This window comes from Monodon monoceros, unplaced genomic scaffold (genome assembly GCF_005190385.1).
Source record: "Monodon monoceros isolate NGI ecotype Baffin Bay Population unplaced genomic scaffold, NGI_Narwhal_1 Super_Scaffold_18, whole genome shotgun sequence".
In the NCBI taxonomy this organism is placed as follows: Eukaryota; Metazoa; Chordata; class Mammalia; order Artiodactyla; family Monodontidae; genus Monodon; species Monodon monoceros.
In genome coordinates this window covers 85121233-85192357 of record NW_021703774.1, presented here as the reverse complement: position 1 = coordinate 85192357, position 71125 = coordinate 85121233, and the positions used below count along the sequence as shown (strand labels likewise).

At 44.6% G+C, this 71125-nt stretch overlaps 3 protein-coding genes across 3 annotated transcripts in view; 1 reads left to right on the top strand and 2 right to left on the bottom strand.

Moving 5' to 3' along the window:
* Positions 1-27160: 27160 nt before the first annotated feature.
* On the top strand, positions 27161-43734 carry LOC114897790 (glutathione S-transferase Mu 1-like). The gene is given in 7 exon segments (XM_029226852.1): positions 27161-27532; positions 27964-28028; positions 28329-28410; positions 28509-28609; positions 29328-29423; positions 29512-29622; positions 42641-43734. Coding segments are annotated over 7 exon segments (903 nt in total). The 5' UTR covers positions 27161-27201; the 3' UTR covers positions 42758-43734.
* Positions 43735-58789: 15055 nt separating this feature from the next.
* On the bottom strand, positions 58790-61641 carry LOC114898878 (glutathione S-transferase Mu 3). Its single transcript, XM_029229019.1, has 8 exons — positions 61569-61641; positions 61115-61190; positions 60710-60774; positions 59874-59955; positions 59696-59796; positions 59477-59572; positions 59277-59387; positions 58790-58976 (listed from the first exon to the last, which is right to left on the bottom strand). Exons 1-8 carry the CDS (start codon positions 61614-61616, stop codon positions 58878-58880), a joined length of 678 nt encoding a protein of 225 aa, XP_029084852.1. The 5' UTR covers positions 61617-61641; the 3' UTR covers positions 58790-58877.
* A 2535-nt stretch (positions 61642-64176) lies between these two features.
* Positions 64177-71125, bottom strand: part of EPS8L3 (EPS8 like 3) — a 10215-nt gene continuing 3266 nt past the window's right edge. The window contains exons 7-18 of the mRNA XM_029230268.1: positions 70941-71056; positions 70559-70679; positions 70412-70473; positions 70110-70184; positions 69641-69789; positions 66574-66655; positions 66295-66329; positions 65611-65794; positions 65297-65425; positions 64919-64992; positions 64499-64626; positions 64177-64247 (exon numbers count right to left, since the gene is read on the bottom strand). Of these exons, the coding sequence (XP_029086101.1) occupies positions 64177-64247; positions 64499-64626; positions 64919-64992; positions 65297-65425; positions 65611-65794; positions 66295-66329; positions 66574-66655; positions 69641-69789; positions 70110-70184; positions 70412-70473; positions 70559-70679; positions 70941-71056 (1226 nt within the window). The remainder of the gene's footprint in view (positions 64248-64498; positions 64627-64918; positions 64993-65296; positions 65426-65610; positions 65795-66294; positions 66330-66573; positions 66656-69640; positions 69790-70109; positions 70185-70411; positions 70474-70558; positions 70680-70940; positions 71057-71125) is intronic.

The following is a 71125-nucleotide window of genomic DNA, read 5'->3' as shown; positions in this document are numbered from 1 at the left end:
GATCTGATCATGATGCAATTGACAAAGAAATTTGGTTATTTCTGTGACATACAACATTTCAAGATAATAACTAGAATTGTGACTGATAGCATTATACCAGGGCATATGCAAATTTAGTATAATTTCTAGAGCATTTATATTAATAACACTTGTCCATACAATATAACCTAAGAGGGTTTATTATCACTGATTTGACAATGCTTATCACGTAATTTAATACACCAAATAAGCCTAATTAGTTTAATATCTTTCTTTGAAATTTTCAGAGCCCCTCTGAAATGTTCCAAAGTTAGCTAGGAGTCAAAAGGACTTCATTTAGAATTTGATTTTGGAAAGTTTGTCAAAGATATCAAAAGATTTTAAAACACTTGGCCAAATAGAGTCATAGGTCACTGGGAAACAATGCTTATTCACTTAACCAAAGTGACAATAAAGATTTCAAAGGCAAATACACAAAGTTTCAACAGATTACTTAAAAGGTAAAGAAACTTTACAATCTGTTATCAAAAGCAGATTGATATTCCAAGAAAACTTTGTCCTCTTAATAGAAAACCAATTTCTAGTTTTGTACCATCTTACTTTTAATATTAAAATTCATTCATTCAATTAAATTCATTCTAAACTTAGCCAGTTCTGACCATGCACAAAACTCTTTTCTCAGGGTTTCCTCCACAAACCCTTTACAACCTTCTTTGTTATCTTCAGATTTTGTTCTGTTTTCCCTTTCTCTCTCTTTCTCTTTTTAACCTTTCTTTAGGACAAAATTACTTTTTTCCCCTTAACAAAATGCATTTCCATTCCTTATACCTTTGTTTCCTTACATACCAAGATGTTTTTCCTTATTAATTTTAGTAGTTTTAATCACACATATTAATTAGAATTCTTAACCTTTAAAAAACTTAATTTCTAGTGAAAACTAAGAAGCAATTATAAACTGTCTTTCACATTAGCAGTCTGTAGATTGGCAAACTTATGAACACATTCCACAGCCTCTAGAAACACACATTTCCTCACAGCATAATTTATTTCCTCAATGTGGCACAAGATGTGTGTCCGATAAACTCAAACATCTTTCGTTTTTTCTTTTTTTTCTCTAGTAAGAATACAAAAGTAGGTAAATTTAGACTTGCTTAGCAATTAATGCATAAGTATTTTATCTTATTTTGGAAATAATCTGGAGATTCAATGAATTCCCATAATTTAATGTAGGAAAACTCTAAAGTTTCAAGTTACTAAAAAGATCTGGAGAAACTGCTTTTAAGTAGACATACCATAAACATAATTATTCTTAAAAGTTTGCCTAAAAGCTCTAATCTCATTTACATTTAATTTACTTATGAAAAAATTCTCATACCAACTTAGTTTTCTTGCTGACAAATTTTGTTAAAGAGATAACATGAACATTTCATTTTTGGTAAACCTAGGTAGAATAAAAGTTTTACATTTAATGTTGATAACTCGACAGATAGGCCTATTTAATTAAACCAACCAACAAACTTGTTTTTATTTACTAAGGATTAATCCTAGGTCACGTGATCTTAAAAGAATTTGGGTTAGTTTCTATTACATTTAGAAATATTTAATTCTGACTTCCCTGGTAATCCAGTGGTTAAGACTCCACACTTCCACGGCAGGGGACATGGGTTTGATCCTTGGTCAGGGAAGTTCCACGAGCCACACGGTGTGGCCAAAAAAAAAAAAAAAAAAATTAATTCATAAGCATTTACTTTTAAGCCAGTTAAATAGAGCTGCTTTACAAATTAATTTTGGCAATACTCTCCGGAGTTAGAAACATATCATATCTATAGTATATACGCAGACATAATAGATAGACACAGAGATGGCATAGCTCTCATTTTAAGGTTTTAGTTATGAAACAGGTATAATACAAAACTCACTAGTTTATAAATAACAGTTGGAATAAATTAAGCCTACTTGTCTGAGTTTTAAAAGGCCTATTTTCCCTTTTTTTCCCTCTCAGTCTCAGGAATTGGAGATGGTCTAGATAAGAGTGTCCTGAGAAAACCTGGAGAAACATTCACATCTCAAAGGCACAGGGAGATAAATGTAATTTCCCCCCAGAAGGACTTTTGCTCCCTTAGGGTCAGAACTTTGAAAAGATGTTTTTTTCAAGATGGCTTTCTCTAGCTGCATACACACACAAACAATTTGGAGCCCCATCTTGACAATTTCAGGGCGAGATCTCCTTTAGTTCTCATTTAAGTAAGTACTTCTAAGTATTATAAGCTCTGTACATACACAAACCCGGCTGGGGTGTTAGTCGGGGTTTGACAATCTGGCGCCCCTTTTTCTTTTTAGTTGAAGCCTTTGTTTCCCATTTCAGTGTTGGTTTGTCAGGATAAAATTACTATTGAAAATTGTGTGGCAGGCTGGTGTGCTGTTTGTGAGCTGAACTCCTCTAGGTGTCACCCGAGAGTCGTTTCAGCTCTTTTATGTGTCTGGCTTCTCACTGCAGCAGTCTAAAACCACTGTGGCTCTCAGAGCACTGGATGGTCAATCCTTATGTGTGTGTCTCTCAGACAAGCAGTTTTTATTTTATTTATTTATTTATTTTTCAACATCTTTATTGGAGTATAATTGCTTTACAATGGTGTGTTAGTTTCTGCTTTATAACAAAGTGAATCAGTTATACGTATACATATGTTCCCATATCTCTTCCCTCTTGCGTCTCCCTCCCTCCCACCCTCCCTATCCCACCCCTCTAGGTGGTCACCAAGCACCGAGCTGATCTCCCTGTGCTATGCGACTGCTTCCCACTAGCTATCTATTTTACGTTTGGCAGTGTATATGTGTCCATGCCACTCTCTCACTTTAGACAAGCAGTTTTTAAATCACTGAGTGGTTTTCTCTATGGGACCACTGCACGTTTGTGGACTCACCTCCACCACTCCTGTAAATTTCTCAGTTGTCTTAGAAGGCTGTACCCGGCCAGTAGGAGCTCTGTCCCTTATCTTTGGAGCCGAAAGCTCTTATATGATATCTTCACTTTTATTCCAACAAACTCTGTTAAAGTAGCTAATTAAAGAAAAACACCAGGCCAGCCCCCTACCTAGTCACCCAGTCCAAACCCTCTCAGTGTCTTTCAACTGAGCAACTTTCTCACTGTCTTTCAACTGAGAATCCAGGTACCTCTTCCTGCACTGCCTTAAGTTCAGAGAAACCTTCTCCTCATAGCAAGGAGCTTACCAGCCATCAAATAAAACTCAGGATCATCAACCAAGATGTGAGATCTGAAGCCAGGAGAGACTTACCCAGTTGACTGGACTTGCTGATGGGCACAAGGAGACTTTGCTGGTACCAAGACTCTGGATCCTTGTAGAGTTCAGGTGAAGGAGAGAAGTTTGCTCTGGGTCCCTTTGTGGTCACCAAAACTGTTAACCAAAAGAAAGATGCACAATGTAAGAGCTGTGAGTTTAAGTTTTATTCAGCATCTTGCTGAGGACTGTAGCCCAGAAGACAGTCGCTCAGTAGCTTGGAGTAAACTAATCCAAAGAGGTAGAGGGAGAAGCCAGTTTATATGTGATTGTTAGCTAGGGAATATGTACAGTCAAGCATACATCTTGGCAAAAGATCACTGCTAGTCACAAAGAACAGATACCTCAAGTTAATGCTTTAAGTGTTTTCCTGTGTATGGGAAGGTGCAAGAATATGAGGTCATTAAAATTCTTCTTGAGGTATACATCTAAGAGGTCTGCAAGTCCAAAGCACAGGGCATCCTGTTATTATAGTCATTTCCTCTGTCTGGAGCACAGAGTGTGCTGTCAGTCCGCAACTGCAGTGGGTCAATCCTTGTAGAACTGGGTGATGAGCAATGCTCTCTATTCTTCTTTGTTTACACCTCCCTCCATATGGTCCCAGCCTTTCTCTGGCACTTTCTTTGTACTTAGAAGTTTACTTCACTAATCTTATCATGATGTGCAAAAGCCCAAAGGTTTGATACAACGGGTCTTCTGCAGCCCAGTGAGGTTTTTGCGCCCCAATCCACTGCTTTGAATCTTTCCAGCACATTCTTTCTGGCTTATGGTCTCTCTCGGGTGTATCAGTTAACTTGGTGACACCACTTCAAGTGTTTATAAGATCTACTTACACTGAAATATTCTGGCCTTGTGAAGTTGCATTTCTTGCCGATAAGGGATACAAGGGACACAAAGCGTTCTAAGAAATATCCACTGTGCTTTGTGTGTGAGGGTCCTTTGCTTACTGCCAAGTTTGTCTAGTATCAGCTCCCACAGTGTTTGGAAACAGTCTTGGATTGTTGTCGTATCTTCTGGTCCTGTGGTTTCACTCTGCAGGCTTTTCAGGCAGTGTGGTGTCCTGGGTAGCACTGGGCCTTGGGGTTGGCTGGACTTAATCAAAAACATTTCAGTGACTTACTAGCTGTGTGTCCTTGGGCAAGTTACTTAATTTCTCTGAGCCTTAGTTTCCTCATCCATAAAAATGGGGGGAGAAATATGTAATTTTTGAGAATTCATTGAGAGATGTTTTGAGAATTCATTGAGAGAGTATATGTAGTAGATGTGATTGGCACTCAGAAATATTGGCTGGGATTATTAGTCAATGCAAACAGACCCCTCCTTTACAGAGGAAGACAGCTTTTTTCCAAACATCTTTGGCTGCCAAGAAGTTATTGTTCCCCAAGACATCCAGGAGCAGAGGTCAGGGAGAGGGGTATTTCAGGGTGCAGGGGAGAGGCGTTGCCACATGGTGCTAGGGACCTGCACCCTCAGACAAAAGTAGGAGAAAGGCCATTGCCAACTTCTGCTGGTTTGAGGAGCTGGGCCCTCCATCTGGGCTGGGTGAGGCAGAGGCAGCGTTGTTCTGAGGAATTAGGTAAAAGGCCCACAGCCAAATGTGGGATCAAACCTCAGAGAATAACAGAGCTTTGAGGGGCCTTAGATGAGCACTCAGGCCCCAGTCTTAGGAGAGTGGCTGCAGACCCCACAGGCAGCGAGCCAGGCCCGGCCTGAGGATGACACACACTCACGGAACGTTCGCCACGTGCAAGGCACTGATCAAAGTGCTTTTCACATGTTAGGAGATTCAGTTTCCCAAGCCACCCCCCATTAATGGCTTTTGTGAAATCCGAACTTTGTCTATTTTGTTCACTGTTGAATTTCACAAGAGCTCCTGCCACATAGTTGATACCTGGTACAAATTCGGTGAATGAACAAACCCTGTGAGGTTTGCCAGAGGAAATTCAAGTATGCAGAGAGATTAAGTAATTGCCCAAGATTCCCCAGCTGGTAAAGGGCCAAGTCAGGACTGGAACCCAGGCCACAGTGAGAAGCTGTCTGCAAGCCTCTGGATTCCCAGTCTCCCCACTGCCTGTTTTCACAGAACGTCTGACCAGTTTCTTTCCCTTCTTGTGACCTGCTTACTTGGAGCTTTTCTTACCTTGGCTATCTGTAGATATTTGTAACCTCAGGAGAGTTACGTTTGGGGCACTTAGCTTCACCTACCCTTGATTTCCCATTTTCACAGAATACAATTTTCCTATATTTCAATAAAAGGTCTGGTTTACAAGTTTGCAGACTCTAGTTTTTCCTGACAAGGGTGTTGCAGGGAATTAGATCTCCAGGGTTGAAGGCTGGTGGATTTGCAACCAATTGGAAATCCTTCTGGGCTGTCCAAGCGTGTTCTGCACGTTCAGTGAGGATGTGAGAAATGGGTGTGATGGTGTCTGAACCTGCCCTTCCTTCTGGGCAGCCTGTGAGGGTGTTATTGAGTCCAAGCTTGTACTGCTCACCACACGACAGGCCAATGAATCGAGAGACGAGCTGTTGGGCAAGGAATAGCGACTTTATTCGGAAAGCTGGAAGACCTAGAAGATGGTCTGGAAGAACCATCTTGCCTGAGTTAGAATTCAGCCTTCTTTTATACTAAAAGGTTGGGGAGTAAAGTCCTGGTTCTGGTCAGCTGGAGGGCATGTGTTAGTTTCTTCCTCCCTGCAGTCATTCACAGGTGGGCCTGGTCAGGGTGTTTCCTGCGAGCTAAACAAAGGTATTTTAGTTTAATGCTCATTACTTGGGAGGCAGGGCTCCCAGAGATGGGCCATTATGTATAATTTAAGCTTACAGGTGACTTGTAATCACTAATCCCTTTAGTGATTAACTTGTAATAGCAAAGTTTCTTCCCTATTACAAGGGGTCATCTGTTAGAGAAGAAACTAACTTGGAAAGAAATCAAGGATAAGCTAGAAAGAGTAGCCACCGGTGTGGCTGGGTCTCCACTTCACTTTGGGGGCTCTTCTGCTCCCCACCTCCCTGCGCCATCCCTCCTCTCCCTCTACCCACTTCTCACCATTTCCCCTCCCGCCTCAGCCCTGGAACCGCTCATTCTCTGGTTCTGGAGCCTGGAGGGCTTTGAGCATTGCCCTGCCCAGCCTGGGGATGTTCTCTCCAGTCTGGGCCTCTCAACCCTCGCTGCCCATCAGCAGCATTTGTGCGTCTGGAATAAATATGCAAGTGCCTTGTACCACCACCCTCTCCAGATTCGAATTCAGCAGGTCTGGGGGAGAGTTGAGGGAAGTGCATTCACAGACTCTGTCCACCGGTGATTCTGATGCGGGCCTTGATTGACAAACTGCTCGTCTATCTTGCCAGGTTTCCTTAACTTGGGATTATATGACAAAGACATGAAAGGATGCATTTAGAGTTACTGTGCTGATTCTGTGAAAAGAACTAATGTGCTCAGGAGGCTTACTTGGGATTTTCTTCCCCAGCTTTATGGAAGTAGATATAATTGACACATACCATTGCATAAGTTTAAGGCATACAGTGTGATGATTTGATGTATGTATATGTTGTGAAATAAGTACCAAAGCAAGGTTAGTTAACAAATCCAGCCCCTCACATAGTTACCATTTCCGCACAGTGTGTGGTGAGAACATCTAAGATCTACTCACTTTGAGTAGACTTTTGAGCAACTTGTGAGTGCACGATGCAATATTGTTTACTATGGTCCCCGTGCTGTACGTTAGGTCCCAGGAATTTGTTCCTCGCACAGCTATAAGTTTGTACCCTTCAACTAACACCTCCTCACTTCCTCCACCTCCAAGTTCCTGGCAACCACCAATCTATTCTGCTTCTCTGAGTTTGGTGTTTTTAGATTCCACATATAAGTGAGATCATACAGTATTTGTCTTTCTTTGTCTGACTTATTTCAATTAGCATAATGGTCAAGGTCCGTCCATGTTGTCACAAATGGTAGGATTTCCTTTTCCTTATTTTTTTCAAGGCTGAATATTATTCCCGTGTGTGTGTGTATATATATATATATATATATATATATATATATATATACACACACCATATTTTCTTTATCTATTCATCTGTCGACACTTAGGTTGTTTCCACGTCTTGATTGTTGTGAATAATGCTGCAATCAACACGGGAGCACAGGTATCTCTGTTTTTTTTCTTTTTGCGGTACGCGGGCCTCTCACTGCCGTGGCCTCTCCCGTTGCGGAGCACAGGCTCCGGACGCGCAGGCTCAGCGGCCATGGCTCACGGGCCCAGCCGCTCCACGGCATGTGGGATCCTCCTGGACACGGGCACGAACCCGTGTCCCCTGCATCGGCAGACTCTCAACCACTGCGCCACCAGGGAAGCCCCACAGGTATCTCTTTGAGGTAGTGATCTCATTTCCTTCAGATAAATACCCAGAAGTGGGATTGATGGATCATATGCTAGTTCTATTTTTAACTTTTTGAGGAGCCTCCATATTGTTTTCCATAGAAGCTATACCAATTTACATTCCCACCAATAGTGCACAAGGGTTCCGTTTTCTCTATATCCTCACCAGCATTTGGTATATCTTATCTTTCTGATAGCCATTTTAACAGGTGTGAGGTGATATTTCATTGTGGTGTTAATTTGCATTTCCCTGATAATTAGTGATGTTGAGCACCTTCTCATGCACCTGTTAGTCATTTGTATATCATCTTTGGAAAAAATGTCTATTTGGGTCCTTTACCCATTTTTTAATCAGGTTTTTGGGGGTTTTGCTATTGGGTTGTATAAGTTCCCTATCTTGGATGTTACCCTCTTATCAGATATATGGCTTAGAAATGTTTTCTCCCATTCTGTGGGTTGCATTTTCATTTTATTGATTGTTTCCTTTGCTGTGCAGAACTACTTGGGATATTGTAACCTGTATGTTCCCAATCTACGTTGAGATAACGTTTCATTTTTACACCGATTTGTGAATGGCAGGAGCCTCTTTGACCCACGTGCCAGCTCATATATACTCTCTTTCTGCCAGTTGCCCAGAGTACTGCTCTATGTGTGTCTCCTGTTCCCCTGCTCTGACTCCAGGGTGATGGCCTCGAGCCGGGCACAGCAGTCTCCTGTGGTGACATCCTTCATACCCCAGTGTTCCCACTTCAGAGCCTTGAACTGAAAGCAGGTGGAAAGCAGTTAACAAGACCTTCCTCCAAGTGTGAGAATAATGGAAGGAATTACCATCATTGCTATCATCATTATCTTCACAGCTAACACTGTGTGCCAGGCAGCTCCAACTGCTTCATTTCATCCTCACAGCGACCCAATGAGGTAGGTACTGTTAGTATCCCCATTGAACAGATGAGGAAACTAATCTCTCAACCTCAGGCAGCTAAGCCAAAGAAGCTAGTGTGTCTCTAGGAGGGTTTACGGGTAGCAGCCACAGGCACAAACCTTACTGAGAGTCCCATGTAACTCTCAGAAGACTTTAAACAGGAGATGCAAATTCAGCCTCTATCAGCATGGCTCCCCACACCTGGGATTCCAGGTCAAATTGCCTCACTCCCCACTCCATCCCTCCCCCATCCTTCTCTTCCAGTCCTCTGACCATTAGTGGAGCCAATGGGGAACAAATATCCCCTTCGGGTAAATCCTCTCCCTTCCCCACTTCAAGGTGTGGTCTGACTCCAAAAACTCATGTTTGACAGGTGTCACCGTTCACCATTACTTTTCTCAAGGTTTGAGTTGGGGCTTAAGTAAGCACTAAAGAGGGACATCCCAGCCCAGCTCTGAGGCTCTCACCTTGTCTGGGACACAAAAAGTAGCCATAAGATTAAAGCATAAGCACCTACTAACCCTCAAATTATGAAGGAGGGCATGCATCCCACGTTAAACAAAGTGATCTCTTTAGACAAATAGGACAAACAATTTCTTATGGCAGTTCTTTTGTTTTTGGTCTTCAAAATCTCTTTAAAATGCTTAACCAAAAGCTGAAGTTCGTGCAATGGAGTGATTTTCCAATTTTGGTTTACATTTTGATGTTAAACCATCAACAAAAAAGTGGGAAGGGAATTAGAATAACATCACGAGCTAATTCTGATTAATGTCTAAAGGAGATGATCAGGGAGACAGTTTCTCACGTTCTGTAATTGCGCTAGCTAAAGAATATTTCAGGGAGGAAATTTTTGAGTCTGAATTACTTTTAGAAGCTAGCTTCCTAACACTAATTAAAGAAAGCTCACTTGTGGACAGTTGGGGATTTTGTTTGTTTTATTTTATCTATTTTTTTTTAATTAATTAATTTTTGGCTGTGTTGGGTCTTTGTTTCTGTGTGAGGGCTTTCTGTAGTTGCAGCAAGTGGGGGCCCCTCTTCATTGCAGTGCGCGGGCCTCTCACTATCGCAGCCTCTCTTGTTGCGGAGCACAGGCTCCAGATGGGCAGGCTCAGTAGTTGTGGCTGACGGTCCTAGTTGCTCCGCGGCATGTGGGATCTTCCCAGACCAGGGCTCAAACCTGTGTCCCCTGCATTGGCAGATTCTCAACCACTGCGCCACCAGGGAAGTCCTGTTTGTTTTATTTTAAGGTGCCTCTCAAATGAACAATTTGTCCATCGTAAAGTTCCCCAAAAGTGGCCAGTGGAATTTCAAATTGTCTGGTGAAACTGTGCCAGTTAGAAAGATACACAGGAATGAGCATTATAGTGGGAAAGGATGAATGGGGCTGCTGTTTGGCTTGGAGGGGGGCACAGTTTCAGATGGAAAAGCCAACATGAGAACTATAGTGTGACCATCCATAAAAACATTCAGTGTGACCTGCACCTCTGGGACTTGGTCAAAGACCAAGCATCACCCAGCTGGAGTCGGACAAGAGCTCCTGCATCCAGGCAGACAGAACTAAGGTGGTTTCTAAGAGGAGGGGAAAGATACAAAAACACGGGTTACTAAACATAATTTTAATTTGTCCTTATTTCTTAAAATGCCAGTAAAGTAACAGAATATGGATGCTAATGCATGTATATTTGTTTTGGCCACCTCAAAATGTTTACATGCTGTGAAATAAATGCTCATAAAAAAAAGCTGGATGAAGGGCTTCCCTCGTGGTGCAGTGGTTGAGAGTCCACCTGCCGATGCAGGGGACGCGGGTTCGTGCCCCGGTCCGGGAAGATCCCACATGCCACGGAGCGGCTGGGCCCGTGAGCCATGGCCGCTGGGCCTGCGCGTCCAGAGCCTGTGCTCCGCAACGGGAGAGGCCACAACAGTGAGAGGCCCTCGTACCGCAAAAAAAAAAACAAACAAAAACAAACAAACAGCTGGATGGCTTCTAAACTTTCTTTCCTCTGAGTTTCTCTTGTGTCTAAAAACAAGAAAAAATATTTGTTACTCTAATTAAAGATAATAATTAGTGTAGTTAGTTAATTGTCCTAGATATAGTAATTGCAGAGAGATATAGGTATATATACAGAATAAGAGGTGATTTTCTGTTTATTTAGAAAAATTATTACAATTTATTCAAATGATAAATTTAATATGACACATATTGTTTTAGTTAATATACAGAGAAGTTAATTATATTTTAAAGCTATATTTAAAAGCTTTAAATTATCTATTTTATATTTATATATCTACATATGCCTAAATACATACAAATAAAGGAATATTAATAGATCCTTTACTACAATCTGTTACAAAAATAATGTACCAAAGGAGTAAAATTAGAATTTGATCTTTCATGTAAAATGACTAAATTATTTTATGCCCAGATTAGCAGAGGTTCCTTTTATTTTTTTAACCAAATGATTCTCATAACTTTCAGTGCTTTTCTCATACTCTTAAATCATTTTGTTGGAAATTCTCTTGGTTAGCCCTTACCTAATTTTGTTTGTATTTTAAAATGCTATCACAGATCTAAATTCACCCTTAAAATATAGACCAGTCCAGAAATTAAATCAGCTCCAAAGGCTAAAATACTTGCCCTCAGCTTGGCCTGCCAGCTGGTTAAAAAGTAAAAGAACAAGCATGTATACTAATGGTAGGTGTGCTTTTGGGGTAGTCTGCAAATTTGGAATTCTTTAGACGTGAAGAGTTTTCTAATTTTGACAAAACATATAAAAATTGGACAAGTTATGAAAAACCTTTTAGCTGATTTGCTGTTACCTAAAGAAATAGCTATAATAAAAGTAGAACTTCATTCAAAGCACCAAGACCCACCACCTCCTGGTAATGCTTTTAGCTGACCATTCTGCTACATAAGCAGTGGTAACCAAGACAATTGCTCCTGTAATTGTAAAGAAAAGAGAGGCCTTGGAGAAATTCAAAGAGGCTATTCTTAACTGTCAGAGACAAATCCCTAATTTGGAAAAATGGAAACTGGAAAAATTCAGAAGTGGGGAAAGTTGCATAAGGATAACTTTTGGTGCTCTCAGAATGGCTGACTCATAACATCAAATAATTTAAATTGGAGCTTAGCAAAAATGCTTCATGATATTACTTATAGGAGCAGATACACTGACAATACTAAACAAACAGTGGTGGGGTAACTTTAAAGATATTGACAAAGATGTTTTTAAAACACATCCTACTGCCAACGATGTGTTCCTGGTAAATTGTAAAAGTAGGATACGGACAAGGACCAAATTCCAATCCTCCAAATGGACTTTATACAAATGTGTCTTGCAATGGATTATAAATACTATGTTCTGGTTATTTTCTGGTTTCTTCTCAGAGTAGGTTAAAGCTTTCCCTTGCCAGAGAGCTTTGGCTCTAATTGTAAAAAAAAAAAAAAAAAAAAAAATCTTTTTTTGCTTGATTTTGTTTTCTGGCCTGGGGAATTTCCACTTATCTCTCTAATAATGACAGACACTCATTTTACTGGTACCATTATTAAGGAAATCTATAATGTTTGCCTTTTAACTCCAAATCTTACTGTTTTTATCATCCACAGTCCTTAAGAAAAATAGAACTAAAGGAATTCTAAATACTGAAATTAATAAGTTCCCTTAAACTTCCATGGCCTAAAATATTGCCATTGGCTTTAAGGTGTATAAGATCAACCCCCTCTGGGACTCACAGTTTGATCAACCCCCTCTGGGACTCACAGTTTATCCCTTATGAATTAATACATTTCTGGTCCATGCCTTTAAAAGTTTCACCCTCAATCTAAATTCTATCCTACTGCAATGAAATATGATCAAGCACTACAAGGAACAGATACAGTACCTCCAGCTTTATCATCAATGGTTACAAGCTACATTTCCAAACCACTCACTTACCATTTGCAACAGGAGATTAAGTGTTCTGGAAAAGATACCCGAGATAAACTGCCCTTGAACTTAGATAAAAATGACCTATTAAGGTACAGTTAAAAACAGACCAACAAAACTCCAAAGTATTGATCCTTAGGTTAATATTTCCCACCTCAAAAGATAAACACTTCCTTCTGACTACTGGATGTCCATTCCACTGGAAATCTTTTTTTTTTTCTTGCGGTACGCGGGCCTCTCACTGTTGTGGCCTCTCCTGTTGCGGAGCACAGGCTCCGGACGCGCGCAGGCTCCGGATGCGCAGGGTCAGCGGCCATGGCTCACGGGCCCAGCCGCTCCGCGGCACGTGGGATCTTCCCGGACCGGGGCACGAACCCGTGTCCCCTGCATCGGCAGGCGGACTCTCAACCACTGCGCCACCAGGGAAGCCCTCCACTGGAAATCTTAAACTGAGATTCTTAGGAATCTTCCAGAAGTTGCTGACTTCAGAAGTGGACAGCTTCTGCTCAAGACTTCAGGTCAAGATTAATACTCTGATATTGGGACTTCCCTGGTGGTCCAGTGGTTAAGACCGCACGCTTCTACTGCAGGGGGTGTGGGCTTGATACCTGGTCAGGGAACTAAGATCCTGCATGCCGCCCAGCCAAAAAAAAAAAAAAAGATTAACATTGTGATATCAATTTATCAACTTATGTCAATTAAACAACTAATAGCATCGATTCTATTTAAGAAGATAATTTAATTACTTTGTTTTCCTGAAAAGGAAAGTAGTACTTTACCTTTTGGTTTGGAGATGTATTACAAGGATTGAAAGTCATTTTGTTTCTGATAATTGCCTATTTGACAGTTGGCTAATGTATCATGTCCTGAGTCTTTTTTAAAAAGATTTAGATGTATTATTTATTTATTTTATTAATTATTAATTATATTTATTTTTGGCTGCGTCGGGTCTTAGTTGAGGCCCACAGGCTCTTCGCTGTGGCATGCGGGCTTCTCTCTAGTTGTGGCGTGTGGGTTCCAGAGCGCGTAGGCTCTGTAGTTTGCGGCACACAGGCTCTAGTTGAGGCATGCAAGCTCAGTAGTTGTGGCACACGGACTTAGTTGCCCCGCAGCATGTGGGATCTTAGTTCCCTGACCAGGGATCGAAACTGTGTCCTCTGCATTGCCAGGCAGATTCCTTACCGCTGTACCCCTAGGGAAGTCCCCATGTCCTGAGTCTTAAATATGACTGTACCGCCATTGTCACATCAGATAGTTCAACCATTCATCCTGCAACAGAAGGAGAGGAAAAGATTAACTTCAGTTTAACTGCAGACTACACTCAATGCACAGTCTTCTGCTCTTAGCAAAATCTCTGGAGGAAATCTGGATTTCCTGAATTAACGTCCTGTGGTCTGACTTTGTCTGTCCTTGGCCCAAAGACTGGGGCTGGGTGTGGCGCTGAGAAAGAAAGAAAGCAGTCCCTGGCGTCCGGAACTGATCTGACATTCAGAGCAAGACCTCAAAGTTATTGCAAGCTGCTCTGATGCTGACAGCAGGACCCTGTTCTCTTCTTTGACCAATAATCCCACAGAGTAAAAACCTCACAGTTACTCTGAGATCATGATAAAATGAAACAAAACAAGATCACTCCATCATTTTACCTAATCACAGACAAAAACAAGGTCACTGTGTTACCCACAAAATACCAAATCACAGAATCGCCGCCCCCATTCCCCATCCCCTGCAAATTTCTGACAGCATTAAATCTAGATGTAGGCCCTGCTTCCTTGGACTTCTCCCAGATTAGCCAACCAGAACCCAAATGCCCTGATAGAGTCTTTCTAACACTCTTCCTGAGACACTCTGTGGGTCCCTGAGTGTTCTCCCTGGCTGCAAAGATCAATAAACCCGCCTGGCCACTGCATCTGTGTTCCTGGTGGCCTCTGGCTGGAGGGCAGCGACAGTGCCCACCATTTAAAATTCTTGGCCCATATAGCAAAACAGTTCTGTGTCTGGCGATGTATGTTGTTCAGTGTTGCTTTCTTTTATAACAGTTGTACTTCTCAGGTGCCCATGTCTCTCCCTTGCCCACTCTGGTCTCTCCCTTTTTGCAAGAGGCATTTCAAGAGACATAAAAAGACATACAAAGTTTTAAAAAGCAAGGTAATTGGGAAAAAAGTACCATAAAAGGAAGAGAAATAGTGCTGAGTCAGAGGCCAGATTAACACAGAATGAACATTGTGAGACCTTGAGTTCTTTCCAAATGACAAAATTTGGGGGTAAATTTCCTAGAAGTAAAGGCAAGGAGTGAAGTACAATTTGTTATGCAATTCTGTGCCTATACAATTTTGAAAATGAACAAGTGGCTTTGGGAAATTGCCCCTGTTCTGGTAATGATCCCTTAGAGGAATGTTTCCTGCAGGACCCTGTTATAGTGAATACTATCCACATTATTCACAAGGGAAAATTCAATGACAGGTTTCAGGAGGCTATTTCTTGCAACATCCTTCTAAAGAACTGGTTTAGGATCCACTGAGCTGAGGACTGTCTTCCCCTCCTGGCCAGGCTGTACATGGCCTCTTGCGATCACACCGTGTAGGGCATCACGGGGCTCCCTGCCACAAGGGGCAGTGTCACAGTAACCCATAGCTGCAGGTCACAGCAGGAGCACCTGTTTCATGGTGATGTCAGAGGGTCTCCGGTCCCATAAAGGGGACTTTCCCCAGGCTCTCGCATAACAGCAGGCAGAAGTCAAAATGCCAAAGCTCTGTTCTGTTAAAGACGTTTTATGAGTGGCCCCTGAAGTGTGGTCAAGGTTAAGGTGGTGAATTTTATGTTATGTGTATTTTACCTCAATTAAAAAAAAAAAGGTGGTCTGAAGACTCACTTTCTGAAAGTCTGTCTTAATCCAGTGTTACAACCTAAAGTATCTAAAGGAATGAATGAACTGCAGAAATAATATAAAGAATATTATTTCTTGCGGCAGAGCATTTGATAATTACCAAGTGGCAGAGTTCAGACTGAGGTCTTCTGACCAAATCCTGGAGTGTGGATATTCCGTGTTTCTGATAAGAAGACAGCATATTCTGTGAAGCAACTATTCAACCCTGGTCCACGAGAGAATCCCCCAGGGAGCTTTTAAAACCACAGATGCTACCACATTCGGGGATTCGTACTTCATTGCTCTGTGATGGGGCCCAGTACTGTTTTAAAAGTTCTTCAGGTGATTCTTGTGCAGACAAGGTTGAGAATTATTGCTTTGAAGTCAGCAGAGCTTGAGGAAAGGCTGATTTTTATTTTTTGTTTTAATAAAAGTTAAGCAACACAACCAGGGCACGTGCCTGGATTAGAGGACAAGGGATTGCCTGTGTCTCTCTGATATAATTTCCATCTTCTCGTTCTTAGTTGAATCCTCTTAAATGACAACTTTCTTTGCTTACATTGGGTATAACACTTTAGAGTTTGCAGATCACTGTCACTTGATTTGCATAGCCACCTTATGAGATAGGATGGGTATAATAATCCTTATTTTCTAGGTGAAGAAAATCTCCTTCATTCAGCCTGAAGGCACCAATTAACCAACTAGCCACCCAGTGCGGGCGAGGAACGAGATAGAGATGCCTCACTGATGGCCCATATCCTAAAATCCTGTGACACAGCCCACTGTCACTAGCTTGGGTGGGTGTTCCCCACATCACAGTGGCCCTTGGCCATTTGGTCCACTAAAGGAACCAGTGTCGTTCCATGGATGCGCTGGAGTATTCTTTTAGGCCCTGCACACACTTGCATAACAAAATATTAATGGTATATACAAGTCTGCTCTGAGAAACGGACTGTAACCCAAAAAATGTCAGAGTGGAGGAAAAAAGCATACAGACTCTATTTCATCAATTGTGAGGTGCATTTTTATTTTATGGACAAATAAGAAGTTTTAGAAACCCTACAATGTAAACAACAAAGCGCTTTTGACTGTAAGGCATCCTGATTTTATCTTCTTTTTTTTTTTTTTTTTTTGCGGTACGCGGACCTCTCACTGCTGTGGCCTCTCCCAATGTGGAGCACAGTCTCCGGACGTGAAGGCTCAGCTGCCATGGCTCACGGGCGCAGCCACTCCGCGGCATGTGGGATCTTCCCGGACCAGGGATCGAACCCTTTTTCCCCTGCATCGGCAGGCAGACTCTCAACCACTGTGCCACCAGGGAAGCCCCTATCTTCTTATTTTTTTAAACTTTTTATTTTATACTGGAGTATAGCCAATTAACAATGTGATAGTTTCAGGTGCACAGCAAAGTGGCTCAGACATCCATATACATGTATCCGTTCTCTCCCAGACTCCCCTCCCATCCAGGCTGCCACATAACATTGAGCAGATTTCCCTATGCTATACAGTAGGTCCTTGTTGGTTATCCTTTTTAAATATAGCAGTGTGTACAAGGACATCCTGATTTTAGAGATGTTAGAATGTGGAAAAAATAAGGGCATCTTAGAATCAATAAAATGGGTACTTCTCCCCATCTCCTCTTTTTATGCTCCATAAAGAATGTGATCCATATTTTCCTAGGACCCAATAGTCCAGAATTAAAATGGGGTTGCTGCGACTCCAAGTACCTGCATTTTAGGAGGCCTGCTCCCTCCCCATCTCCGTCATTTCTGGGAGTCTCCACAACACCTCGGCCTTCCCACTTGGCTTTGTTTCAGCCTCTCCTGTGAGGCTGCTGCGGTTCTGAGGGATGCCCTCCCCAGGCAGCCTCCGAGAGCGCTTTAGCTCAGCTTGCCGGCAGTTCCTCGAAGGCTCACACCAGAGGACTTTTCAGTGCTCATTTCAAACGCCACATCTGAGAAGTCGAATTCACCATGACTCCCTGCCGCCCCCCGCCCCCGTCATCAACAGTAAGAAAGGACATCGCCATGCTACGGCAAGGTTTTGGATTTTCTTTAACTCAAGCCGGGATCCCTGAACTACCTTTAGATATAGGGTCTAGCTCACATCGTTAAGTGCATGTTGAAATGTATGGATGGACTTCAGGACCCAGTAGTCTCTCTATTCTGCAGCCCAAAGAAAGCAGCACAAACATACCCTCAAATCGAGGGAGGCCTAAGTGTGGAGGGAAGAGAGGCAGCTCCCCCTCCCCCAGCCCAGCACCTGCCATTGCCCTTGCTGTCCTCAGCTGTCTCCTTGACCATGGGCTGTGGCCGCCAGGGGGTGGTGGTGAGCTGAAGAGAGCTGAAGAGGCGTGCCTCCTCCCACGCCCCTGCAGTTCCTGGAAAGTGCCCATTGCATCCTGTTTCTGTGTCCTCCCTCTGCTCAGAATGGTGACACCCACGTCTGAGTGCACCTTCCAAGGTGCCGCTCATACTTGGCTCCCTCAGACTTTCCTGACCATTCTCTCCCACGTTCAGACTGTCCTCCGGACGCTGCCACGCCGGGTGGCCCTTCTTTGTGGATTTCCTCATACTGTCCACCAGCGCCATCCAGCGGAAATACAGACGGTCCCTAACTTAACGATGGTTTGACTTTACGATGGTGCGAAACCCCTACTCATCCAGTGGAAACCTGCTTTGAATATTGAATTTTGCTCTCTTCTCGGGCTAGTGATACGCGGTATGACACTCTCTCCTGATACTGGGCTGGGCGGCCAGTCAGCGGCTCTCAGCCAGACACGCGGTCTCCGGGGGTAACCAACCGATGCACTACCACCATTCGGTGCCAGACAACCATTCTGTGTTCCACTTTCAGTACAGTATTCAGTACATTACATGAGGTAGTCAACACAATTATAAAATGGGTTTTGTGTTGGATGATTTTGCCCAACTGTAGGCTAATGTAATTGCTCTGAGAATATTTAAGGTAGGCTAGGTGTATTAAATGCATTTTCAACTTACAGTGAGTTTATGGGGACATAATCTCTCCAAAGTCGAGGAAGACTAGTATAATGCTAGCCACCTGTTTAATTTTAATTGTTCTAATAGCCGCATTAAAAAGTAACTTTAATAGTATGTTTTATTTAACCCAATATATCCAAAAATTATAATTTCAACATGTAAATCAACTTAAAATGATTAATGAGATATTTTACAAGATTTTCTGTCCCTACTAAGTCTTTGAAATCTGATGTATACTTTATACTTAGAACACGTCTCAATTCAGATCCTAAGTTTTCACTAGAAATACTTTAACCTGTATCTAGATTTCAAAACATTTACAGTTGAAAAAATTGATTTACATACCCAAATCATCCCAAATATACCTAAAAGATTTCAGACTGAATTGAGTATCAGTTTAAGAACTTAAGCTAATTAAAATGAAATAAAATGAAGATTTGAGTTTCTCAGCTGCAATGGCCGCACTTCAGGTTCTCCGTGGCCACGCGTGGCTGGTGGATCCCACGTGGCACAGCTCAGTTCTAAACCATAGGCTTCCTGAGGGTAGGGATTGTTTCTTTGCCTTCTCAGAGTCGTACATGGAGCCCAGCACATAGAGGTAACGAAATGTTTGTTGAATGAGTGACTAACAGAGTTGGGACTTCTAAGAAAGGTAAAAGCAAGAGGATAACAACGTATTTATAGATCAAAGCCTGCCTGGATCAGTTCAGTTCACCAGGGCATTTCTCTGGAATACAGCTCCTTCACCTAAATCCTTTTAGATTTTAGAGAACCTTCTCCCCAGCACCAACCCAGCTCTTGTTTCCGCCCACTCATTTGGCTTCTAAGAGCTTCGAGAGCTTGGTTTTTCAGATCCCCAGGGCTAAGAGGCAGAAACAGATTTCACTTCTTCCCCAGATGTTTCCAGCTAGAGGCTCTGCATTTCCCAGGTCTCAGAGCACCTGGCAGGCCAGGCAGGCAGGAGTGGGTGGAGCCACCCTAGCAGCCCCTTGAAGGGCGGTCCAGGAGGAGTTCTGTGCTCCAGCTGCAGCTAAGGCCAGTGGAAGCATCCGTTCTGTCAATGATGGCCCTTAGGGACAAGGGAGCAGAGAAGACCAGGGGGACATGTCCTCCGAGTCAGTCTCTGTAGATGGGAGCCCAGTGGATGTTTAGGTCCTTTCTTCCAAGCCAGAAGGTGCTTCTTGGAAGGTGGGTGGAGGACAGCCAAAGACACGAAGACGGGAAGATTGTTCACTCCATCAAGGTCAGTGTGGGAGGAAGTAGCGTGAAGGTTTTAGTGTTAGAAGATGAGGTCACATTAATCTCTCCAGGTTCTGAGGGAATTATTAATCCTTGAATCCCCTGCTCATGTTATGCACCTGAGGGCCATCCCGTCTCAGAGACCAGGAGACAAAGTTACAGGAGCAAGTTAGGAAATTCGAGAGGGTCCCAAAACCAGGCTAAGGAATTTTAAATACTCTCTCCTCTAAAAGGAGTAATTAGAGCCTGGCCCAGGCACCTCCCTCATCAAGCTTTATCCAGTTTTGCTGAGTCATTCAGCATCTCCTGCAAGTTACACAGGCACCTTCTGAGCTCCTTTGTTCTTCTGGGGTGCCTCCTGAGTTTGCACCTTAGGGAAGCTGGGGGCCTCCTTCTGAAACAGAAGAATATTGTAGAGACAGAGTGAATGACGGGGCCTCCTGAGGGACAGGGGTGGTTGGGTGGCAGTGAGGGGAGTGCAGCAGAAAGAGCATAGACCTTCGGGAGAGCCAGGGCCAGGCTGCGTTCCAGCCTTTCCTAGCTATGTGAGCATGAGAAAGTTGCTTAACCTCAGTGTGCCTCAGTTTCCCCTTTTTGTTGCAAAGAAGTTGGAAGAAAAGCTGAGATTTAGTTCACAGATGCTGTCTTCTTTGTCATATTAACCCCACAGAGCACAGCTGTCACGGGCCTCCCTGGGCAGTCTGTGTGTTCAGTGCCTGTGCTCTGATGGATTCCAGACCTTGAGTCAGGCTCTTCTCCTTCCCCACACTCAGGGCCTAAAGGAGAATCTCTGCCTGCAGAAAGCCAGCTGCTCCTTCCAGCCCAGGGCAGAACTGACCCCGGAGCCCTGGAGAGTTCCAGGCGTGCTTTAAGGCCTCAGCTGCCCACTTCTCTTCAGTAAGTTTCCTTGCACTTGCCCCAGTTGGCTGCTCTCTTCTGCTGTCAGGGTCACTGAAGGGTAGTACCCTTGCCCAGTAAATGGGTCCCCAACTTAAGAGGGGAGTTGGGGCAAATGCTGTGATTACTTCTGCTTTGAAGAGCTCAACTAGACCTCTCACCTGCTATACCTAACCCTGAGGTTGCTCTCCACTGCCCTGCCAGCCTGGTATGGAGGCCTCATGGCCAGCTGGGCCCCTTACTGCTGTCAGCTGCCGCAGCTGGCCTGGCCCCAGCCCCAGATATGTCTGATTGCCAGGTAAAGGCTGGCCAACACCTGCTGTGTCTTGTCTTTTTCCCTCCTGGCTACCTGGACTCACCAACTGGCCCTGCTGCTGCCAGGAGATTTAAAGGGCCAGTGCCATGGTTTTTCTCTTCTCCATGTTTCACTTTTTCTCCTTTTGGGAACCAGATATTTGAGGTCTAGGACATTCAAAAGCAACCATATATATGGGGGAATTTAGAAAGGCACCACACAGACCTTACATGTACATCTTAGACTGATCCCTGACACAAAGACACCATATAGCAATTGAAACGCACACACACACACATATATATACACTACAGCAACTTCTGAAGCAGGGTGAGAATCTGATCTTTAGAGTTACCACATTATAAGATTCAAATATCCATTTTTAAAAAAAATCACAAGGCATACAAGAAACAGGAAAGTAAGGCCCATTCCAAGGGGAGGGGGGTGGTAAATCAGTGGAAACTATTTCTGAGAAAGACCAGATGATGGACTTACTAGACTTTAAGTCAACAGTCTTAAAGATGCTTGAAGAGCTAAAAGATGTGGACAAAGTTAGGAAAACAATGAGTGGAACTACCATATGACCCAGCAATCCTACTACTGGCATATACCCTGAGAAAACCGTAATTCAAAAAGAGTCATGTACCACAACGTTCATTGCAGCTCTGTTTACAATAGGCAGGACATGGAAGCAACTGAGTGTCTGTCGACAGATGAATGGATAAAGAAGATGTGGCACATATATACAATGGAATATTACTCAGCCATAAAAAGAAACGAAATTGAGTTATTTGTAGTAAGGTGGATGGACCTAGAGTCTGTCATACAGAGTGAAGTAAGTCAGAAAGAGGAAAACAAATACCATATGCCAACACATATATGTGAAATCTAAAAAAAATCGTTCTGAAGAACGTAGGGGCAGGACAGGAATAAAGACGCAGACGTAGAGAATGGACTTGAGGACACGGGGAGGGGGAAGGGTAAGCTGGGACGAAGTGAGAGAGTAGCATGGACATATATACACTACCAAATGTAAAATAGATAGCTAGTGGGAAGCAGCTGCATAGCACAAGGAGATCAGCTCGGTGCTTTGTGACCACCTAGAGGGGTCGGATAGGGAGTGTGGGAGGGAGACACAAGAGAGAGGGGATATGGGGATATATATATATATATACATATAGCTGATTCACTTTGTTATACAGCAGAAACTAACACAACATTGTAAAGCAATTGAACTCCAATAAAGATGTAAAAAAAAAAACAAAAAACGAGTGCACAAAATGGAAATATCAAAAAAGATACAGAAAACATAAAAAAAGGAACCAAAAATAAATTTTAGAACTGAAAATTACAATAACTGAAATGAAAAATTCACTGGAAGGATTCAAAGGAAGGTTCAAGAAGGAAGAAGAAAGAGTCAGGGAATTCCAAGTAGGATAAATTCAAAGAGATACACACCAAGACACATTATAATCAGACTATTGAAAGACAAAGACAAAGAGAGATCTTAAAAGCAACAAGAAGGAAGTAACTCATCACATACAAGAGCTCTCCAAAAAGATTATTATCAGATTTCTCTTAGAAACCTTGGAAGCCAGAAGCAGTGGGTTGACATATTCAAAGTGATAAAGGAAAGAAAAACCTGTCAGCCAAGAATCCTATATCTGACAAAACTGTCCTTCAACTATTAAGTAGAAATTAAGACATTCCCAGATAAGTGAAAGCCGAGAGAGTTTTTTATCACTAGACCTCCCCTACAAGAAATGCTAAAAGGAGTCCTTCAGGTTGCAATGAAGAGAGACTAGAGAGTTATGTGAAGCCATGTGAAGAAAAAAAGACTCCTGGAAAAGGTAAATACACGTGTAATGATAAAAGCTAGTACTATTATAACTTTGTTTTATAACTTTCTTTTTGTTTTATATATAATTTAAGAGATTAGTCCATTAGAAAATAATTATTAGTCTATGTTTTTTGACACACATGTATAAAGATGTAATTTTGTGACATCAATAATCAAAGAGAGGGGACAGAGCTGTATAAGAGCAAAGTATTTGAATGCTATTCGAATTAAGCTGGTAGATATTCAAATTAGAGTGTTGTAATTATAGGATGTTGAATATAACCCCCAATGGTAACTACAAGGAAAAATAGCTATAGAATATACACAAATAAAAATGAGAAGGAAAATGAAAAGTTTCATGACAAAACATCAACTACACATAAAAGATAGTCATGCAGGAAATGAGGGAGAAAAAACTCTAAGGCAAATAGAGGACAAATAGCAAAATGATAGAAGTAAGTCTCTCATCAATAATTTATTTAAATGTCAATGAATTAAACTCTCTAATCAAAGGCAGAGATAAGCAGAATGCCTTAAAAAACCATGATTGAACTACATGATATCTACAAGAGTCAGACTTTAGATCAAAGGCCTAGATAGGCTGAAAGTGAAAGGATGGAAAAAGATATTCCAAGCAAACAGTAACCAAAAGAGAGCAGGGCTATACTAATATCAGACAAAATAGACTTTAAATCAAAAAATGTTATAAGACAGAAATAAGAACATTATCTATTACAGAGTGTTCAATAAAGCAAGAAGATATAAAAATTATAAACATTTACACACCTAATAACTGATCAAAACCTGACAGAATTGAAGAGAGAACTAGTTCTACAGTAATAGTTGGAGACTTAAACACCATGCCACCATGCTTTCAATAATGGACAGGACAACCAGACAGAAGAAAAGTAAGGAAACAGAGGACCTGAACAACATAATAAATGAACTAGATTCAGCAGACATATTAGAACATTCAACCCAACAACAATAGTGTACACATTATTCTCAAGTGCACATGGCACAATCTCCAAGATATGTGGGGACACAAAGCATCAGGAATTTAAAAAATAGATATCATATCAACTATCTACTTCAACCACAATGGGATGAAGTTAGAAATCAATAACAGAAGGAAACTGGAAAGTCCACAAATTTGTGCAAATTAAACAAAACATTTTAAATAATGAGTCAAATAAGAAATCACAGGGGAAATTAGAAAATACTTAGAGATGAGTGAAAATGAAAACACAGAATGCCAACACTAATGGAACACAGCAAAAGCACTGCTAAGGGGGAAATTTACAGCTAGAAATGCCCACATTAAAAATAAAAGGATCTCAAATAAACATCCTAACTTAATAAATTAAGGAACTAGGGAAAGAATTAAACCCAAATCTAGCAGAAGAAAGGAAATAATAAAGATTATGGCAGGGATAAATAAAAAAGGGAATAGAAAAACAGTAGAGAGTATCAATGAAAAGGTTCAGGAAATTTCTTTGAAATGTTTAACAAAATTGACACACCTTTAGCTAGACTGACTAAGAAAAAAGGGAGAAGATGCAAATTACTAAAATCAGAAATGAAAGATGGGACAGGACTACTGATTCTACAGAAGTAAAAATATCACAGCAGAATACTACAAACAACCATATGTCAACAAATTGGATAATCTGAATAAAATAAATATGTTCCTAAAAACACAAAACCTAACAGGACTGAAACATGTAGAAATAGAATTCCACATGTTATTTATTTTAAATTTAATTGCTTTCTAAATTCTTGAAGGCTTGGTTTGTATTTATTTATTCTTAATACTATAGACATGTAGAAAATTTATTTTCTATATTCCACTATCACAGAAGCTAATAAATTATGATTTTTATTTTTTATTCAGATTAAAAAATATTCTTTACATCGCGGATTACCAAAGTTTACCCAGACAATATTTTGAAAACCTTTAAAAAAATTAGTATATGGTAGGACATATTTTAATACTACTGTTGATATTTATTTAGTGTGTTGTTTTGTATTCTGTGGCTATTTTATACAGAATTTTTAATTTACTTTGAGAGTTCATAATGTCAGCAGTATAGCTGGAAGGATGGAATGCAGTGCAGAGTCAGACTAGAGACCAAATTCTCAACTGAATATTGGACACAACATGTTTTGATGTCCTGCACAGTGTTCTCTAAAATATTAGAACTTATCAACATGCTACAGTCAAGAGAGAGCACATGTAAATCCAGAAGATGTGGCCACATAGGTGCTGAATTTCAGCGAGGCAACCACTGGCTGCATCACGCCCTTCAGCCCACTCTCTGGTTTCCCAAGTCCCCACTGCTTGCTACTGCCTTTCTCACACCCACTGCACCTACGGGTGTGACCCCTGGGCCTGGGGGCTGAGTCTGACAGCCTACTCGGCCAGCCCTCCTCATCCTCCTGCAGAATTGTCCTCTTCCTCCTGAAGGGGCCACCTGTGCTCTGGGCCGTCCCTATGTCTGCAGTTCCTTGTCCTACCGGGCACTGCCTCTTTCTCCTGCCTTCAACCCCTCTCCCTCTTAGTCCCTCTCAGTGTTCGAACACTTAAAATCTCTTCCATATTTTAAAACCTGTCCTTGTATTTTCCAGCCTTAAAAAAAAAAAAAAAGAATGAATGGATGAATGCTAATGTAATAATATCTGTTCTACATATTTTAAATATTATGACTATTTAATGTGAGTTTAAGAAAGTCATTTTCTCAGTGGAATCTGGTCATGTTTCTTTTCCAAGCTCAAGATGTGTAGAACTCAGAATGACAACTTCTTTATATTGTGAAAAATATAACTATTGAGGGCCCACACTTTTGTGTGTGCATGGCCACCATCGCCTCCCTGTGGGCAAACCGAACTAGGAATCCACCTGACCCTGAGCTGCATGCTGAGTGTGGACCTCAACCTGGAGCCCTGAGGACCAGCAAGGTCAGAATGGCTGGAAGCATCTGTCATGGGGACTGAGCTCTGCTGGTCTCTGGTGACACAGTCTCCCGGCTCCCCAACTTAGCAGAGATGTGCAGACTCTGACTCTGTGATTTAACAGGGATTAGATAGAATATATCTGCTTTCCTCAAACCCTGACTCCATACTCTATCTTGGTGGTCAGAAACCTTCACTGAATACTGGGTTCATACCTTTCTATCCTTGTAAAGTGTTAGCTAATTTTAAACTTATTTTTCTGTAGTGTACCAACCTTGCATTTTAACTTGTAAAATCCATTTGCTTTTAAAAGTCCTTCTCATCTCTTTTCATATATCCATTACCTTGTAATATACTTTAAACAAGGGAAAAGTGAACCCAGACCAACCTTGTCCTGTTCTCCTCATTCTGAAATAACGTTCAAGCTTCAAAGAGGAAAGTTGGCAGGTAGGACATTGTTCTTGAGGAGGTTGTATCACAGAGCGTCATCAAAGGCCACCTGAGCCACCCTCTCCTACACAAAACCACACGTGGGTCAGGAGCCAAGGATCAGGGCAGGAATCCGTGGACCTGGGCAGCCAAGGTGTGCTGGGCCCACTCTGCCTGTGGTCCTGTGCCAGTCCTCCAGGCTCCTTGCTGGTCCCCCCTTCTGGCCCCCCTTGCAGCAGGAGAGGCTCCTAGCTGCTCAAAGGACAGCCCTCTCCCCCCCCCAACTCAGATCCCTCTGTGACCACCACAATCCAGGTCACTGACCCAGTCAACCCAGTCAACGTGAGGGTCATCCAGCTGGCTGTCGGGACATCTCTGGACTGCACCTGGATATCTTCTTTGCTGGGCCTGGTTCTGAATTTAGAGTCACTATTTAGGCCATAAAGCTACTCGATTAATTAACAGTTGGTCATTATCACTCTTAGGCATACGACTGAAGGGACGAGTCCTCCATAGTCCCTGAAAGGAAAGCACTGACCACATTTACTTTTTCTGTACCTTGTCGTGGGTGTTTCTTGTATACCATTGATAGTCTGTTCTAGAAGATATGCTGCTGTCAGGGATTATAAAGAGTCGGGGGAGCGTTAGGATTGCTTGGAGTCCTCATCTTCCTGTGCTAGTGGCTCGTTTAAAGTTTCGATATGAGGGACACCACTCTTTGGACTTAACTTGGCAGTCAGAGCCTCCCAGAGCCCGGGGGAACTCGGCAGCCCAGGAGCAAGCCTGAGCGATTCCTGGGAGGGCAGGGGAGGTGGAAGATTCGTGCTCTTGTGATTCAGGCTTGTTCCCCGAGCGCACTGCCAACTCCCCCGATTTACCCGAGATCTGACTGGGGATGGGAATCAGGCTGCCCTCAGCGCCCTGGCGTCCAGAGCTCGGCTCCCGAGTCCCCGCGCCTGGAGGGGGACACGAACTATTTCCACTGCTCTGGGTGGAGATACCGCGCTGAGGACCCCGGGTGCCCCGGGTCGCAGGAGGCCTCGGAGATTGGGTAGTAGTTGGGGGCGGGGCGGAGAGACGCGGTGGGGCGTGGCCTCACTCAGGCCACACCCAGGCTTGATCCAGGCACCCGGATGAACTTCCACAGCGGTTCGGAGACGGTACCCCGGTCCACGAACCCTGACCATGGCAATGATCCGGGGTTACTGGGATATCCGCGGGATGAGCGGGGGTCCACCAGGGCGGGCAGGGAAATGCTGCGCAGCTGGGGACCGGTTCGCCAGAAACTTCGTTTGTGGGGCTCGCTGCAGCCCAGCCCCTTCCCTCCGCCTCTCCTTCCCAGGTCGGGGAGAGGGTTGGGAGCGTGGGAGGGGACCCGGAGCACAGAAAGTCGCGCGGTTAAACCTCATGTCTGTCCTTTGTCCCGGCTATCTCTCCCAGCTGGCTCACGCCATCCGCCTGCTCCTGGAGTACACAGACTCAAACTAGGAGGAGAAGAAGTACCCGCTGGGGGACGGTAATGGCATCCTTGTCATGTCCTGGCTTCTGCTCAATTCATGCTGATTTGGTACCAAGCAACCCATGTCCTGGCCCCTGTTATTTCTGTATGCTGCCCTCCAGCAGCTGGAGAGAGGTCTAACCCTTCCCGAACTCTTTGAGTGTTTAGCTGGCCTCCAAGGCCGGCCATGAGAGCCGATGGCCGGGCCCCTGTATCAGCCATTGGCACGGGTTCCCTTTATTGCTTGCACTAACCCTTTGTAAACCTTACTCATGTGGGTTCCAGAGCCGTCTAATTGTGCTTTCCCCCAAAACTCCATGCTAGATTTAGAGGTTCAGATTCCAGATCCACCTGTTCAGGTGCTCTTGTCTCTGACTCCTTGGTAGGTCCCCCGGGAAGGAGGGTTGGACTCCGGGGCGGTTTGTTTCACTGCATCTTCTTTACCACAGCTCCCAACTATGACAGAAGCCAGTAGCTGAATGAAAAATCCAAGCTGGGCCTGGACTTCCCCAATGTAGGTGCAGGGGCTGGGGTGCTCTGGGGGAAAGTGGACGGTGTCCCTGTCCATCTGCCTACCCAGCTTAGAGGTTTCAGGGTCCAGTGCCTTCTGCTCGGCCTCTCAGCTTCCTGGTTCTCTTCACTGCCTTTCCATAATGCTGTATGTCCCAGCTCATCCCTTCATTTTACAGTATATTATTTAGTGTCCACCATGGGCCAGGCTCTGTGAGTGCCAGGTTTCATCTCTGCCCTTGCTCAAGGGAGTGGGTGCAGGGGAGCCTGGTGGCCCAACCGACCTGGCCTGTTGTTCCTCCAGCTGCCCTACTTAATTGATGGGGCTCACAAGCTCACCCAGAGCAACACCATCCTTTGCTACATTGCTCGCAAGCACAACATGTGTGAGTGGAGCTGTGGGTGGGGGAGGGGCACAGGTGGCCATGCCCTGGGCTTGTCTGGGGTGGGATTCCGAGGGTGAGTCCCTGTTGTGTGGCCACAGGTGGGGAGACAGAGGAAGAGAAGATTCGCGTGGACGTATTGGAGAACCAGGTTATGGATGTCCGCTTGTGCATGGCCATGATCTGCTACAGCTCTGACTTTGTGAGTCCCCTCCCACCGGGCTGGACAGGGTTTGAAATGCTGGTCAGGGTCGCGTCTACACTGGTCTTTTGCCTTTGAACTCCTTGGAGCTACTGATCCACCAAGACATTCCCTTGGAAACTCTGACTTAGTTCCCACCAATCTTAGGATAGAGTCCAGACATCCTTTGGTGGAAATTCAGTTCCTAGACAGGGTGTTTTCCTCGTTAGCCCAGCACCTCCTCCTCGGCATCTCAGGCATAAACACATGTGCCCAGCAGGCAGCCTGGGGTCAGACTTTGTTCCTCTCCCTCCTTCCTTTCAGCCTCTCAGATTCTCCTCATCTGTTCAGAGACTGCATCGGCATTCACACCCTTTCTGTCACCCACGCTGGAACTTAGGACTTCTTTCCTGAGTCATTTGAGTGTTGATCTTCCTGAGGTCTGAGGCCCGCACTCTGCCAGGTCTCACAGCACTGGTGGTCTGACCCACGGCAGGTGTTTGGAGCTGAGTGGTGACAGGTTCACGCACAGTGTGGTTTTGCCCTTTGCCTTCCCATCTCCTCTCACAGATGGGAGGTGGTACCTGGTAGGAGTCTAATGAACACAAGTGGGTTAAATCGCAGCCTGGGCACTGACCCAGGTGTACTTGGCAGCTGGGATCAGGCACAGCCCTGGGAGGCCTGGTCTCTGCCCAGGGAGTCTGTATCTGAGGGCAGTGACAGCTCTTTTGTGCCTCAGGAGAAACTAAAGCCTGATTACTTGAAGGAGATCCCTAAAACGATGAAGCTCTTCTCAGATTTTCTGGGGAAGAGGCCCTGGTTTGCAGGGGACAAGGTAAGGGGGGACAGCTTCGGGGGATGGAGAGCTGTCATTTTTCCCGCGTTCAGAGTTTGGTGCCCATTCACGCTTTGCCTTTCTGCAGCTCACCTATGTGCATTTCCTGGCGTACGACATCCTTGACATGCACCGCACATTTGAGCCCAGGTGTCTGGATGAATTCCCAAACTTGAAAGACTTCACTTCCCGTTTTGAGGTGATTCTCCTGACCCCTCTAGTATTTATATCTCTCTTCTCTTCCTTCTCTTCACTGATGCTTTCCTAGTTGGAACCCAAATGAAGAATAACATTTAATGAGGACTTGGTTTATGCCAGAATCTCTGCTCAGCATCTAACATATATTGTGTCAAATTTAATCTTTATAACATTCCTCCGTGGTAAAAGAATTATCCTCTTCATTTTACAGATAAGGAGTTAAGCTGAAAGGATAATTTCTGAAGGTCACAGGGCCAGTACAGGCTGTGCTGGGCTCCCAGTCAGAGCATCTGGCTTCTATGGGCAGCAGTCAGTGGCTCTCCCTTTCCTGTATGGAAAAGAAAGCTCAGGTCCTTTTCCTGTCTGGTTCACAGCTCTGGAAAGTGTGGAGGAAGCAGAACCTTCAGGAGTTTGCTTGCAGCTGGCATTGGTAGAGTTGAGACACCGTAGGACTGATACCAAGTACTAAAAACACAGACAATATCTTCTCTAGATCTCCAGAGGGGTCTGCGCAAGTGAGTCGCCGCCAGTTGTATTGAGATTCTCAGGACTGTAGTTGGTGCTGGGATTTGAGTACATACATAGGTGTCCTTTGGAAGGATTTTAGCTCGACACCTCTTATAGTGGGCACTTGCCTTCCCTCGTCTTCCTTCCTTCTTCCTTCCAGTTACCCAAGATTCCGATCTCAGAGGCGGGATGGTACATTTATTTTTAGTAACGTTCACTGGTCTGACCCTCTCCTCTGTATGAGGCACTGTGTCAGGCACAGTGGGGATGAAGAAGTAACAGAGTCCTGGTGCCCACTTTCTGGGGCTCAGTGTAGCTGGAGAACTACAGGAACCCCGAGCTGTGTGGCGTGCGTGGAACCACTTGGTGCTGGAGGAGCACAGCCTGACCTCACCCCCCAGCTCACCATCGGTCACCCTCAGTCAACCGGTGGGAGAGCAACAAAGTCCGCTTATGTCAGATTCGGGAATGTGAAGCTCTAATCCAATAGGTTTTTCAGTACGGCCTGTTCTCCATTCCCACCCCCACTCCCCACCCGGCCCCATCATCAAATATGCTTTCTTAGCTAGTTCTCATCAGCTCTGGTTCTGCTCCAGGCTTATTGGCCTTGAGAATTTTGCAAGAGCTGGGATGACTTCCCGGCAGGGAGGATGGGGACAGATGTGGGCTGCAGTGTGTGGCCTCTTGGGGCCTGGGCTGTTGGGTACAGGCATCCCCAGGATCTTTGAATCCTTGGAACTTATTGGGCACTGTCTGTCTTGGGAAGACTGTGCACAGATACACCTGAGTGTCTCACTGCCTAGTTGGCTGCAGCAGTACTGGGGATGTGGTAGGTTGGGGCCCAGTGAGACTGGGCTCAAGTCCCAGGCCAGGCAGGTGGACTCTGTCCTTTACGTGGAATAATTAGAGTCTGGCTTGGCCTGGCCTGTGCTCCACACCCTCATACTGATCTCGGGTGGCCTCGGCCTGCAGCGGCTTGAAGCAGGATTTTGGTTCCCAGCCAGAGACTGAGGTCAGGTCGCAGCGGTGAGAGCACCAAATCCTAGCCACTAGAACAGTGGTCAGTGACAAGGCCCTGGCCTTTGGCTTTGCAGAAAAGAATTCCCACGAAGATGGAAAGTAGTGAAACAAGTAAAGTGTTTATTAGGAGAAAAATAAGAGTACTGTACGTGTGGATAGACACCCGGGTGGGCTCAGAGAGAGAGTCGCGGCCTTGTGGTAGTTTGAATCACTTTTATGGCACATTTCTTCCAGGTTTCCTTTGACCAGCCATCTTGCTTTGCCTGGTTCTGAGTCTGTATTTGATGTATCTTAGGGTCCTCCCCTATGTGCTTGCACATCTCTTAGCCAAGATGGATTCTAGCAAAGAGGCCTATGGGTAGTTGACATCACTTACTATGAGTTGGCACCCCCTCGCTTTTTGACCTCCAAGGAGCCTTTCTGCGCCTTTGTAGTCAGGGAGGTCTCCTTGACTTCGAGAATGAGGAATATGTGGTCTTTTATCTCTTATCTGGGCAGGGCCCAGCCTCCCCCATCATCCTGCTTTTATGGAGTTTCTGCTATTATGGCGTTTTTGTCCACAGGGGACAAACTTCAGCTGTTTGGCCTGGGGCCCATCTATCTCCTGCCTCAAATCCCCCCCTGAGAGACATGAACCCCAAGAAATCTTTATTGGGAGGACGAAATGCAAAGGTCTGTCTTCTGTAGCTTCTTCAGGCTGTCAAGGGGCTCACAGACCCTACCTAGTTGGGGTCACAGAGCTCTCACCCTGACTCATTAAGCGACCCGGGGTGACATCTGCTGTTATTCCATCAGGATCTGTTCCAAGGAGTGTCTGGAATCTCTGCATCACCGTCATCTTGTCAGGGAAACCGTTGTGTCCTTAGAAAGAACAAGCTAGGCTTCTTAATCTTAAGTAGATTTTTATTTATTTATCTTTGGCTGTGTTGGGTCTTTGTTGCTGCTCATGGGCTTTCTCTAGTTGCGGTGAGCAGGGGCCACTCTTCGTTGCAGTGTGCAGGCTTCTCATTGCAGTGGCTTCTCTTGTTGTGGAGCACGGGCTCTAGGCACACGGGTTTCAGTAGTTGTTGCACGCAGGCTCAGTAGTTGTGGCGCATGAGGTTAGTTGCTTCATGGCATGTGGGATCTTCCTGGACCAGGAATTGAACCTGTGTCCCCTACATTGGCAGGTGGATTCTTTTTTTTTTAAACATCTTTATTGGAGTGTAATTGCTTTACAATGGTTGTTAGTTTCTGTTTTATAACAAAGTGAATCAGTTATATATATATATACACATACATATATGTCCCCATATCTCTTCCCTCTTGCGTCTCCCTCCCTCCCACCCTCCCTATCCCACCCCTCTAAGTGGTCACCAAGCACCAAGCTGATCTCCCTGTGCTATGTGGCTGCTTCCCACTAGCTATCTATTTTACGTTTGGTAGTGTATATATGTCCATGCCACTCTCTCACTTCATCCCAGCTTACCCTTCTCCCTCCCCATATCCTCAAGTCCATCCTCTAGTAGGTCTGAATCTTTACTCCCATCTTGCCCCTAGGTTCTTCATGACCTTTTTTTTTTTTTTTTAGATTCCATATATATGTGTTAGCATACAGTATTTGTTTTTCTCTTTCTGACTTACCTCACTCTGTACGACAGACTCCAGGTCCATCCACCTCACTACAGATAACTCAGTTTCGTTCCTTTTTATGACTGAGTATTATTCCATTGCATATATGTCCCACATCTTCTTTATCCATTCATCTGTTGATGGACACTTAGGTTGCTTCCATGGTATCCATTTACATTCCCACCAACAGTGCAAGAGGGTTCCCTTTTCTCCACACCCTCTCCAGCATTTATTGTTTGTAGATTTTTTGATGATGGCCATTGTGACTGGTGTGAGGTGATACCTCATTGTAGTTTTGATTTGCATTTCTCTAATGATTAATGATGTTGAGCATTCTTTCATGTGTTTGTTGGCAATCTGCATATCTTCTTTGGAGAAATGTATATTTAGGTCTGCCCATTTTTGGATTGGGTTCTTTGTTTTTTTGATGTTGAGCTGCATGAGCTGCTTGTAAATTTTGGAGATTAATCCTTTGTCAGTTGCTTCATTTGCAAATATTTTCTCCCATTCTGAGGGCTGTCTTTTCGTCTTGTTTATGGTTTCCTTTCCTGTGCAAAAGCTTTTAAGTTTCATTAGGTCCCATTTATTTCTTTTTGTTTTTATTTCCATTTCTCTAGGAGGTGGGTCAAAAAGGATCTTGCTGTGATTTATGTCGTAGAGTGTTCTGCCTATGTTTTCCTCTAAGAGTTTGATGGTGTCTGGCCTTACATTTAGGTCTTTAATCTATTTTGAGTTTATTTTTGTGTATGGTGTTAGGGAGTGTTCTAATTTCATTCTTTTACATGTAGCTGTCCAGTTTTCCTAGCACCACTTATTGAAGAGGCTGTCTTTTCTCCACTGTATAGTCTTGCCTCCTTTATCAAAGATAAGGTGACCATATGTGCGTGGGTTTATCTCTGGGCTTTCTATCCTGTTCCATTGATCTATACTTCTGTTTCTGTGCCAGTACCATACTGTCTTGATTACTGTAGCTTTGTAGAAGTCAGGGAGCCTGATTCCTCCAGCTCTGTTTTTCTTTCTCAAGATTGCTTTGGCTATTCGGGGTCTTTTGTGTTTCCATACAAATTGTGCAATTTTTTGTTCTAGTTCTGGGAAAAATGCCAGTGGTAGTTTGATAGGGATTGCATTGAATCTGTAGATTGCTTTGGGTAGTAGAGTCATTTTCACAATGTTGATTCTTCCAGTCCAAGAACATGGTATATCTCTCCATCTATTTATGTCATCTTTAATTTCTTTCATCAGCATCTTATAATTTTCTGCATACAGGTCTTTTGTCTCCTTAGGTAGGTTTATTCCTAGATATTTTATTCTTTTTGCTGCAATGGTAAATGGAAGTGTTTTCTTAATTTCACTTTCAGATTTTTCATCATTAGTGCATAGGAATGCAAGAGATTTCTGTGCATTAATTTTGTATCCTGCTACTTTACCAAATTCATTGATTAGCTCTAGTAGTTTTCTGGTGGCATCTTTAGGATTCTCTATGTATAGTATCATGTCATCTGCAAACAGTGACAGCTTTACTTCTTCTTTTCTGGTTTGGATTCCTTTTATTTCTTTTTCTTCTCTGATTGCTGTGGCTAAAAGTTCCAAAACTATGTTGAATAACAGTGGTAAGAGTGGGCAACCTTTTCTTGTTCCTGATCTTGGTGGAAATGGTTTCAGTTTTTCCCCATTGAGGACGTGTTGGCAGGTGGATTCTTAACCACTGTGCCACCAGGGGAGTCCCCCAATTCAAGTTTTGCACCAGCTTACTTTTAAAATTCATTTACTCAGTTAAATTTATTTTAAGCTTAGTCAATCCTGACCATTCTCAAAACTCTTTTCTTGGAGTCCACTTTCCACAAAGCTTTTTGTCAGTTTCTGTATCCATTACTTTATTTTTCCATCTAGAAACAGCCACCTGTAAGCCAGACCTACTTCTTTTTCCCTTAATAAAATGCAATTCCATTCCTCATATCTTCTTTACTAAAAACACACATCCTACTTTCTTTAAGCAACCATGAACTGTCCTTTGTATCAGCACTCTGTAGATTGGTAAACATAAATCCAAATAATAATTTCCTGAAAAATGTGCTTTCTTACAGAAAATATCTCAGTGTGGCACCAAACATATTTATTAATAGTTCTAGACCTTTTGTTTCTCTGTAAAAGGAAGCCAGTGTTCAGTAATGAATGTTTCAGTATCTTATTTTATTCCTAAAAAGTTCACCCGAAGCTCTTATCTCATTTGAATTTTTTTCCTTAGAAGTTTCTTCACATTGAGTTACTTTCCTTGCTGACAAATTTACAATGGATATAACAAGATTTTATTTAGCTTATATTAAACCTAGATGCAATAGAAGTGTTATACTTAATGTTGATGACTCTAAAGACATGTCTATATTAATTAGATCAACAAACTTAAACATTAATACCAGGTATTAATTTAATACTGAATATTTCCCAGTTCATGTGAACCTGAAATTCACTTAGCTTAATTTCTCTTGTATTTAGAATTGCCTGATTTGTAAGTGCTTACTTTCCTTTAAGCCAATTAAATAGAGCTCATTTACAAATTAACCTCAGCAATATTATCCGAAGACAAAGACATACACTGAGACATACATATATCCAGACAGATACAACGAGAGAGCTAACTTCATTTTCTAAACTTAGTCATGAATTAGATATCACAATGTAAAACTCACTAGTTTATAAATAACAGTTGGAATAAGAAAAATTTTAAAAGGCTTCATTCCAGTTTTTATCCTCAGCTTCAGGAATTAGAGATGGTCTAGATAAGTGTTCCTGAGAGCCCTGGTCTCAAGGCACAGGGAGAGAAAATCAAGTTCTGCTAGTAGGACGTGCTCCTCAGTGTCAGAATTCTGGAAAAAGTAACAAGCTAGCTTTTTCTAATTGCACATGAAAAAAGAACCAGTTTTGGAATTTAAAAAAAGAAAAAGGTTTTTTTTCTTAACCAGTTTTCTCCAGAGTCTAAAGAATATTGTGGCCACACTGTCAAAACTCATCTTTCTTTTTCCTTGGTCATAGTTTCATAGCTAAAATTTAGACCAATTTAATGCTCAGATTGGCCTGGATACAGGGGCAGACTGGCTGATAAAATGTTGTCCCTGCAGGGATTGTCCCTCCAGAGAGGTGGGGGTCTTAGTTTGATCAAAAGAATCTGAAGGAGTAAGGGAACTTGCAGGAGTGGGGGGAGCTTGGTTTCCCCCCTGAGAGTTGGGAGAAGTTAGAAGGGATCATTTAGAATGTAAGGAGAGTTTTCCTCAGTCCATTTTCCCATACTATGGCAGTAAAGATCTAATTGTAAGAGACCCATTTTCAGGCCATTTTTTTCCATCCCCCTACTTAAATAAAGGCCAGGCAATGTTACAGCAGGACCTAAGCTTTCCTTTCTCAGCCCATCTGGCTTAACTGCACTCCTAGAAATGAAGTCCAGCATTCTGGAAACATTACTAGGAGGTACCTGAAGGAGATTCAGAGCGTCCTCTGAATTTCCTTCAAATCCTGTGCTTGGTGGAATTTTGAGTGTCCTCGACTCTCCCACTGATCCCTGACCAGACATCTCTGGTCTACCCAGTCCCTCGAGTGAGGGGATCCTTGAACCACTGCTGGTGCATTGTCAGGGCTCTCCTTGAGCACTGCAGTCTGCTTGAAGGTGGCCAGCCCAATAGGCTGTCCGTTGCAGTGTATGGACTGCCAACGCCTGGAGTGAAGGGGGAACTCCGGAGGAATTGGAGTTGGCCGCAATGGAGAATGCCATGGGGGTCAGGACCTGAGGGCCTGAGGGGTGGGACTTGAAAAGAAAGTGAAGCAGAGAGCAAGAGAAAGAGGGCAAGAGTGAAAGTCAGAGGCCCCAAGCCGCAGCTGGGCAAAGCCCGCAATTTACCTTAAATTCCCTGGTTTCGGCACCAAATAAGATCTCAGGTGGCCTCGGCCTGCAGCGGCTTGAAGCAGGGTTTTGGTTCCCGGCCAGAGACTGAGGTCGGGTCATGGCGTTGAGAGCACCAAATCCTAGCCACTAGAACAGTGGTCAGTGACAAGGCCCTGGCCCTTTGGCTTTGCAGAAAAGAATTCCCACGAAGATGGAAAGTAGTGAAACAAATAAGGTGTCTATTAGGAGAAAAAAACAGAGTACAGCACGTGTGGATAGACACCGGGTGGGCTCAGAGAGAGAGTCACGCCCTTGTGGTAGTTTGAAACACTTTTATGGGGCATTTCTTCCAGGTTTCCTTTGACCAGTCATCTTGCTTTGCCTGGTTCTGAGTCCATATTTGATATATCTCAGGGTCCTCCCCTATGTGCTTGCACATCTCTTAGCCAAGATGGATTCTAGCGAAGAGGCCTATGGGTAGTTGACATCACTTACTATGAAGTGGCGCCCCTTCCCTTTATGACCTCCAAGGAGGCTTTCTGTGCATGTGTAGTCGGGGAGGTCTCCTTGACTTCAAGAATGAGGAATATGTGGTCTTTTATCTCTTATCTGGGCAGGGCCCAGCCTCCCCCATCATCCTGCTTTTATGGAGTTTCTGCTATCATGGAGTTTCTGTCCACAGGGGACAAACTTCAGTTGTTTGGCCTGGGTCCCATCTATCTCCTGCTTCACTATCACCTTTCATCCAGGTTTTGCTGAGTGAAATCTGGTCTCTTCTGCAAGTTGCTTGGGCACTTTCTGAGCCCCTTTGTTTTGCTAGGCATCCATCCCTCTGTGGGCAAACCCTGGGAACCTAGAAGTCTTTTCTGAAAAAGAGAACGTTTTTGCAGAATGAGAAGAACAAGTACTCCCATAACAAGATGTTGACTGGAAAAAAAACCCCTCACAACTTAACAGCAGTGAGTTTCAGTTTTATTTGGGGACCTTACTGAGGACTGTAGCCCGGGAGACAGACTCTCAGAGAGCTCAGAGGAACTGCTCTCAAGACGTAAGGTAGGAGACAGTAGGTATATGAATTTTTGGCTGGGAAGTACGTGTAGTCAAGCATGCATCTTGGTAAAAGATTAGTGCTAATTATCGAAAAACAAATATCTCAAGTTAATGATTTTAGTGTTTTTCTATGTGTAGGAAGATGCACGAATCTGGGGTGACTGAAATTCTTTGTTCGATATGCATCCTAACTCTTTAAGGTCCCCCCTATCCAAAACACAGAATGTTTCATCCTGGTTTTCTTCATCCTGAATTCCCCTCAGGGCGCACTGTCAGTGGGTGACTGCAGTGGGTCGCAGCTTACTCCTTTCTAAAACCGATAATGAGGGAGACTCTTTAGGCTTTTTACTATTCGTGGAAAAGACTTAAGATTTACATTCATTCTTGACAAATCCTTAAAAGAGGCTGTGAGTTAGATTTTGGGTGAAGGAGGCTTTCTAACCATTTGAATTTAAAAAGGTCTCTTTTCCTTTATTTTTTCCCTTTGGTTTCAGGTTCTACCTTATTAAGTTAATCAGGCTCAGTCTCAGGTCATTGTGGGCTGTATTTACATTTCTGAAATGTGGGGATTCGAAAGACAAACATAGTTGCTTTTATTTTTTTGTTTTTAAAAAATATTTATTTATTTGGTTGCACCAGGTCTTAGTTGTGGCAGGTGGGCTCCTTAGTTGTGGCTCATGGGCTCCTTAGTTGTGGCATGCAAACTCTTAGTTGCAGCATGCATGTGGGATCTAATTCCCTGACCAGGGATTGAACCTGGGCCCCCTGCATTGGGAGCTTGGAGTCTTAACCACTGTACCACCAGGGAAGTCCCCACAGTTGCTTTTAATTCCCCAAAGAACTGGGCTGCCACCTAAATGATACCAAAAGATTGATTTGCCCAGCTACATTTTCTTTAATTTGTTTTCTTATATCAGAAGGAAAATTTCCAACTAAACTGGAAATCAAAAGATTTCCATATTCCAGAACTTTAGGGATCAGTGTATCATGCCTTCAGATGTTTGCAGAAGGTCCTCTTTCTGAGTGCACAAGTCAAACTCAGACCAATTTACCCTAGGGACAAACAAAGCAAAACAAACAAACAAAACCCCCAAACCAAACTCCATTATTGCTTTTGTTAGCCCCTGAATATTAGACCCCAGCTTTTACCTCATACTCTGTGGACTCATGTAACCCTATTGGTTTCCTTTATCATGTTTAATTAACATTGCCTGAGAGACAGATTATATACCCTGTCTTATACCAGGCAGGGGAGCATTCCCCAGTGAGACATATTGTACATCCCCACAATATATCAGGTAAAAGAGATGAACCATCTTACATAAAGCCTGTTCAAATACACCAATTTTTTGGGACTTCCCTTGTGGGGCAGTGGTTAAGAATCCGCTTGCCAATGCAGGGGACACTGGTTCGAGCCTTGGTCTGGGAAGATCCCACAGGCAGCGGAGCAGCTAAGCCTGTGCGCTGCAACTACTGAGCCTGTGCTCTAGAGCTCATGCTCCTCAACAAGAGAAGCCACCTCAATGAGAAGCCCGCATACCGCAACGAAGAATAGTCCCCACTTGCTGCAACTAGAGAAAGGTTGAGCGCAGCAACTAGAGAAAGGTTGAGCGCAGCAACAAGGACCCAATGCAGCCAAAAATAAATAAATAAATTTATTTAAAAAAACACAAATACACCAATTTTTAATAAACTTTCATCTCAATTCTATCAACTCTTATACCTTTAACTGTTGCCCTCATTAGGACCCTATTAACCAGTCTTGGTCTTATAAGGAGTCCCAGAAACTTTCCTTTTTATTCCCTGGCCATTTTACCCATTTCTGTATAAAAGACTTTGGGGTCTCCAGTGAGGGGTTGAGCCAAGGGACCCAGGGCTTTTTGTCAATCTTTAACTTGATCGATTGGCATGTTGCCCCGAGCAATTGCTGGTCAAGTATCTGAATGTAATTTTTTTTACCTTTTTGCCTTTAAAATTTTTCTAAACTGGGGTAAATAGAGTGGACTTGTTTGGGGCCCTTTAACATTAGGAGGACCAAAAAGGGGTCTTTTTGGCCTCTCCAAAACATCCTTTTTGGTAGTGTTGTATCAAAACCGTTGTTTTAATGCTGTCGAAGTCTGTTTCATTTATCCCATCTCTTAATAACCATCTAAAGATTTCCATCCTATAAACTAAGGGAGTTCTTAAGGTTAGCCATTATATTTCTTTGTATCCACCTTCTAGTTTGGTGTTTCCATAGATACCAATAAAACAACTGTTTACAATGAGAGGTCTCTAAAAATTTACCAATTTGGAAGTTTTTCCAATTTAAAGGATCAATTGTTAGGATTTTTAGTTGTGATTCAAACCAATAAGATGTAAGAGGCATCCCCAAAAGAGAGTGCAAAGGATGTAGCCTTCACCAGAACCAGAAAGTTTACTCCCAAATATAGTCTAAGAAAGTAAAGGCCTTTGTTGTACAGGGACACAAGGAAGGTTGAGACAACAAAGGCGCTTTATGGACTGGGACCACTTATGACACATTTCCCTGAAGCTGGCATAGCTGGACAAAAAGACTGCTTGGAATCCCAGTCTATGCAACTTTCTGCCAAATGTACACCATATGTGTACCTTCTCAACTGCAGAGACTAAGCTACCAAAACACAGTAGAAAATGCCTAAGATCAGGTAGAATATTTATATCTCAAAGGCATGGGGAGATGATGCACGTTCCTCCTAGAAGGGCATTTGTTTCCTTAAGGTCAGAATTTTGGAAAAAAACAGTTTTAAAAACTTTTTGGCCAAAATAATCACAATTTTACCAAGGCTTTTGAATTATTGTTGCTTTCTGTGGGGAATCAATTTTGGTGTTACAAAAACGAAGTTGAGAGAGAGACGAATAGCATGAAGGAGAGCATTGCAGTGGACACTTAGAGGAGCGGGGAGGAGCAATGGAGAGCAGGTCCAGCTTCAGGGGCCTTTTAAAAATTCGGATATAATTTCAAGCCATTTTTTGTTGCTTTTCTGCAAGAAGTTACTTTCTCATTTCCTCTTTTAGAAGCTTCTAAATACCAATTGAAATGAGCATTCCATTCAGTCTGTTTGATCTTATAGCCTGCTTTCTCTAGCTGTATACACCCAAAAAACCCAGTATTGGAATGTCCAAAGAACCCCATTTTGGCCATTTTTAGGATGAGATCTCCTTTGGTATAGCTTCCCCAATTACGTATTTGCAAGTATAAGCTCCGTGTGTAATGTACCTAAACCTGGCTGTGGTGTTAGTCATAGGTTAGCAATCTGTCACCCTTCTTTCTTTTGTTTAGAAAGCTTTGTTTCCCATTTCAGAGTCTGTTTTTCAGGATAAATTACTATTGAAACTGTATGTGGTGGGCCAGTGTGTTGTTTTTGAGCTGAACTCTCCTAGTTGTCACCCTAGAGTCATTTCAGGTCTTTTACACGTCTCAGTTTCTCCCTCTGACAGTCTAAAGCCTCGATGGGCACTGGGAACACTGGATGGCCAAATCTTTTTGTGTGTCCCCAGATGGGCCACTTTCTGTAAATTAAAGAATGGGTTTCCCTATGGGACTGCTGTGTGGTATAAAGGACTGGCCTCCACCACTCCTGCAAGTTTCTCAGTTGCCTGAGAAAGCCATACCTGGCCAGGAAGAGCTCTGTCCCTTATCTTTGGAGTTAAGAGCTCTTATATGGTATCTACACTATATTCCAACTAATTCTGTTAAAGTAGTCAATTCGAGGAAAGATGCCAACCAGCCCCTTACCTACTCACCCAGCCTGAACCTTCCCAGTGGCTCTCGACTGGGTACTTTCTCAGTATCTCTGAACTGAGAAGTCAGGTACCTTTTTCATCTGCCACTGAATAAAACTCAGGATTGTCAGCCAAGATGGTAAAACTGAGATCAGGAGAGACTCACCCAAATTCGTATGGACATGTAGAGAGGTGGACCGGCACAAGGGGCCTTGCTGGTACCAAGGCTCCAGATCCTTGTAAAGTTCCGGTGAGGGGAAGAAGTCTCCTCTGGGCCCCTTTGTGGCCACTAAAACTGTCCACTGGAAAGTAAAACCCACACAACGTAAGAGCAGTGGGTTTCCCTTTTTTGGGGGAACTTACTGAGGACTATGTCCCGGGAGACAGCCTCTCAGATAGCTCTGAGGAACTGCTCTCAAGAAGTAGGGGAGGAGGTTTGGGAAATAAGAATAATCAACTGTAAGTCTTGGTAAAAGATCACTGCTAATCACCAAAAAACAGGTATCTCAGGTTAGTGATTTTAGTGCTTTTCTGTGGATGGAGAGGTGCACACATCTGAGGTGATTGTAGTTTTTCCTTAGTTATTCATCTTAACTACCTAGGGGCCAGGTATCTGAAATACAGAATGTTTCATCTTGTTTTTTTCCGTCCTGAATACCCCTCCAGGCACACTGTTGGTGAGCAACTGCCCTGAGTGGTGACTTAACTCTTTGTATAAGTGGATGATGAATGAACCTTGTTCTTTTTGTTTTCAGCTGCGAGGAAGGGAGTGCAGCAGAAAGAGCTCAGAATGGAGAGTGAGAGCGAGCCAGGCTGCATTCTAGACATATTACTTATGAGCTGTGTGACCAGGAGGGAGGTGCTTAGCCTCTGTGTGCCTCAGTTTCCCTTCTGATAAATGGTGACAGTAGAACCTATCTTGTCAGGTAGCTGTGTAGAGATTCTAAACCTATATTATCATCTCTAGTGGATATACAGCACCTTATACAGGGTAGAGTCTCCATATGTGATAAGTCTTATTAAGAAATCAAATGAATTACAGGAAATTGGAAGAGTCAACTTTCCAGAGCTGAGCATCCCAAAAGACTGTCTATTGCCCCAACATTTGACCCCACATGGAAGGGCTGTACCAGGGTACCAAACTTGGGGAGAGCTGCATGAGCCCCAGTGGGGCAGCAGACCTGAGGCCTGGCCTTCTTTTTCCCACCCTTAGGGCTTGAAGAAGATCTCTGCCTACATGAAGTCCAGTTGCTTCCTCCCAGGCCCTCTGTTTCTAAAGACTGCCATGTGGGGCAACAAATACTGCCCTGTAACCAGGAGACGGGAGTGAGGAGCCATTGTCCTGGAGACCAGGTGGACCTCCCTGTGCACAGAACCGTCTGTCTTTTTCTTTCTCCTTTTCACTCTAGATGCCGTCTTGGCCCCCTTTATCTCCCTCCCAACCCCCTTTTCATCCATCCTTTATTCAGTTCCCCACTTTTCTTCAGCAAAGTTCCTCCCCCACCCCACATTATCCCTCCTGCACTAAAGCCAACTAGACTATCCTTCCCTTCCATGGTTGCTTCTGCTGTGAGGAGCCCGACCAGACCCCTGGCCCACAGAGCTCTGCTCTGAGCTCCCAGCACTGCCCTGAAGATCAGAATTGGCCTGGTGTGCAGGTGCAGGCCCTGCCTCCCAGTGTGGTTCCTGCCCAGCCCTGTCTGATCCCCAGTAAAGCCTTAATGATACCTGCTGTGTCTTGTCTTATGCCCTCCTGGCTTCCTGGAGTCACGACTGACTGTTGGGTGTGTGTGGGTGTCCATTTTTCCTTCTGTTGTCCACTGCAGAGGCTCCGTGGATGGGCATGCATGTGTGTGTGTGGCGGGGGGTTGGGGACAGGTGGGATTATACTATCGCTTGCTCCTTTCTATTTCTACTTCATGTACCTCTGTTCTTTAGCATGGGGTCTTTACAGAAGGGGGGCCCTTCTGTGCCTGGTTCCCTCCTTAATTCAGCATTCATGGGAAGCCTCCTGTCAGCTTGTGGTACTCTGTGTCATGGCTCAGGGGGCTCTTGGGTGGGCTGGGGAAGGGGTTTGAGGACTCTACTGATAGTGTGGGATCCTGGTGGCCTACCTTCTGTCACCCTTTCCTGGAGGCTGTCCCTGCTTTAGATACCCTTCATCTGTGTTCTTATATCTCAATAAAACATACCCCCACTGTATTATAATTGTTGTTTTACTTGTTTTGCTCTCCAACTCAACCATAAAGTCATTGAGGAGAGAATCCATGTCTTATTTGACTTTATACTTATATCTATCATACTGCCTGGTGCACAATAAACATGTAATGAAATTTGGAAATTTGAAAGAATTATCTCTAGTTAAAGCCCTGGCGAACTCTACAGCCATTATATGGATTTAGAGCCTTGGATATAGTTATCTCAGCCATCTGAGATAAAGAATACATTTCAGAAGGTTTAAAATCTACAGGTCTGGGGGAAAGCCATTAGCTCTCTCTAACTTAAGCATTTAGTAGGCTGTAGCTGCCCCTTGGACATCTTGATCTGAAATGGGCAGGCCTAGTGGGCTGGATCAAGTGTAGCCACTCTGTGTAGTCAAGAGGTCGTGTGGCCATTTTATGTTAGGACACCTGCAAAGTGTAGGGCTCTTTAGAGTACCATCTTATTAGCAGGTTCCTCAAACAGTGGCTGGACAGTGGAGTTGGGCCATATTAAGGCACGGCCTCAAGTCTTAGCTCAAAACAGGGAGTAGCTTTAGAGAAGTATCCTGTTGAACATTTGTCCAGATGACCATTTCTTGCAGTTATTACATAAACAGCAGTAAAAATAATGTTAAAGGTCTTTAAGAATTAAGTGATTAAAGATAAAAGTGGTATGCTAAAACAAAGTCCAGTAAAGGAGAGCAGCCAAGATGGTGGAGTAGTAAGACTCTGAGTTCACCCTCTCTCATGAGCACACCAAAATCACAACTCTGCAGAAGAACCCATCAATCAAAGAGACTGGGACCTACCAGGAAAGATCTCCTATAACTAAAAGACACAAAGAAGGAACCACAGCAAGATGGGTAAGGGGGGAGGACTCCCGATATAATGAGATCCCATACCCTCTATGTGGATGACCCTTTTTTTTTTCTACCAATACCAATACAATTTTATTGGAATATGGAATGTGAACAGATGTTTTCAAACAAACACTCTAACCTTATACAAATGTATGGCATTATTAAATAGTTAATAAAGATCCTAAAATGTGACACAGTGGTAGACACTTTGAGCTCTAGCTCACCTAGCTGAGGTGTGTGAGGTCCCCAGAGCTGTGGCATGGCTCTGTAGCTGGGGTCAGGGAACTGCTTGCAAACCACGAGTGAGAGTTCTGAGCCCTGCATCAGGCTCCCCAGTCTGGGGGTTCAGCACTGGGAAGATGAGCCCCCAGAGCACCTGGCTTTGAAGGCCAGTGGGGATTAACTGAAGGGGGAAAGAGATTTCACTCTTAAAGTGTGCACATGAACTGGAGGGACCCCCCTGAAGTGCTGGCCTCAGCCAACTAAAGAGTTCGGGACCTGCACTATCACAGGCACCGAGCACCCTTAGACCAGAACGAGGGGCACAGTTAGGAGGTGGGCTGTGCTGTGTCAAGGGGCTCAGCTGCACTACAAGAAGTTCTTGGCTTACCCCTGGATCCTGACCATCATGTGGCTGGAGAAATTGGGCATGTGGATCAGGCAAAAGGCTGACTGGCAGCAGGTAAAGTTGCTGCTGTGATCTCCTTCTGGTCGACCGTCCCTACTCAGCAGAGACCAGAGCTGCCCTTCATCTTTCAGCCCTGCTGCCCCCTGTGTTTTCTCAACACCACAGAAAGACAAGAAAGGCCTGAGCCTGTCAGAACCAAGGAAGCTGATAAGAGGGCAAACAGAGACCTCGGTGATCTCTGAGAATCAGTGAAAGGTGACACAGGGTGTGAAAATTTCACCTCTTTTGAAAGGAATCTCAAGAAAGAAATACAGAGCAGAAGCAAGAAGAGCTACAGTCCTGCAGCCTGTGGAATGGAAACCACAATCACGCAAAGTTAGACAAAATGAAATGGCAGAGGAATATGTCCCAGATGAAGGAACAAGATAAAACCCCAGAAAAACGACTAAGTGACGTAGAGATAGGCAACCTTCTGGAAAAAGAATTCAGAATAATGATAGTGAAGATGATCCAGGATCTCAGAAAAAGAATGGAGGCAAGGATCGAGAAGCTGCAAGAAATGTTTAACGAAGACCTAGAAGAATTAAAGGGTGCACACAAAATATCACACATACTGGGATCCAGAGCAAATGCAGTAATTTGATAGGATCCTGAGTCAGACCTACCTGCGGGTCTTGTAGAGCCTCCTGGGGGGGTGGTGGCTGTGGCTTACCCTGGGGACACAGATACTAGTGGCAGACATATTTAGGAACATTCAACCAAAGTAAACACTCCTGTTGGTTGCTGCCATCTTAGCTCAGTAGTACCAAGCCCTGGCCCCCCACCAACAGCCTGTAGGCACCAGTGCTGGGATGCCTCAGTCCAAACAACTAACTAAGCAGGGGCAGTGTTCTGTCCATCAGCAGACAGGCTTCCTAAAGACTCCTGAACCCATAGCCACCTCTAGACACGCCCCTAGACGTGGCCCTGCCCAGCAGAAGGCCAAGACTCAGCTCCATCCACCAGTGGGCAGGCACCAGCCCTTCCTGCCAGGAAGTCTGCACTAGCCTCTAGAACAGCTCCATCTATCAGGGGGTAGACACCAGAATCAAGAAAACTATGATCTTGCATCCTGCACAGAGTCCACCAATAGCAGCCCATACCCTACCTTGGGACCAGCTGGGCCCTGGCCCTGCCCACTAGCTGGCCAATGCAACCTTCAGGACACTCTGGACCCCATACCCAACTGTATCAGGAACTGCTCCCACCTCCACCCCAATGATCTGAAATGAGGTCTTGGACCCCTGGGCCCTGCAGGCAGACTCCAGGAACCAGCTCTGCCTGGCAGTAGTATGGTACTAACCCCAGGATCTGGCAACAGCTCTGGAGTCTTCAGAAACTTGGCTCTATCAACCAGTGAGACAGCACTAGCTCCTTGGCCCCTAGGCTTCTGTAACCAGCTGCCTCATGGCCAGGCTCTGCTAAACTGCAGTTGGAGCATCTGCATAAGGCAGGACCTGGCAACAAGCAAGCCTACCAGACCACCCACATAGCCTGACACAACAAAAGGACCCATGCAGCCCTCTTAGGGGGAACCCCTAGAGCATATAGCTTGGATGATGAGAGGGGAGTGCACTGCTGGGATGCATAGGACATCTCCTGCAGAAGGCCACTTCTCCAAGTTTGAGAAATGTAACTAACCTACCACATACATAAAAATACAAAGAGCAACTTAGACAAAATGAGGTGACACAGGGATATGTTACAGATGGAAGAATGAGATAAAACCTCAGAAGAACTAAGTAAAGATACCATTCTCTCCAGGAGGAGAATGGATGTACAGAGTGAGAAGTTAGAATTTGTTAACAAAGAGTTAGAAAATATAAAGGACAACCAAACAGAGACGAAGAATACTATAACTGAAATGAAAAATACACTAGAAGGAATCAATAGTAGTCTAAATGATACAGAAGAATGGATCAGTGAGCTGGAAGACGGAGTAGTGTAAATCACTGCCACTGAACACAAAAAAAGAAAGAAAGGAAATGAGGACAGTTTAAGAGACCTCTGGGACAACATCAAGCACACTAATATGTGCATTATAGGGGACACAGAAGGAGAAGAGAGAGAGAGAAAGGACCTGAGAAAATATTTGAAGAGATAATAGCTGAAAACTTCCCTAACCTGGGAAAGGAAACATTCACCCAAGTCCAGGAAGCACAGGGAGTCCCATACAGGATTAAGCCAAAGACAAACATGCCAAGACACACTGTAATCAAAATGACAAAAATTAAAGATAAAGAGGGAATATTAAAAGCAGCAAGAGTAAAACTAACAGATAACATGCAAGGGAACTCCCATAAGCCTATCAGCTGATTTTTCAGCAGAAACTCTGCAGGCCAAAGGGAGTAGAATGATATATTTAAACTGATGAAAGGGAAAAACCTACAACCAAAAATACTCTACCCAGCAAGGCTCTTGTTCAGATTTGATGGAGAAATAAAAAGCTTTAAGACAAGCAAAAGCTAAAAGAATTCAGCACCACCAAACCAGCTTTACAACAATTATTAAAGGAAACTTCTCTAGGTGAAAAAAGAAAGGCCACAAATAGAAACATGAAAATTATGAAGTGAAAAAGCTCACTGATAAAGGCAAACATACAGTAAAGGTAGGAAATCATCCACACACAAGGCTAGTAGGGAGGTTAAAGACAAAAATGATAAAATCATTTGTATCCAAAATAAGCAGTTAAGAGATACACAAAAGAATTAGATGTAAAATATATGATATTGAAAACAGTAATTGTGAGGGGAGGAGAGTAAAATGCAGGGGTTTTTTCTACTAAACATTTATACAAGACTTAACACCTATCCTTCTGAAACTATTCCAAAAAATTGCAGAGGAAGGAACACTTCTGAACTCTTTCTATGAGGCCACCATCACCCTGATGCCAAAACCAAAAACATCACAAAAAAAGAAAATAACAGGCTAATATCACTGATGAACATAGATGCAAAAATTCTCAATAAAACACTATCAATCTGAATCCAATAATACATTAAAAGGGTCACACACCATGAAAAAGTGGGATTTACCCCAGGGATACAAGGATTTTTCAATATCTACAAATCAATTAATGTGATACACCACAGTAACTAACTGAAGGCCATATGACCATCTCAACAGATGAAGAAAAAGCTTTTGATAAAATTCAACATCCATTTATGGTAAAAATTCTCCAGAAAGTGGGCACAGAGGGAACATACCCCAATATAATAAAGGCCATATATGACAAACCCACAGCTAACATCATACTCACTGATGAAAAGCTGAAAGCATACCCTCTAAGATCAGGAACAAGACAAGGATGCCCACTCTCGCCACTTTTATTCAACATAGTTTTGGAAGTCCTAACCACAGCAATCAGACAAGAAAAAGAAATAAAAGGAATCCAGATTGGAAAGGAAGTAAAACTTTCACTGTTTGCAGATTACATGACACTATACATAGAAAATCCTAAAGACACCACCAGAAAGCTAGTAGGGCTCATCAATGAATTTGGTAAAGCTGCAGGATACAAAATTCATACACAGAAATTGCTTGCATTTCTATACACTAACAACAATCAGAAAGAGAAATTAAGGAAACAATCTCACTTACCATCACAGAGAAGAGAATAAAATGCCTAGGAATAAACCTGCCTAAGGAGGCAAAAGACCTGGACTCCAAAAACTATAAGACACTGATGAAAGAAACTGAAGATGACACAAATGGATGGAAAGATATGCCATGTTCTTGGATTGGAAGAATCGATACTGTTAAAATGATCATACTACCCATGGCAATCTACAGATTCAATGCAATCTCTATCAAATAATCAAGGGCACGTTGCACAGAACTGGAACAAAAAAATTTTAAATTGGTATGGAAACACAAAAGACCCCAAAAAGCCAAAACAATATTGAGAAAGAAGAATGGAGCTGGAGGAATCAGGCTCCCTGACTTCAGATTACACTACAAAGCTACAGTAATCAAAACACTGTGGTACCGGCACAAAAACAGAAATACAGATCAATGGAACAGGATAGAGAGCCCAGAAATAAACCACTTATGGTCAATTAATCTATGACAAAGGAGGCAAGAATATACAAAGGAGAAAAGACAGTCTCTTCAATAAGTGGTGCCGGGAAAACTGGATAGCTACATGTAAAAGAATAAAATTAGAACATTCTCTAACACTATATATAAAAATAAACTCAAAATGGATTAAAGACATAAATACAAAACCAGATATTATAAAACTCTTAGAAGAAAACACAGGCAGAACACTTTTTGACATAAATTGCAGCAATACTTTTTGGATCCATCTCCCAGAGTAAAAGAAACAAAAGAAAAAATAAACAAATGGGACCTAATTAAACTTAAAAGCTTTTGCACAGCGGAGGAAACCATAAGCAAAACAAAAAGACAACCTATGGGAGGGGAGAAAATATTTGCAAATGATGAGACTGACAAGGGATTAATTTCCAAAATATGCAAATAGCTCATACAGCTCAATATAAAAAAACAAACAACCCTATCAAAATATGGGCAGAAGACCTAAGTAGATATTTCTCCAAAGAAGACATACAGATGGCCAATAGGCACATGAAAAAATGTTCAACATCACTAATTATTAGAGAAATGGAAATCAAAACTGCAATAAGGTATCATCTCACACCAGTCAGAATGCCCACTATCAAAAAAATCTACAAATATTAAGTGCTTGAGAGGGTGTGGAGAGAAGGAAACCCTCCTACACTGTTGTTGTGAATGTAAATTGGTGCAGCCTCTATGGAGAACGGTATGCAGCTTCCTTAAAAAACTAAAAATAGAGCTATCATATGATCCAGCAATCCCACTCCTGGGCGTATATCCAGAAAAGATGAAAGCTCTAATTCGAAAAGATACATGCACCCCAATATTCATAGCAGCACTATTTACAACAGCCAAGATACGAAAGCAACTTAAATGTCCACCAACAGATGAATGGATAAAGAAGATGTGACACACACACACACACACACACACACACACACACACACACACACACTGGAATATTACTGAGCCATAAAATAGGAAATAATGTCATTTTCAGCAACGTGGATGGACCTAGAGATTATCATACTAAGTGAAGTAAGACAGGGAAAGCTAAATACCACATATCACTTATATGTGGAATCTAAAAAATGATACAAACGAACTTATTTACAAAAGAGAAACAGATACGCAGGCATAGAAAACAAACTTATGGTTACCAAAGGGGTAAGGGTGGGGGCAGGGAGGGATAAATTAGGGAGTTTGGGATTAACAGATACACACTACATATATAAAATAGATAAACAACAAGGACCTACTGTATAGCCCAGGGAACTATATTCAATATCTTTTTATAACCTATAATGGAAAAGAATTGAAAAAAAAGAATGTGTGTTTGTGTATAATTGAATCACTTTGCTGTACACCTGAAACTAACACAACACCATAAATCAACTATACTTCAATTTTTAAAAAAGACATGAGAGAGCGGGAAAAAATGCCCAGATCAAAAATAAATCTGACATGAAGAAAATAAAGTCTAGTAGAGCTAAAAGTTAATGAAACTGGTAAGATAAGTCAGTAAATGTTTTTGGCTTTTCGGGCCATATGGTCTCTGTGACAGTTGGTCCCCTTAGCAGCCATAGACAATACATAAATGAATGGATGGAGCTGTATTCCAACAGAACTTCAAAAACAGGTGGCCTTAGTTTCCCTACTCATGATTTAGAAGCTCAAGTTAAAAGGGTATAGCTACGTTAAAGCTTAAATCTTAGATTTGAAATGTAAAAGGTGATTATCAAGGAAAAAAGGAGCAAAATAACTCAATCCTTAAAAAAAGAAGGAATATGTGATAATGAAGTCAGTTGCAAATGAAGTTTTTCTAATCATTGTGGTCAAAATTATAAAAGGTAAAGACATACATTTTAAAGTCTGGGGTAGAAGCAGTAGAATGTATGTACTTCAAACTGAGGCAACCAAAAAAGATGAATTTCCTTGTGGTTGGGATCTGGCAGAGTTCTTAAGACTTGGGATTCTTTGGCACCTCATGGCAGTGCTCCTACACCATTCAATGTGCACCTTTCCCTCTGGAACGAGAAAACAAGACACATTCTGAGAACATGGCTGCCTGCATTGGGGTATCCTCCATTGACCTGTAATTACCTGCTGTTAATTACAAGTTCCATGCCTAGTATTCCTCCATTATCATTGTATCAGCAGAGAAAGATGAAGCTGATAGAGATCCCAAGCCAGCAGCCTACAGAAAATGGAAGTTTAGTCTTCCTTCATGTCCCATGGGGAATAGTTCAGGCTGTTGAGGCAGTTTTGCTCCATGAAGTTATTCAGGAACTCAGGCTCCTTCCATCCTGTGGCTCTGCCATTCGTAAGGCTGCTTCCTCATTTCCTTGGTTGCAGCTCTATCATGAGTATGGGAAAGAAAATAGAGCAAACCCAAGGAAGCAACTTCCCATTATACAAGTGAGGCAGAAGTTGCAAACATCACAAGTGATCACATTCCATTTGTGATCAGTTGTGTGGCTTTACCTAGTCACAAGGGTAGACACATATTTCAACAGAAGAATAGATTTGGTGGACAGCTGCAGTCTCTCCCACTCCCAGGAGACTGAGGATTAAAGGTTAAACTCAAGCAGAAACCTTGGGTTTAAGCCAGTGGTTTCAAGCAGGTACGATAGAGACTAAGGTATTAAAGGTAAGATGTTTATCTTCAGATAGACCTAAGGGGAGTGGCATATCCTTTAGTGTTCCTTCTTGCTGAAACAGGAAAATAATTTTTTAGAGGTATCAAGTAGCTCACTGAATCCCTGGGAGGGCCAAGGAGTTGGCATTGGAAGCTGGGTAGCTAGGAAGTGTGCCTAACCACAAGTGGGACTGTCCTAGAGACAACCCCACAGCCATTGCTGGGCACAGACACTGGGACTCCTAACCCTGACATGTGGCACTGGAGGCGAATGTGTCACCACTGTTGCCTCCAAAATCCTGATCCCTCCACCGCTACCCATGCCAGATAAATTCTCAGGGCCTGCCTCTTTGGAACTGAGGTCCTGTACCACCGTGTGCAGTTAACAGAGCCTGGGTCACAGGCCCATGCCTCAGCCACAAGGGAGGCTGGAAGAGCAAGTGAGTTAGTTAGGGTTTTAAGTTCTGCTGTATATAACTAAATAATAACAGTGGCTTAAATAGGACAGAAGTTTATTTCTCATGTGAAAGAAGATCTGGAGGTAGATAGTTAAGCACTGAGAATGTTGGCTTCGTAGTAGGTTTAGTGACTTAGTTTCTTGACTTTATGCTTCATCATCTTCAGCAGGTGTTTTCCATTCTCTATGTCACCTCATAGACACAAAACGGCTGCTAAAGCCCTGCCACATCTGTGTTCCCGACAGCAGGAGGGAGAAAGAGGAATGGGGCTTGCTCTTTCCCTCTTAAAGAAACTTCCTGATAGTAACACATAACACTTTTATTTATCTCATTGGCTAGAACTTAACCATTTTGGAAATGATGTCTTCCTGGGAAGTAACATGCCCAGCAGAAGTGGAGATTCTGTGACAACAGAAGATGGGGAGATGGGATATCAAGTGTCAACTAGCAATCTTTTACCTTGGGGAGGTGGGACCTATAATGTGAGAAATTCCCCACCTATAAGAATGATGTTTAAAAGATGCAGAGGATAGATGCCTAACAGAAACATAACCTTTTCCACACGTGCATTTCCAAACAATCATCCCTACAACCACCACAAGACACTCATGCAACCACCCCTGTACAAACAAAAACAAGTGCACCCTCTTTCACCCAAAACAGGAACCACCCAAAGTGTCATCAACTACTGCATCCAGTTCCAAGTTTGGCATCTCGGGGTGACATTCAGATTGATATTTTGAAAATGACAGACTAAAGCATAATGTCAGTGACTTCCAGTTCATCCCATATGAAATAGTAAGGGAATGGGAGGTGTAAAACAGGGAAAATTAAGCGAGCTCTATAACTTAATAGAAAACAGCCTGCACTCAGATTTGCAGATAAGCTGTTTTGCATTTATCTACAATGCTTATAGGACGTCCTTCTTTGGTGAGAGGATTCCAAAGAGATGCTGCATAATAAGGCTTTTATACTAAACATTGATACCTGCAAACTAAAATTACTCCCTGGATCGGCTCTTGTGTCCATCCCTCTGGTGACCCCACTTCCAGGTTCATGATCGTCCCACTTTATTAGTCTACCACCTGATTGATAACAGACACAGAGACCAGCCTGCTCTACATGGTAACTCAAGACTTGGAAGCAAAGAAGAGGGTCCAGTCCTGGTGGATTCCAGAACATGCCCATTGTCCTATTCCTATTTAATCAGATCTGGCTTTTCCCAGACTCTCCTTGGTGGGGTAGTCACACCCCCTGAAAAAGCATAGTCCTGCCTAAAACGCCCAACAGCCACTCTGCATTTCCTACATTCTTCTACTTTTCTTCCCATTTTAAACATAATTTTGGAAGGAAGCAGATATAGTTTCAGTCACAGTTCAAAAAAAAAAAATCTGTTAATACAGTTGGAAACATTACACCACAAAAGATAATCTCTCATTTTCCCTCCAACTTCTCACACAGCATGAACATTATCCTGTTTATCCTATTCCCACCCCTCGCCACCACTGTAAATACCCGCTCTAATGACAGTAACCTCAGGTTGGCCCTGGGTCTCCGTGTGTCCTCTGCACCACAGCACCTATTCATTTGAAATTCAAACATACTCACATCTATATAATCTTTTCTTCTGGATTTAAATCTCACGTGTGAAGCACCTATAGTTATTTCTATTGAAACCCCCCCAAAAACACTAAAAGCTCATGCCTGTTGGTCCTCAGCAATGTTTCATTACAATTTGGCCTAAGCAAGGAGCATGCCAGACCACGAAATCTCATCACCCACCCTCCAGACTCAGAGTTCTTTGCTGATCCCTGGGACCTCCCTGAACCTGAACTTCTGTGCTGACTCCAAGCACTTCGGCCATCTGCTTCAAGAACAGGGCATTTCGTGTTGTGTTGTCTCCCAACCAGAACAGAGAGAAATTTTTAAAGTTCCTTGAGAGCATGAAGCACTTTTCTGAAGCAAACTCTTCTTTTCTCCTTCCATTCTCATTAGAAGGAAGGGAATCAATGCATCATTGCGTCTACTTTGTGTCAGGCTCTATACAAGCTCCAAATTAAAAAAAAAAATTGGCTTAAGTCACAGTCCCTGCTCTCAGGCAACGTACAGTTTACCGGCAGAGACAGACATTTAAACCAGCAATTAGAGTTCAGTGTGGAAAGTGCTGATGGAGGAGAACACTGAATCCTGTAGGAACAGGGATTTTAAAAGTCAGTGCATTTAAATTAGCTGGGGGGAGGTGGAGGAATGTCCGGCAGGATAAACCAAACCCCAGTGGCTTAATGCATATTTATTTCTTGCTTATGCTTCACGTCCACTGTGGTCAACAGGCCCTGGTTTTCATGGTCTGTCAGAGACCCAAACTGATGGAGGCTTCTGCTTGGCACCTGCTCTCAGTCATGACAGCAGTTGGAAGCAGATATGGCCACTCCCACACTGGCTTTTAAAGCTTCTGCCTAGAAAACGTGTATAATTTCCACTGCATTTAATTGGCCAAAGCAAGTCAGAATGTTACACGTAAGTTCAAGAGGGTAATGAAGCTTCCCTAAAAGGAAAACAATCAGAAATCTTTGGTGACCATCACTAATGCTTCCCACAAGGGTTATCAGCTGTGGCTCCTCTAGGCAGGGGCTTCTCAGCTTACCTTACACAATGAATAGGCATTAGGCAGGCTTAGCTGGCCAGAGCAAAAGCATTCCAGGCAGGGGGCACAGCAAGTCCAAAAGCGCGAAGATAAAAGAGAACATGGTGCTTCTGGATAATTTATATTTACAAATTTATATAGCGTCCATCCATTCTAAATGTTTTAAAAACACTGGCTTACTCCTTACAAGGTCCCAGTGAGGGAGGGTTCATTTGTCAGAGAAAGTACAGAGGCACAGGAGGCCAGAGTTTACTGTAGCAGAGCCAGGACCCGAACCCAGGTAGCCTGACTAGAGTCTAGGGAATTCAGAAAAGCTAGAACCCAGCGCTCCAGGGCACAGAAAGAGGCAGGCGCCTGCCAAGAGATGTAGCTGGAAAGGAAGCAGAGGCCAGGTTATGATGAATTTTGTAAACTGGAGGAGATTGTCTTTTTCCCAAGGCCTAAGAAGCCATTAGCCATATTCAAGCAGGGGAGTGACATGAGCAAGCCTGCACATTAGAAAAATCACTGGCTAAATGTCACTTCCTTCCCTCTCCCCTACCATCCACCTGAACTCCTTAAATCCCTTTGTATCCACATGGCTCATTGTGCCACCTAGTCCTGCAGCTGAAGGATAAGGAAAATGCAATTTCTGTACCAAGTCCAGGTGTTTTCATAAGCCCTTAAACTGTCTTTAAAGGCAGATCCATGCCCATACACATCAGAGTCCCTCACTCCACCCATCCCATCAATGAAGTAACTCTACAAATTTTTCTTGAATCACATAAGTTATTTCCTTCTGAACTGGAAATGCCTTAATCCAGTTGCTTAACAATGAATACAAATGAATTTCCCTAATACTTTTTGGGGAACTCCTCCACCAAATTCAATTCAGCTATCACAAGTTTTTTGTTTTAAAAAGTTCTTATTGACGCTACTTGCACAAACCCATTACTAGACTACTAGTTTCACACTTGTGCGATCTCTGCGCCTCTGGGATGATAGGGCATCCACTTCCCTTCTTTCCTTGAAGGGAACCACTGTGAGAGTGTTCTCTTCTTGTCCGTCTTAGAATTAGAGTTAGGGGCAGTTGAGACCTGGGGGAGCCACATCTCCTGTGGAATGGATCTGGTCCTGTGACCTTCCCAGCTTTCTTGGTTTTGGATAACCGTTAAATGGATTTTCCCTAACAAACATAATGACTAGAAAAATTTGGAACATGTGATTTTTCTACAGTCTATCTGGAATTCAGGTGCAATATGGACCTATGCTTTTAAAACCTCTCCTTTACAATTGCCATGGTGCTCTCTTCTGTCATCACTTTTTCCCAGGACTCTTTTCTCAGGGGACTGCAAGGCCAATTTCCCATTTCCTTGCCTCTTCCCTGTGGTGAACAGACTCTAAAATGGCCCTCATAATTCCACCTTCTGGTACTCAACGATCTTGTGAAATCCTCTCCCCCTGAGTGTAGGCAGGACCTATGATTTCTTCTAATAAACAGCAGCAGAAGTAATGGGATGTCATTTCCTTGATTATATTACATAGGACTGTAGTGTCCCTCTTGCCAGGAGACTCTTTCTACCTTACTGGGTTTGGGGAAGCAAGGTCATCTTTGTTGGGTCACAGGATATGATTTGAATTTTAGAAGATATTGACAAATTGTCCTCCAAAGTAGCTATACCAATTCACAAGTTCACCAGCAAGAAATCCTTATCAATTTCCCAAGCTTTGCCAACACTTCACAAACTTTAAGTTTGTTCATCTGAAAAATGGTCCTCTTACTGGTATAATTTGCAGTTTCTTGGATTATAAACATTTTTAAAACTTTCTTTGGCTATTAATAGTTCTATTTCCATAAATCATCTGTTCATAGATTTTTGTCCTTTTTAAAAAAAACTGAGTTGCCTCCACAATGAGGTATCACTTCACACCAGTCATAATGGCCATCATCAAAAAGTCTACAAATAATAAATGTTGGCGAGGATGTGGAGAAGAGGGAACCCTCCTACACTGAAGGTGGGAATGTAAATTGGTGCAGCCTCTATGGAGAACAGTACGAAGGTTCTGCAAAAAACTAAAAATAAAGTTACCATATGATCCAGCAATCCCACTCCTGGGTATATATCCAGAAAAGACAAAAACTCTAATTCAAAAAGATACATGCACCCCAGTGTTCATAGCAGCACTATTTACAACAGCTAAGACATGGAAGCAACCTAAATGTCCACTGAAAGGTGAATGGATAAAGAAGACGTGGTATATAGACACAATAGAATATTACTTAGCCATAAAAAAGAATGAAATAATACCATTTACAGGAACATGGATGGACCTAGAGATTATCATACGAAGTGAAGTAAGTCAGACAAAGACATATATATCATTTATATGTGGAATCTAAAAAATATACAAATGAACATATTTACAAAACAGAAACAGACTCACAGACATAGAAAATAAACTTATGGTTACCAAAGGGGAAAGGCAGTGGCAGGGGATAAATTAGGAGTTTGGGATTAACAGACACTCACTAGTATATATAAAATAAACAGTAAGGACTTACTGTATAGCATAGGGAACTATATTCAATTAAAAAAAAAAACACCTGGGCTTCCCTGGTGGCACAATGGTTGAGAGTCCGCCTGCCGATGCAGGGGACACGGGTTCGTGCCCCGGTCCGGGAAGATCCCGCATGCCGCGGAGCGGCTGGGCCCGTGAGCCATGGCCGCTGAGCCTGCGCGTCCGGAGCCTGTGCTCCGCAACGGGAGAGGCCACAACAGTGACAGGCCCGCGTACCGCAAAAAAAAAACCCCAAAAAAACCCAAGTTGCCTTAATGAGAGTTCTTTACATGGTCTCTATACTGGTCCTTTATCTCACTTGTCATTTCGTCACAAAAAATTTTTATGTGGAATAATGTTGAATTTGTAAATCTTTCCCTTTATAGCTTTTTAAAATGCCTTAGAGAAATGTTTCCTACCCTATGATTCCAAACATTCATACGTTTTCATTAATACTTTATGTTTAACACTGGGCCTTAAACTCCAGGTGACTTAATTTTAGTGAATGATATGAAGTAAGGGTCTATTATTATTATTTTTAATAAATTTATTTATTTCTATTTATTTATTATTTTTGGCTGTGTTGGGTCTTCATTGCTGCGCGCAACCTTTCTCTAGTTGTGGTGAGTGGGGGCTACTCTTTGTTGTGGTGTGCAGGCTTCTCATTGCGGTGGCTTCTCTTGTTGTGCAGCACGGGCTCTAGAACGCATGGGCTTCAATAGATGCAGCGTGTGAGCTCAGTAGTTGTGGCTCACGGGCTCTAGAGTGCAGGCTCAGTAGTTGTGGCACACGGGCTTAGTTGCTCTGCGGAATGTGGGATCTTCCCAGACCAGGGCTCGGATGCATGTCCCCTGCATTGGCAGGCGGATTCTTAACCACTGCGCCACCAGGGAAGCCCAGGGTCTATTATTTTTAATTGCTAAGTAACGGTCCCACTCCTATATATTGGTTAGTCTACCAGTTTGAAATATCATCTTTATCACATATATAAGGGTCTGTTTCTGAACTCTAGTTCTGTTGAGTTCATAGTACCACACAGTTTTACTTATCTTCACCAGGTCTTCACAGGGGCTCTAGTCTCATTTAATACACTTGTCATCTACAGCCGTGCAATCTCACCTTTATTTCTAGTACTCTGAAGGGCTGGGCAAGAACCTCTAGCCCTTGAACTCAGGTGTGGGGTGGGGGAATGTCAACGTTGCAGTGATTGAAATAACATGTCCTTACTCTCCTTTGGCCTTTACTCCCAAGAGACATCCAGCTGGACACCAGTAACCGCAGTGCTATTTATTGAAAAGAGCAGAGAAAGTACAGGCCCCCCTAGGGACAGGATGGAACAAAACAAGCAGTGCAAGTATGCCTCCTGCTCAGCATATTCTCTTGTTGCCCCACTGGGCCATCTTGTTGTTGATGGGCATCTTAAGGAAGCGGTCAGACTGCATGTAGGCAGCTATTTTCTCCAAGGCCTGAAGGGAAAGCACACCAAACCTTACAAAGACTCTAACCCAGCCAAAAGCCCCATTCCAAAACAGCAACACTCACATGCTGCCTGACTCCACCCCCAAGCCCCTCACCCCTGCCATTTCTTGTAGACAGTGCCTTCAAGGTATAGAAGGCAGGGCCTTCCCAAGACTTAAAGGCTTAGAGGTGTCCAACCTTGATCCCTTTAGGCAAAAGCTGGTGTTGGGCAAGAATCTACCACAATGGGGTCCCTTGCGGCCCGGGGGGAGTCTGTTTTTGTAAGAGAAAGGTGCAGGGAGCATCACCTCAAAACGGCACATGAAAGCCTTCAGATTTGGAAATTCATCCAGGCACGTGGGCTCAAAGATATGGTTCTGATCTAACACATCATAGGTGAGGAAATCCACGAAGGTGAGCTAGAGGAACGATAAGATCATCAGGTCTGGGGAGTTCATTAACACCTGCAGAGATAGAAAGGGATCCCCTCCTTTTCCTTTCTTCCTACCTTTTCCCCTGCAAACCATGAGTATTCCCCCAGGAACAAGGAGAACTGTTTCAGTTGTCCAGGTAGCTGTTCCAAGTACTGAGGCTTCAGTTTTTCCTGGGAGAGAAGTAAAGGGAAAGTGAGAATAGCTGTCATCGTCTGCATGCGAATGGAGCAGAAATAACACTTGGGTTCCTCAATGCTCCTTTTTCTTGATGCCTTCCTGCTGAGGAAACTCACGTGGTCAGCGTTGTAGCAGAGTTGTATCAGTTGCATGCGAAAATCCATTATTTGGTTCTCCATCATGTCCACTCGAATCTTTTCTTCTTCAGTCTCACCACCTGTAGGCCAAATAGTCATTTGGCCTTATCCACCCCCAGGTGAGCAGCCCTCACCTCACCAGCCCTACCCCACTCACACATATTGTGCTTGCGGGCGATATAGCGCAAGATGGCGTTGCTCTGGGTGATCTTGTTCTTACCGTCCATGAGATAGGGCAGCTGGAAGGAAAAGGAAAGGCCAAATGAACAACCCGACTCTCTCTTGCCTACCTGCCTCTCTCTCCTGGGAAAGATAAGACTTGCAGGGAAGTGAACAGTAGAGAGAAGATGCTGTGTCAGGAGAAAGAAGAGAGTAAGTAAAAGTTAGTAACTGAGTCCACACCTGATTCTAGACAGGGGTGCTTAATCTGTGTGTGTGTGTGTGTGTGTGTATGCGTATGTGCACGCCATGGACGCTTTTTTTTTTTCTTAATTATTTATTTTTGGCTGCATTGGGTCTTCGTTGCTGCACGCAGGCTTTCCTTAGTTGTGTCTAGCGGGGGCTACTCTTCGTTGCAGTGTGTGGTCTTCTCATTGTGGTGGCTTCTCTGTTGTGGAGCACAGGCTCTAGGCGTGTGGGCTTCGATAGTTGTGACACATGGGCTCTAGAGCACAGGCTCAGTAGTTGTGGCCCACGGGCTTAGTTGCTCCGTGGCATGTGGGATCTTCCCAGACCAGGGCTCGAACCCATGTCCCCTGAATTGACAGGCGGATTCTTAACCACTGCACCACCTGGGAAGACCTGGACCCTTTCTTAGAATAAGGTTTTTAAATGCATAAAGCAAATTACATATATTTACACGATTTATATAATATTAAAAGAACAAAATTGTAAGAGTAATATGTGCCTATGAATGCATTAAATAGCAAGAGGAAAGGAGCAAGGATATACTTGAAGGCCTTCCCTTCTGTCCCCTCTTCTAAAGCCACTTACGTTAGGAAAGTCCAGGTCTAGTTTGAATTTCATATCCAGCCACTGGCTTTTATCATAGTCAGGAGCTGTAAGAGAGAGAATGAAGTGGGATCCAACCTCCTTAATATCCGACCTGAGGAGAGTGGAAAGATCTAAAGACACACCCTAATTCCAATACCTCACATACCTAGACCCCCAAAGCTTAACTATTACTCATAAAGTGTTAAGACAGGGTTGGGCTATGGCAGAGAGAGAATCCCCAGATCTCTCCCCACACTGGACACAGCAGAGAGCTCCCAGGTGATTGGGGCATAAGTCCCATCCGACCTCGTCGTGATGCCACCCTCAGGGCAGAAGAAGACAGGGACATTTGGAGGGCCTGCTCGGCTTAGCGCGGCGTCGCACTGCCACCCAGAGGGGCATTACCTTCCCCGCACGTGTATCTTTTCTCTTCATAGGCTGTATCCGTGAACTCCAGGAGCATGCGGATGGCATGCGCCAGCTGGGGAGTAAAAAAGCTCCCCGTCAGCGTCTGCACAGCTCCCAACGGCACCACCAAACCACGCCCGCCAATGCCCCGCCCCCTTCCGGCCCACGGTTGCCCAGACGCTGCATCCCGCCGAGCGGGTAGTTAAACGGCTCCTGAGACCTGTCCTCAGCCCCTCTCCCCCAGGCCAGCGTGTCCAGAGGCGGGGCAGGGGTCGGCCTCCGCGGCCCGGGAGCTCGGCTGGGGCCGGCCGCGCTGCGTTAAGCGTCGCGGCGTAGGAAGTTTGGCCCCCGAGTATAACCCCTTCTCTCGGAGACCACTGACCGTGAGCCCCCGGCCACCTCCGCGTCCGTCTACCAGACCGAGCGGCTTGGCAATTGAGACGGCACTCACCCCGCGAATATCCCAGTAACCCAAAATCATGGTTGACTTCGACGACATCCCGTTACTCCGTGCGTGCCTTCGCGGACTGGGGATAGATGGCCAACGGGAGGGGCTTTATACCCGACGTACGTAGGTGGCACCAACGTGCGCGCCTGACTCCGCCCCCACCGTCGTCTTCCCCTCCCCCCAGTGGCCACGCGCAGGCGCGACTGCTACAGTCCCTGGGGTTGGGGGCGGACCGTCCCCGGGCTAGGCAGGGGAGGAGGGTGACCCGGACCTGGGTTTGGATCTCTGCATTCTCCACGCGTGAAGCGGAACTGTGTTTGTTTACTAGTGCCAATTAGGGTGGGAGGAGCCCTAACAGCCTAGGCGGTGAGGGCCCTGGTTACCCCCGGAGAGTGCGATTCATGCCATAAATATTTATCTAGCGGGTGTGGGGGGTTTGGGGGGAGGTGGGCAAGAACCTGGAGGTGACTGAGACTGACCACCAGGGAATCTCTGTCTTTGGCGTGTGCATTGAGGATGGATGGAGAGGAGTTCGGAGCTGCTCGTTAGGTGTCTGGCCTGGCCTCTACAGCACAGCTACTTAGAACACAGAGTCCCTGTGTTCTAAGACCCCCTAGCCTGGGTTTGGGAACTCACATTTCCCCCTTAGTTTGGCTGAAGCAAAGATGAGACTTGTTTTTTTGTTTTTTTTCTTTTTTGCGGTACGCGGGCCTCTCACTGTTGTGGCCTCTCCCGTTGTGGAGCTCAGGCTCCGGCTCAGCGGCCATGGCTCACGGGCCCAGCCGCTCCGCGGCATGTGGGATCTTCCCGGACCGGGGCACGAACCTGTGTCCCCTGCATCGTCAGGCGGACTCTCAACCACTGCGCCACCACGGAAGCCCAGATGAGACTTTTTAAAAGGACAGTTCACTAAAAGAAGAAAGGAGAAAAGTACAAACACATTGGGACAGACGCATTTATAATGCCTGATTTCTCCTCCTAAGATAACAGGCCAGTTACAAATGAACTTGGGTATAAGACTAACACTTAAGGAACACCTATGATATGCTAGTCAATAGTCTAGGTATTTCACGTATGTTACTAATTTATTGCAATTTAAGATTATTGAGGCCTGGAGAAGTTGGGTAAGTTGCCTTCCTAGGTTCAAGTTTCCATGGGTGGCCTGGGATTCAAACCTAGGTCTGTCAGCCCAATTTGTGCTAGTTCCTTTGCACTTGGATATCCAGACAGTCTCACCTCATCTCAGTCCTTGCTGGGAAATCTGGGGAGCATACTTTTTTTTAATCTGGTTCTGGAGGGTTTCCCTGTTTCTAGGACTCCTTCAGCTCCATGAAGCCCCAGAAGGCAATGTATCAATATCTCCTCTCCCCCGTTCCCCCAAATTAACTTTTCTGGTTAACTTTTGCCCTTGAAAGTCAAACCTTAAGGGTCTCACTTTTGTTCTATTTTGTGAGGGAAGATGTTTGCTTTCTTAGTCAGTGTTATCAGCTAAGAGAGATGATTTTTGGAGGCCAGGAACTTGAGGGGATGACATAGGCAGTCGAAAAATACAATATTCTGGCAGTGTTAGGGTCATGGACAAATTCAATTAAGAGAGACTAAGGGAACATCTTAAGGACCCTTAATCCATAAGTATATCAAGCCTTATCTGTAGACTAAATCAATGAAAGTACAACCTGTTTTGTAGGGAGGGCAGTCTGTGACAGTTCTGAGATTAAAGAAGGCTATGTATACTAAATATTAGAAGCCACAGACAGTACAGGCTCTTCACTTAACGTTTGAGAGAAAAGGAAGCCAGAGAGTGAAATGACTTGCCAGAGTTCACACAGGCAGTCCAGTGTTCCAGTCCAGCGTTCCCTACGCTCTGCCACTAAAGAGACAAGCTGGGGAGGGGGCTCAAATTTAGCTCACCCAACAGGAGGGGACAAAAGTATTAGAAGAGAAAGTTGCCAAGTAGAGCGTGGACCACCTGACATGCTTTTTCAGTGCGTCTCTGGATCATCAGCCAGTATGGCTGATCAAAACCTACCACTGTCAGCCCCGGTACTCCTTGCTCCTGTGAAGAGTTGTGTCCTCAGCTGTGCTGGGTGCCTTGGAATATACTGGAAGAAGTGTACACAGAAGGATAAAGATGTCAAGGATAGCCTTATTTTGGAGTTTGTTTAGAAAGTAAGGAGAGCTTGGACCATAATTCTCAAATTCTGGCTCAGCTCCAGTGAATTCCCGCTCACATTCAGTCTGGCCCAGTGATGGATGTAGGGCTGCTGCTGTTTCATGCCCAGTGTCCCAGCTCTTCCTGACTCTCTGCCTTTGGCCCCCATCAGGGCCAGAGGAAGCTGCAAGAGAGGCACATGACAAGCTTGAAGATACTTTTATTGGGGAGGAGGGGGGCTAAACAGAGTCCTGACAAACCTAGGCTTAAGTGCTCCAGGCTCAGGAAAGAGATGCAGTAAATAGGTGGCAACGGGGGAGAGCTCTCAGCACAGCGAGAAGGGGCACCATTTGTCTCATCCCCTGGGCTTGCTCATCTTCTTTGCTGTGTGAGCTGGGGTGTGGGGTTCGCTGCAACCTGGGGACCTGAAAGAAGAATTCTCGGGGCTCTAAAGAGTTATCAGATCTGCCATCTTGCTTGTGAGAAAGTCTTGGTCTTGGAGGTGTTTGAGTTGCTGCCTAAGGGTTCATCTGAGGAAAGAAAAGGTTGAGGTGAGGCTGGTGGCAGGTGAGGGACCCCAGAGCTGATGCCAACAATCAGCTAGGAGCTTCAAGGCATGCCTGAGCACATGAAATCAAGCCCCTGGGGGACTGTCCTGTGGCCAGACCTGACACATTGAGTGCCACCCCAGGGTTGGGGCTGCTGGCTTGTCCACCTGACACTCTCACTCAGGGATCATCCCACATTTCCAGTGGGGGTCAGGATCCCAGGGTGGCCTCACCCCCAGCATCCTTCTGACAGCCTCCAGCCGTGCCAGGACCTTTGGGGCCTCGTGGGGACACAGCATCTGTAGCTCCCCAGGTCTCATGTGAAGCAGCTGGCGCCCGGGCATGGACCCGAGAGTCTTCACTGTGCTGGGAACAGAAACATCAGAAACTGTCAGTGGTGGGGCGGAAGGACTGGGCCTGGGTGTCTGTGTGGAGAAGGGGCTGTTTGGGCTTGGAGACTGGGGTGACAGAAGAATTCACAGAAAGGGTATCTGGAGGCCAGGGAGTAAGATAAACATATTGGCTGAAACTAATTTCATAGCTCCTGAGGTTGAAGGGAGAAGTGCCCTGGAAGAGACTCTTGTGATGGGGAGGGGTGCCTGATTATTATCTGAGCCCTTTACAGAGGTAAAACCATGGGACTTGGCACTCACAAAGTGGAGAAGTTCTCTGCCTGCAACCAGGCTGTGACCTCCTCAGGCCTTGAGCTAAGTCGAAGCCCTGGAGCCTAGAATCAGGGGAAGTGGGGGTCAGAGGCCATCTCATCTCAGAGTCACCTACAGCCACCATCATCTGGGTCCCTTCTCTGGGCTTCCGTCAGATCACTTGTCTCACTCCATGGTTCGCTTGTCTGATAGGCACAAGGCTTGTTCTCTGCTCTGGTCCCACGAATAAACTCAGGATACAGTAAGCGTGTGATAATACTGATTAAGTTGAACCAGGACCATCTCCTCCACTTGTCACTGGATCCTCCCTGCCCCCACCTCTGACTCAGGCTTTATAGCTTCTGAATAGTCTAGGCTGGGTAGTACCGGAGGGAACGACTTGCTCTGGCTTCCAGGGAACCCCGACTGCAGGGGCTCCAGGATGTTGCTGGGGATGTAGCCGCTCCGTCCCATTTCATTCTTCACCAGCCACCACCGCTTACTCTGGTCCAGAACCTGCCAAGAGTCACTCCAGCGGTGACCCAAGCCTCTGTCCGACCAGCCTTGCCCCTCCCCCACCAGGCTTTCTCCCTTCTGGCCCTTCCCCACCTTCCCTCTCCCTCTCTAGGCCACCCACGCCATGCTCCCAGTAGCTCCCACCAACCACCACCTCCTTTTATCAGCTCAAGCCCATGCCTCACCTCCAGTACCTCTCCCTGGACCACAGTCAGTTCCCGTGGGTTCCTAGCTTCAAACTCATATAGGACTTGCATTTTCACGGCTGGCTTGACAGGTCCGGGTCTGGAGGGCACAGGGTGGGGTCCGTGGTTGTGTATCTCCTCTTGAGCAAAGTGCGAGTTGCTCCCTAACCTAGGGCTTCCCCCACTACCCCCGGAGACAGTCAGGATGGCCGGAGAGTGGGGCCTCGGAGACTGGGCCCCTGTCTCAGCCCCAGAGCCCCAGATATCTCCCCCTTGGAGTCTAACGGTGACTTTTGGGCTTCCACAGATTTTGAGGGCAGGTCCTTCTTAGGTGGGCTTGGGGTGTGGGTTTCTATAAGCAGAAGGGGTCTGAAATGTTGATTTCTCAGGACTCTTCCAGCAGTGGAATTTTCTGTATCTGAGCTCTCCTTTGAGCACTTAATACTCAAGCTCTGGGAAATCAGAGGTATGTGTGGGGAGTATTGAAAGAAGAAGGGATTGGAGCCTAGGAAGGTAAAAAACTGCCTCTTCACCCAAGGTAGGGGAGAGATGTGCCTGTACATGTATGTGCCTGGCTAAAAGAGAGCCCGGAGGTCAGTGACATGTAGAATCCACAGATCCACAGGATCAGCCCTGTCCCTCCCTCCCTAGAACCATACGGTCCTGACTAAACCCAGGGCATACCGGAGGGAAGTAGAGTCTTGGTATCTTGAAGGTTCCTGTAGGGGCAGAACAGAGTACGAGCAGGATGTCAGCCAGCGTGGTGGTAGGGAGGTGGGGTGTGAGACCACAGACCCCCCTTGCACACAGCTGCCTCATATCTTCTCACCTGTCTGCCCACCACACAGAACCCACCTACCACTTAGGTGTCACGTGACCATGGTTTGGACTGAGATAGTGGACTGAGAAAGCCCAGCCAGAGACTAGGGCTTTGAATAGGACTCTGTGCTAAGCTCCCCTTACCTCGTAGGAAGGTTCTGGGAGCTGCCAACCGTCATAGAATGTGGGTTGGTAGGGCAGGGGCTCACTGCCTGTCCAGTTGGCCCTGGGGAAAGAACAAGGCTGAGTCCACTCTGTACCAGGCTGTGGGAGGTGGAGAGGGCGGAGATGACAGGGCCTAGCCTGGGGACTTTTCTAGGTAGTGGAGGACGTGGCCCACGTGCACTGATCAAAGGCCCCAGGACACCCACATAGGAGCGAACAGCTAAGCATGTGCAAATCCCACAGTGCAGGTATCCATGGGCCAGCCTCACCTCTGCCCGTGAAAGCGCAGACATATCAACACCAGAAGAGATGAGTACTTTATCTCACTGATGGGGGGTTTGACCGAAAGTGGTAGAACCGCAGAGCATTAGGGCTGGAAGACCCCCGCGGGGTCTAACTGGTTATAGTTCCCAGCAGCAGATCTCTTTCTAGCGGGTTAGTACGTGGAACTCCGCCTTGTGATCCCAGCACAGCACTCTGGCTGGCTCTAGGGTGGGAGCTGGTACTTGCCACTCAGCCTCCCCCTCACCCATTGCCTAGCACACAGGAAGAGCAGCACACTGTTGGTGGTCCCCAGTCATGCTCTGCTTGCCGGCCTGGGGAATGCCAAGTCCCCTCTTCGAGGAAGTCCCCTCCCTACCACTCGGAGGCAGAGGTGAATGCTTCCTCTTTGCACTGCTGCTGAACTCCAGACACCCTGGATTATTGTTCCTCTCACGCTGAATTGCACATGATTCTCACATGTCTGTATTTCTTACTTACGTTGAACTCCTTGAGAGCTGTATCCATAGTACAGTGCATGGGACACAGGAGGCAGCTAATTTATTCAACGGGGACAAGTAAATGATTCCCCCTTCTGAATCGTTTTTATCGGCTCCTTTTCTTTGCCCTAAAAACATGCTCAGGTCTTCCCTTGACTCTGTTACTGTGCCCTTTAAGCTGTCATTCTATTCCCTTATCTTTGTCCAGTTTTTTGAGGACGTGTCCATATGCCCTGCCTACATTTTCTTACCTCTGGTTCTTTCATTATGCCTTGCAACCTGACTTTTACCTTTGCCATTGCTCTGTTGAAACTAGTTCTTCTAAAGTCCTGATAATCTGACTGCCAGATCCAGTGGCCTTGTATGGTCTATATCCTTCTGGATTACCACAGAATTTAGTGTTATTTATAGTTTTGGGTCAGTTTGCCTAAAATCAAATAACCTGAATAAAATTTACCTGAAATTTAACTATTTTGAGAGTTTTTACAACTCTTTAGCTATTCTATTTTCTGTGTTTCTGTCTTTCATCTCATTCATTCGTTCATTTTTGGTTACTTTAAGAAATGAGAAAACATCTTAGGCCACATCTGACTTAATTTTATATTTAAAATAATAAACAGAGTCAGAAAATAGAATAGAGGTTACCAGGGGGCTGGGAAAAGAGAGGAGTGGGTACAGAGTTTTGGTTGATTGTGTAATGGGTACAGAGTTTCTGTTTGGGATGCTGAAAATTTTTTGGAAATGGATAGTGGTGATGGTTGTACAACACTGTTAATGTACTTAATGGCATTGAATTATACACTTAAAAATAGTTTAACTAACTTTTATCCTATGTATATTCTACCACAATAAAAGAAATTGATTACATTAAGTTATAATTTATGTCTTTGGATGAATTGGACACAAAAATCCTTTAATGGGGCTGAATTGGAAAAAAAAAGAACCTGCTCATTAGGCAAAAAGAATCCTAGAACCACTGGTTTTTTTCCCAGTTGATTTCTCTTTCTAAAACCCTCTTCTTGGACTTCCCTGTTGGCACAGTGGTTAAGAATCCGCCTGCCAATGCAGGGGACATGGGTTCGATCCCTGGTCCGGAAAGATTCCACATGCCGCGGAGCAACTAAACCTGTGCTCCACAACTACTGAGCCTGCGCTCTAGAGCCCGCGAGCCACAACTACTGAGCCCGCGTGCCACAACTACTGAAGCCGCGCGCCTAGAGCCCGTGCTCCGCAACAAGAGAAGCCACCGCAATGAGAAGCCTGTGCACCACAACGAAGAGTATCCCCTGCTCGCCGCAACTAGAGAAAGCCTGCATGAAGCAACGAAGACCCAACACAGCCAAAAAGAAATAAATAAATTTATATAAAAAACCCCAACCCTCTTCTCTCTTGGTTTTCACGCTTCTGCTTTTTTGTTTCTCCTTTTAACTCTCTGGAATTTCTCTTTGCCTCCTTAACCATGTTTCCTTTCACCACCTTGAAGTTTCTCCAGGCCCTTCTCTCATGGGGAGAGCAGACCATGCTTGTTAAAGTGAGCTCTGGGGCTCCCACCACAGTGCTTACCTCCAGGTGGCCCCAAATATCACTTCTGTACTGACTGTTCTCAAACTCCTGTAGCCAGGTCGGACCTCTCCCCCAAAGCCCAGGCCACCCTGTCTCTGTGCAGGTTCCATTGACACCTCAGCTCAGCATATCCGAGCTGGCTGCCATCAATTTGCCCTTGCCGCCCAACTGCCCATCTCACAGTTCCACCCACGTGGAATATCTCTTTCTCTCTTAGCTCCTTGGCTGCTGGGTTGCAACTCTTATTGATGTTACATTTGCAGCATCTCTTACATCAGTAATTGTTAAAATCTGGGCAGGAATTGAGACAGAGTTTTCATTTTGTCCTTGACAAAAATGAGAAAAATTTTAGTAGAAGGTTGCCAACTCTCCTTCCTTGGGGAGAATTGTTCTTTTTTCTGAAATAATGCTTTCCTTCAGTGGTGGGTGATGGTAAGTGGTGGTTTTGTTTTGTTTTCATTGTTTGTACTTAGCCTAATTAAAAGTTGGACACTCCAGGTAGAGTCCTTCAATTTGTTTTGAGATATTTCATAGAATAGAGGTTACCAGGGCCTGGGGAGTGGGAAGAATGGGTACAGAGTTTTGTTTAATTGTTTAATGGGTACAGAATTTCTGTTTGTTTTAAGACACAATGTAGAGCCTGCCACCTCCTGCCCTGTGTGTCCTGCCCTATGCCCCCACGTCCCTTGCCTCTGATTCAGTTAGGCTTTGTCGTCACTTACTGGCTGGTGGTCCAGGCTATGCCCAGCCACTTCCAGAGGTTACTCTCAGGTGGGCTTAGACAGGACTGCAGCAGATCAATGGCCTTGGTGGTGAGGAGGGGTGAGATGACTTGGACTGCTAGGCCAGGCTCAGGGCACTGCTCCAGGATCTGGGGAGGGACAGAAGGTTTCAGGAAGCCTGGGCTCTTGCGGGGCCAGACAGGAGTGGGGAAGGGCCCGGGGTCCCTGGCTTCCCACTTTTGCAATACCACGTTGCCCCAGGCCTGCTCCTTCCTGTCCCCACTGGTGTCCTTGGGGTTAAGGACAGTGCATAGTGGGGATGGCGTCTTGGGGTCAAGGAGAAGAATGTGCTGAGGTGAGCAAGGGGCAGATCCACAGACTCCCTCTGCCCCCTACCTCCCACCCAGGCCTCTGTCTCATCTTAACTTCAGCATGTCCCTCTGCACCACCCTGTCCTCCCCCGACTCACGGAGTTCAGAGTTTGGAAGAGGAGGTGTACGAACGCAGGGGCGCTTGTATCCTGCAGCATCATGGCCAGCTTTCCCTGAGGATACAGGGCGAAGCCTCTTACCACCCTTCCTCCCACTCTACTTTCACCAGGACCCCAGGGCCCCATTGTTCTGGGCCTTGATGGGGAGCCTGGCATTTCTCCAAAAGTCCCAAGAGTGGGGAGAAGCTGGAGAAGCTTGGGATGTCCATGAGACAAGAGAGGAGGGGACTGCTGAGGTGGGGTGGGGGGAAGGGCTGGGGAACTTGTGGGGAGCCACATACCAGGAGGTTGAAGCTGCACTTGATCTTCTGGAAGCAGTCGATGTAATGTGCCTCTGTTATCCCTGAAGAAAGAAGTGGGAAGGTGGCGGGTCACAGATCATCCCAAGACTCTCCCCCGACTCCTCTCCCCTGGCCCTCAACACTCACCCCCCTGATGCTTTATCTTTTTCTTCCTCTGTTTCTTCTTGTTATGACTGGTGTTTGACTGGTCCTCCTTCAGCTTTTCCATGAATAGCTCGATGTCTCTTAGGACGTGGCTCAGCACCTCCTGGACCCCAAACAACCCATGGTCTGAGTGGGCAGTTAGGCCCACCCTGGAACTCCCAACCCTGACCCCCCGCTCCCTCCTACCACAAGCCTGAGCCTCAGGCCCAGCCCAGGGTCTGACCAAGGCTCCGTGTCCCTCCTCAGCCCAGGCCCTGCCTTGGTCATCCTGGCACCTGGCTCCTTGGGGTGATGGAGACGACTGGTGTCCTCCCTTGGGCCAGGACCAAAAATCCTCAAGGAGCCCAAGACAGTCTGCAGTTACCTTATCCCGTTCTGGGTCCCCAGGGGATGGGGACCTCCTCGAAGGAGGCAAAGTGAAGGCACTTGAGTTTTGGATGATGGAGTGGTGTGGCAGGGGCCTTGGGGTTGGTGGTGTGTCTGCAATGGAAGGGAACCATGGCCCAGAACTTCTTTGACCTTTGATGGGAATCCTCTCCTCCCACTGGC

Coding starts and splice junctions, on each gene's coding strand:
- LOC114898878 (XM_029229019.1), bottom strand. CDS start 61,616: ATGTCGTCGAAGTCAACCATGATTTTGGGTTACTGGGATATTCGCGGG. Junction 59,573..59,695: donor TCTGCTACAACGCTGACCAC/GTGAGTTTCCTC, acceptor CTTCTCTCCCAG/GAAAAACTGAAGCCTCAGTA. Junction 59,388..59,476: donor CATGGTTTGCAGGGGAAAAG/GTAGGAAGAAAG, acceptor TCGTTCCTCTAG/CTCACCTTCGTGGATTTCCT.